Consider the following 72,089-nt stretch of genomic DNA (forward strand, 5'->3'; position numbering starts at 1 on the left):
TAGCACGTCACTCGATGTGTTTCGTGTACTGGCCAAAATATCACTATTTTCCACACCAGAATAAACCGAATATCTTTAAACAAACCTATACTGCCAACACTTATTGTTATGAAATAACTGATATCAACACATATAACGATAGGTGTGAATTTCACAATGAAAGAAAATCATTATGTCATCTTATGCCCATTATGTATATTAACAATAAATGCTCACAGTTTTGTTGCCATTTTTCACTGACTTCAATCAATTTTCCCATCCAATGGAAAACTTCAATTTACGTACTGCACAGTCATTTTCGACGGCAAGTTTAAACTGTGTTTAGAGACTTGTGAGTTTTCGTTGGAGAGTATGTTTCTTTTGCTTGCTTTAATGGGTGACTTCAACCATGGAGCTAATAAATTGTGTTTAGCTCCATGCTTCAACACAACACAACTCAATGTCTGTGCTCCAATTTCTTTTTGAGCTTATTTGTGTACTGCTGTCAATTTCCCAAGCTCAAGTTGAAGCTCAGGTTGACTCTTAGCAAGCTGAGGCTGAAGCTCAAGATTGTCATTACATACTTCCAGGCCATATGTTAACGTTGTCGTCTATGAAGTTTCAATTAGTGATATGAGCCCTTTATTAGTAACAAGGGAACCATGATAGCGCTCGAGGCACATCGAGGGCGCTCTCGGAGATGATTTAAAAATAGTCCCAAATGGTTCGTCGTTCATGCATACTTAACTAATAAAATGCGATGACAGGAAAAAAGTTTTCAACTTTCAAAGTTGCACATTTGAGACATTTTGTTGACCACTACTGAAAACTTGGGACCCGCTTGCATGCTATTGACGGAGAAAGATGTGAAAAAATAAGAAAGAAAAAATGTTTAGCAGTAGGGAAAGTGAAGCGTCGAAGGAAGAAATGAATTTGAGGAGATGGGACAGTCAACAGCCTGAGCCGAAAACACCGTAACCTGTGAGTGGATGTGGTGCTGTTTTTAAATCTAAGAGGCGAATGAAAGATCGCATTGAGCGGCACCATGGGAAAACAACAAGCGGGAAGGCGAGGCATAAAGCAATGAAAGAGACTACGGGTGATGAGAGAAATACAGGAAAGCCGACTACATCGTCTCTCAGAGTAGCAGTTGCTGGTGTAGAAATGATGCACGATTATACTATACCCCGAATCCTGAAGTCCCAGGGATGGCTTCAGGGTGGCCCCCAATGTCGGGGGGGGGGGGTAAAGGAAGAAAAAGATGAAGGAAAGTCTGTGATAGCGTCGCCAAAAGTGCGTCCAATAGTCAAATAGATGGGAAAGTATATATAAGTAATGAAGCAAGCGTATGTGAATGCCTGTGAGCGAGGAGAAGTAGAACAGGAACCTGACAATGTGTTGTCATCGTCGGACTCGGAATCAAACTCAGAGGCAACGGAAGGTGTAGAGTATGTTGTGTTGGAGGTTTTAGGGGCGGTCGAATGAAAGTAAAAATTAGGATCCAGTCAAAGAGTGTTTTTGTTGACTCGGAATAGTGTTTTGAACTATATTTATAGTCTGATTTTAACTATATTTATATGACATATATATTTCTATTCTTGTATAACTAAAAGTTTATAAGTAGAGAAACCGCGTGAAGAGTAAACAAAGTTATTATTTATTGTTCAATAGTTATTGTTATTCGGTATTTATTTATTTTTGTTATATCCATGAAATGTAGTATTTGTTCTATTTTGTGACCAGAAACCAAAATGATCTCAAACCAAATTCGTACTGCTGGGCTGCAGACCAGCATAGGGAGATTGGGGGAGAGCGGATAAATTTATAAATAAAATGGCAGTCAGAGTCAACTTGACTGTGACTTTTGTACTTGATTTTGTGTACTATTTCAATTGAGAGAACAAACTTCATATGATAATTTCCACACAAATGTATAACCCATTTGAATTTCCCACGACAATTTATGTTTGTTTAAAATGCTATGAAATCAACCCCGGTGTGTTGAACTCGGGGGGGGGGGGTAATGTGACGTAAATTGTAAGTGGAAAGTACTTGTAAAAAAGAACAAAGCCCTGAATGTGTGAGTGAAAAGCACACACGTTTGGATACTTTCCGACAACCCATTGCACATGTTTATATTTAGACTGGTGATAAAGTAGCTGGATTGGAGTGTCAGCAGAATTTGATATATATGCATCATATTTCCCCTATGACATAATGGTATGTCTAAGATAGTGGTGTAGTGATTGTGAAATACCTTTTAATGTCCAGCCTTGTTGGCAATGAAAATAAATATGACATCATTGACCCGAGTCTCTTACGTTAAGTTGGTAGAGCTTGGATAAAAAGAGGTCTATCCTACTACCAAAATTGGCATTCTTGATACTCTGATTTGTTCGTTATTTTGAGATAGCCAATCATTTCGTTAGATACATTTTATTATTTGCATGGCCATAAATTAGCTAAAGTATTTAAGTTGAGACATAAGGGAAAACCTTTAGTCAGGAATGTGACCTGATTTGATCCTGTAACATCCTGAGACGCTGATTCCTGACTCCAGTGAGCTGTACCCTATACTGCGGTACACATGCAGACGTGCTGTGCATCCATGCTGACCAACAGGAACCACTGAAGTTCACTGTCTGAATGCTCCCGTGGTACCGGTGCTACTAGCAGTATACAGCATTGCAGTATACTGGACACAGAGCACGAGTTGAAATTGTAGTGCAGCTGCTTTGGCAGTGTGCCAGATACGAAGGAACGCAACCAAGTACATTGCTGTTCACCGGAGAGTGGAGTGTTCCCTGCAGCATTGATCAAGTCTCTCAATTTTATTTGTGTGGTATATACCCCACTCCTGCTGGTTCCAGTAACCAGCATCCCTAATATTTGTTTATTGAAGTACAGGAAACCGTATATATTGTGTTGTTTTGATATGTTACAATCGTTACTGGTATAGTCCTTTCTCTCCACAGCCTCAGTTATGGTGATATATATTCACCAAACGATCCCCACCCCGTGACAGTGGAAAGAGGGAGGAGACTTATAAGATAAGCACGCTACCAGAGACAAAGAGTATTAGACCGGCAATAAAGACAAGCATCCCGCTCCTGGATACGGCGTAGCCCCACAAAGGCCCCCTGCCTTTAACGTCACAATATCAAAGAACCTAGCAACCCGGATTATTTACGCTGTCTATGAAACTGGGATCCATTCGGACCACTCCCTCGTTAAAGTCAAAATCGCGCAGGGCATTCGCAGACCAACAAGCCCGATCTGGTGCCTCAACATTCAGCTTCTTGAAGACTAAAACTATTGCGAATTCATCAAAATTTTATGGGAACAATGGCGACATGAAAAGAACAATTCACGTCTATCCAAACCTGGTGGAACATCGTCCTTTGAAAAAAAACTTATTACACTTGAAAATTGTAATGAAATAAACAACAATACGCGAACAACCATCACGGAAAAAAGTCGTTTTTGGACAAACTAATTAAATCGCAGTTACAGGGCGCCATCGTGTGATCACGTTTTAAACAACTTAATGAAAGCGATGCAGCAAACACATACGTTCTTAACCTTGAAAAATATAAGGGCACTAACAAATCATTGTCACAGCTTGAATCAACTAATGGAACCATTGCCGACGATCCAGCTGAAATAAGAAACATAACAAAGTCTTGCTACACAAAACTGTATACACCCGAGACAAATTTGCGAATCATCTCAGCAAGGACTTTTACAAGATTAGTAGCAACGAGAGAGACACCATTGGCAATCCGTTTTCTTATGACGAGCTAACAACTGCAGTAAAGAACCTTAATAACAATACGTCACCAGGCATTGATGGATTACTAGCCGAGTTTTTTAAACAATTTTGGCCAATTATTGGACACGACTATCATCATGTCTTCACGGCTGTTATAGATCAAGGCAAACTACCGCTTTCCTGTCGGCGTGCTCTGCTGACCCTCATACCAAAAAAGGCAACAATAATTTGATAAAAAAACTAGAGACCCATCTCCCTACTCTGTACTGATTACAAACTTCTCACTAAACACTTTCAATCCGTCTTCGTATCGTCTTAAATGAAATCCTTCACGTCGATCATAGCTACTCAGTCCTTGGAAGAAATCCTTCGGATAATATTAACCTCGTTCGCGAAGCCGTTTTTTATGCAAATCAGCACAATATCCCGCTTGCTGTAGTCTCACTGGACCATGAAAAAGCGTTCGATCGCATCCACCCCAGCACCCATTTAACGTGTTACGAGCCTTTGGTTTTGGAGATATATTCATAAAGTATATCACCACTATTTACACTGCTTCAGAATGTATAATTAATGTCAACCAGTCACTTACCTCCCCCCCCCCTCAAATTAGAACGCGGTATGCTCCCTTTCCGGTCAACTATATACCATATGCATTTCTTCTAAACAGGAAGTAGTTTTTTACTCAAGCTTAGCTTCTATATTGCTGCATAGCATCTCTATATCAAACACTTTCAGAAAGCTATAAACAAAGATTTCAGATCAGTTACATGGCTTGGCCGCAATCTTTTAGGCAAAATTGACCTACAGTTTGGACATTTGTTTCTCATAGATGATTCACGCAATTAACTGCTGATTTTGTATATGACATGTTAGGTCATTTCTGCATACGTCAAAAATGATATATTTTCGATAAGTCACGTGGTTTGGCCGCCATCTTAGATTTTAGGAAAAACTGACAGGTTTAGGCATTTGTTTACCAAAGGTGCATCCGCAGATCAACTAAATAAATATGTGTGTGATATGTCTTTTCATAGCTGCATATGAGAAAAATAATATATTTTCGGTCAGTCACGTGGTTTGACCGCCATCTTGGAATTTAGGCAAAATTGACAAAAAGTTTAAGCATTTGTTTCTCAAAGGTGCATCTACCAATCAACTAAATAAATGTGAATATGACATGGCTGGTCATAGTTTCATATGGAAAAAAATAATAAAATTTTGATCGTTTAGGTGGTTTGGCTGCCATCTTGGATTTTGTGAAAAAAAAATTGGGAATTACATATGTTATATTGGTCCGATTGGGGTAAAATTTTAAATGTGGTTTCTATTCTTGGCATACATTATTTCATCTGAGTGGCAAATGTCTAGGTCATTTGACTGGGTGTCCATGGGGTGGTGGCTTCTAAACTCATTAATATGCATAACCGTTATATCTCACGCACTGTTGCAGTTAGAAAAATGAAACCAGTGGTATTATGATGATGTTGAACAAGAGATCTGACTAAAATAACAAATGGACATATATGGTCACGTGAACTCATTAATATGCATAACTGTCATATCTGAAACACTATTGCAGAACGGGACATTCAACTAGTTCCATATAGGAGACACCAAACAAAGGATGTAACTAACATAAGAAATTATCATTTATGATCATGTAACCATATTAATATGCATAATCATGTGGCTCATTATATATTCTGAAAACCATATCTCGATAATCAAGCCTGTTAAATAGATGGATCATTTAAACTCCCTTCATGGCAATCAGCTGACCACATTAATTATGGATTTTGTCTGATAACTTGGGCCCCGTGATGCCGCTTACGGCTTTAATTATCGTTCATTTTTTTCTTCTTTCATCTTCTTTCTTTTTTCCGTAACTTTTTCGTCAAGCTGTTTGAGAAAACCCCTGAACAGCCTGATAATGGTCTGAAAATGATCTATACTGATAGTCCCTAATGCGAACTGGTGCACCTAACTTTCAGAATTGTCATTGGTCATTTGGTTCGTCAGCCATATTGTATATAATTAAACTGGAACTGGCTATTTGACCCGGTACTGAGGATCTAGGTGTTTTTTTACAGTATATAGAACAACTCATGTATAATAGATATCTGCAATAAAAACTTTAGCCGTCACGTGACCTTTTCCGCCATCTTTTTTTCTCCAAAAAACGGTAAAAACACATTTAAATCTTCTTCTTCACAACAACAAGGTAAAATGCTCCAATTTATGACATTTTATAATTTACATATGATGCACACTTGTGTTTGAACAAATTGTTTTGGTTTTTGGTTTTCTTCTAAACAGAAAGTAGTTTTTTACTTATGCCACATTTTTTCTGCCTACGGTTCCGCTAATTTGTTTTAAACAGACAGTTAAAGTGAGATATTTCTTTTTATTGTGCGCCGATGTGCGCTCGTGAAAATTATGTTTTAATTTCTAATAGCGTTATCATTTTTTACGTTTCCACTGTCTGTTTAGACGATGTCAAACTTGGCTAAAAGCTTTTGTTTTTACATGGAGGTAACATAGGTGTTTTTAATTATGATTGGTTGGTGTGGATGGATTATTTTTCAGGTCATTCAGTGTAGAGCGAGAAAATGTACAATTCATGACGATATTTTAGCAACTTTATTTTTTTAAATTGTTTATTTTTTAAACACAAGTTTTTGTCAACCATGACCAATTTTATTAATTTTAACATCGTTACAGTTGATTTCAACATGGATATCTATTTTTACCATAGTCTTTTCGATGACCAACTATGTTTTAGAGTAAATTTATTACTTTTGTAAGCAACAAGGCAAAACACCATGTACTTTACAATTGTATATTTTGTTTCACAGTATTTATATTATTTATGATAACTGCTTTACTTTGTTTCCCTGTTTCATTGTGTAATTATATTTTTATTTTATTTTCAGATTATGGATCCTCGAATATTCACCAATTTAACCAACAGAAGATTAATCTCGTTATAAGATTAAGTCAATGAAGCGGTCAATATCTAATGAGCAAATAAACTATAACTATCATAGAACAGGCGTCCTCTCTCCTTCCCTTTCTAGCTCCATGGTAATACCAAGCAAAAAAACATTGTCACTCCCAAATGCCTACCAACCTGCATCTATACCTTAACATCTACGTACAACGCACTCGTAGAGATTACGCGCTTGTTGGAGAGCTGGTATCATGAACGCTTATCAAATTATTAATAGAAACAATGACTTTGTTAATTCTAGTTGGTGTTTAGCCCTAGCCTAGCATCCATCGGTAAACTACTTATGATTCAAAAACTAGTTCGGTTATCATGTTTTGGGACTTTCAAATAACCAATCACATTCAGCAAAGTTTTATAACATTCTGTCAAAAATGCGTTAGCCGAACTAATCGTAAAGTCATCGCGACGGAGCGCTTATCTTTCATCAAAATAACGCATATATGACTTTTATACAAAATATTGGTTTCGGGGATGGTGTATCCTCGATTGCGTGACATTCAGGTACCAACACACAAGGAACTGTTATTGTTGATACTATTCGTATCAAAACCACGTTTCTTTCAGACCACACTGTGAAGAAATGTTTTTAAAATTTGAATGCTTATCGTTGCCACGAGCTGTCATGATTTGCTCGTTCGTTTATCACCACGCTTTCCTCGGCGCCGGAAAGCCACATAGACTCCCATGGCTAAATTGAGAGGTCCGCGGTCTACAATTCAACTTGAAGTGTGTACATCTATGATATCATTGACAACGGATATTTCTGTATAATTAAATACTGGCGAGAAATAACATAAATCTGTTTTATTTTATTAGATTTTTTTTGGATTTTTTTTTACCCTAGTGGAATGAGTTTTGAAACAAACAGCAATTATTCTTGGCTTATGTACGATTGTTTTATGATCGTCGAAGATGCTGTAACCTACGATGCCATAGACCCTCCGTGTTTGATGCTAAGACTGAATTAACTTCCCGTCAAATTCCTAACTACAGTTGCGCCGTCACGCCGTATTGGGCATATATGTGAATCACCGTATTAGTTGTCGCTCACCTGTTGTATAGTTTATTACCTCCGTCTTCGTTCTCTTCTGTGAGGAAATCGGTTATCCGCTCAACATTTGAATTGTCTTCCCCTGCAAGCCCCTCTTCGCCCATAAACGGCGTGCTGTCGACAGTTTGCGGAGAGCTATCCATTTATAAAATTGTCGAATTCAACTGTTACACACAACTCGAAACAGAATTGACATTCACCGACTTCAGTGAAAACAGCCTAACACGCTGTGTTCTATAATAGAGTAATCTATAACAAAATATATGTATGGTACCAATGAATAAGTGGCAATACATATACATATCACTCAACATACATCGCGTACTATCCTGGTTGGATGGGTTATTTGGAAACTAAGTCATCAGCATTGGAACTCAGTGACCATAAAATATCTTGTATTATAATCCCTGGCAAAAGCTGCATTTTGTGCTACAGAATACCCATCATGCATCGGACGAGGTCAACATACCCTGGGTGACGAAATCATGTCAGAATATACGTAGTTGAATAAATATGCCAAATGTAAAGCGTCATTCAGGGGCATTCAAAACCTCACACCCATATATAATGTCAAAATCCCAAATTGTGCTCGAAATGTGAAAACATACAGCTGCTTACACGTGGTCGTGGTCAAGGTGTGTGTGTGCTATATTTACTATATGCGCTGGATTATCTTATTAAGGGTCAAGTATTATGGATATGGTCGAACTCAATTAATCCGAACGAGATTCAGAAATCATGGTTTTGTGTGGGGGTGTATTATCGACGTACAGTGATTTAGTCATTGATTTTGTGTCGCTTTCACAGTTAGAAAATATATATACTTATATATGTTTTTTATCCAGTAACGTACATTTCAGCTATATCAAAACGCATGTCTTATTGTTTTAATTGGTTTCATGTTGATGCCTTCGTTGAATGCCGGACAGAAATCTTGTAATAAGCTTGAAGCATAATAACTGTTTTAGTTAATCACCAGTTTGCTATCACGGTAACGTACGATTCAGTAACGTACATGTTATTCTCCGCATATTTTGTGTTTAATAGCAAACACAATATATTGCGATATTGTTCTTTTGCAGATTTGTGCTCGTGTTATTTTCTTCAAAAATCTAAATATATGCAGTTGCTATTTGTAGTTAACGTTAGTTCCTGGAGAAAATCCTTACACACATTTATCATATTCAATACAGTATTGGATGTAGACAGTTTCAGTGTTAGACTGGCACAGTCGGGAGATTAATTTTTGTAGTTTAAATAAAATAACAAAAATCGCAAAATGGAGGCGGTAGCGCGAAATCAGCCCGACTAATTTATTCTGCAAGAAATTAATTGCTATTAAATATTCATGAATGCACATATTATATTGAGGAAATAAGTGCATAATGAGGTCAACATGGTAAAGGTCACACTGCAGACCCAACATGGCGGCACGTTGAAATTCGAGTTTGTCGTAGTCGTCGTTTCTAATTCATCACAATGTGTAAAAAAGTAAATCGTACTAGTAGAATTAAAAAAAAAATCGGCTGCTACAATCAGCCGACGTCTTCTCGGTCATAGGTCAGTTGGAAAGACGTTGTGATTGGCTTAGATGATTGTCAATTAGAACACTCATTAACAGAATTACCCGTTGAAAAAATCGAAGGGTTCCTGCAGTGCCGATAGAGGGCTATGCAGGAAAAACCAGTCATGGTGATTTCACAGTCACAGGGGATTTCGTGAATTTTTTATTTTATTTAAACTACAAAAACAAAATAATCGCCCGACTGCGCCAGTCTATTTCAGTGTATGTTATCATACATTTCACATTCCTATCAAAATTATTTTGCAATATCTTAGTAAATAGATTCTGTATGCGAGGAAAACTTTTGTCAAAAATACCATCAGAAATCTCAAATTCTTTAAATACTGCATGCCATCTGCGTAGATATCTATATTTAAATGAAGGCAAGGTCAAACACCAGCGCATGTACACAAATAGTTTTTAGTCCAACTACTATAATAATTTACTCGTTGATCAGATCAGGAATAGAGCATGTATTTGTCGAAATAATTATCAAAACTCCTGGACTAAAGTACATTCCCACAGGCAATACATACATGATATTTGTATTTATTCTCAGTTAAAATAATATACAATTTATATTTATATTTTTTAAAAAAGTCAGCAATTCGAAGTAGTAGTGGGCTTTTCAGTTGAATGTAGAGCCAAGATGTTTTTCCCACACAGTTTCATGGCGTGTTGCAAAATTTATATAGTAATTTTTTCTTGTGAGGAATTTATAAATATCACCTTTTTCTTGTTTATATATTATAGCACAATTTAAAAGGATGTCATTATCATCATCTCGGTAAACAAGTTCAAGAGAGTAGTCGCGATATTTAATACATATGTCGTCAGAAGGAGGAGATTGATTAATAATGGTTATCCACGTTTGGGGTATAGCTTTTCTTATCAAATCTAGAGCTATAGCAAGAACTCGTTTCGAATAGATAGGAACGATTTCGTGGAGTTTGTCAATTTCCAACCAGTTGTTTCCACCATATCGCCGATTTTTGTAATTCCAGACTGGCGGAATGAAAGAGGTCAAGCGGTCTGTTTTGAACTGGATGTAAAACAAGTGGATTAAAGAAAAGTGGTTCCTGGGAAATATCCCGGTATGTGTCTGGTTCTTCCTTTCTAATTGTGTTAATTGATGACCATGCGTTTATGAGACTGTAGTAAAAATCAGGAATAACAGTGTTGAAAACAGGAATATCAATAATAAACAGTTGTTTATTATAATTCAATCCATGAATAGTTTAAAAAAATAATCCGTGAAGGTGAAACATGGATGTTTTGACCCAGAATAAAGGTATCTCTGGATATATTGGAGACGAAAAGCTAGTATGCGAGTATTAAACCATGACCGCCCTCACTCGGTATCATATACACAGAAACTGACGAAACCCATGACGTCCTTGCCAGAAAAGGTTTAGCAGTATAGTTTGCAATTTTTCAACTGTATCCGTTAGTGGACATGAACAAACAAACGAATAAAACAAGTTGGTTGATAACTAAAGTGCGCCCTCTGTAGGACATTGCTTGGGCATAACGTGACCACCATTTCAAATTTTCTTTCAGTTTTTTCAACAATATCTACCCAGTTTTTTAGAAATTAGAAATGTGTTGTCGTTTCTAAGAAAAATGCCCAAGATCTTCAAACCGTCGTTACACCATTAAATACCAAGGGGAAGATCAATACGTTGTTTCCATCTTCCAACCCAAAGGCCTTTTGATTTCCGAAAATTGACACGCGAATTACTCGCATTTTGATACACGCGTAACCATTTGTCCAGCTTGGCAAAATCGTCATTTTGAGTGAGAAATAAGCTCACATCACCCGCATAAGCAGTCGTAATAACACGTTTCCCATTGGAGTTTCGGATGTTAATGCCTCGGATGTCGTTTTCTGTTCTAATTTTATGTAACAGGGGCTCTATTGCGATTGAATATAGTTGACCAGACAATGAACACCCCTGTCGTATCCCGCGTTTGAAATCTATAGGGCTGGTAAGTGAGTATTTGTATAGATCAGCTTAATGTAACTGGTAAACTGATCTCTCCAAAACCAAAGGCTTGGAGGGTGTTAATTAGGTATCCATGGTGAATCCTGTCAAAGGCCCTTTCAAGCCAGACGATACTGAGAGGCAAGTTATTACTGTTGTCAAATCATCAGGTAATATTTGAGAGAGATCAGAAATGTCTGACGCAACAGACTCCCGCTCTTCCACGTCTTCATTTTGTTCAGAAGGGTAGTTGAGTCGCAGCAGATCAAAGGGATCAACTAAGGTAGTAGGAGAGCAAGGGAATGAAGAAAGAAAGGTATTACCCGAAGGTGTTGAAATTGAGGGGGGGTAGTACCCTCTCCTCATCGATGTTTTTATCTTGTTTAGTAGATTTGTCAAGGACGTCATCGAGAACACTTTTAAAAACAGCTGCAGATTCATTTTGAGTTACATCATAATTGCCTGTTTTTTCAGAAACGGCTTTTTTCTATATTAAGGTTATTTGCATAAAAGGCATCTTGACGTGTCGTGACTTCAATAACATCGTTTTGGTTTTTCGCTATGTCGGTTTGTGTTTCGTTTTCATCATTACCTTAGGTTGCTATAGTATTATCGATTTCCATGTTGTTTTCATCGTCGATATTGATTGCTGTTTTCGATTGATCGTTTTCATCACGTTTTTCGTTGTCACCAGTTGTATTAGTTTTGTTTATGTTTTGATCGTTTCTATCGCCACGTGTGCTTGGTCGTTTATTATTATCAGTTAATAAAGTGTCTTGTTCCCTGCAGTTACGCTGTATATGTCCTTTTTTGAGGCATTTATGACATATTATTTCGTCCGTAGACAGGTATATACGGTAAGTTCATCGCACATCATGTATACCTGTGTACGGAATGATTTCACATGTCGTAAACGTGGGTTTTTACAGCCGAGTGGAATGACTCTAATTGAGCTAACCACTCGACCACATTTTTTCAATTCGCCTTCAATGATATAGTCCGGTATGAAAGGTGGTACACCAGATAAAATTATCTTTGTTGCTGGTTTAACCAATGGTTCAATCTCATGCATGCATACACGCCTTTTCAACAGATGCTAGCGAGTCCAGAAAGCACAAAACCATTCCATTTGCTCGAGACGCAGCAACAATATTTTGAGCATCAACAATTTCGATTATACTTGAAACATATGCTTCTATGACTGACATAATGCCGTATTTACGAGTCACGCACTGAAAAAGGCTGCCACGTTGGCTCGCCGTGATGGCAGCCATCTTGGTTTGGCTGCTGGCGAGACTCAGTGACAACAAAAAAGTAAAACCAACCAAAAAGTGACAGAATTATGTCAAAAAGAACAACAAAGTTTACACAAGTAATCACGATACCTTTACGGATCTTATTCAAACAAAAATGAAACTCAGTGAAGATACTTCAGGCAAAACAAAACACGTGAATTTGTAGGAGATCAGTCGAACAGCGGGCATATGGAAATACATACATAATAACCTAATAATTGATCATCAATGATGGCTTTATCAGCACATTATCTTTTAAGAAGATGAATATTAATATCGGCAATTACGTAACAAAACATTAAAGAAAAACTATTGTTTCACTCAAAATCAGTCTATTACAAAAGTAGGAAAATAATTGTTGTTCTGAACATGGCACGACACTAGTAAAGCAAGTGAAAGGTAGGGACTAGACCGAGACCCTAGCTTAGTAATAAATGTGATATGGAATGTACATGAACTGCAAAACTAAACTGCATTCATGGTTTTATGAAGTATATTCCCAAATTTAATGTTTCACTTTGAAACATGGAGTAAGAAAGACTGTGATTTTGACTACGGTATTACAGGTTACAAGTTATTTGGTTCAGAGGGCAAAACCAATCCAATTGCGCGCAAATATCGTATTATATTGCTCGAAAACAAGCTTATTGGCGTCTTAACCAAATCGTCCGCTGGTGATCTGAATACCCGAACGAGTAAAGAATTTAACTACATCATTATTAGTTAAATAACACGTGTTGTAACTTTTAAAACAAAGTACCGAGTGTACAAGGTCAAAACTACCCACAAATGGCACGGATCAGTCAAATGGCCGTTACTGAATACTCGACTGGTACATCTACAAAGTTTTAATACTGTTTGCAGGTGAAAAACGATAATTGGTAACAAAATTATTTTCATATATTCAAAATCTGTCCTGTAGTTTTTTCCGTCTTTTTACCTGATATTTTCCTAAAAGAACACCTAAGCGTTATAATATGGGTATATCTGTTATCATTTGCTTCGTACTGTTAATAGTACCACTCAAATAATATTCCTGGTACCCCCAGGAACGGAGAATATTATATCTCTGCTATAATTTGGGACCACATCAGTCTATCGTCTTCGTTCTTGGGACAATTCAGGGACAATATTATCTGTTCTTTCCTTGAAACAACAAAATAGCTATTACATTGATCGTGAGGTTGTGTCGTTACCAGTATATTTGGTGTACAGGTCTTTCCATCGACAAGAGTAACTCTGTGTTATATTTAAGTATTGATGTTTATTATAAAATTATGTAACATTGTCCATCGTAGTATGCTTGTTTTTACAATCTCAGGAATCAGCCCAATTAGTCCCCGAACTCCGAGTGATTTTGTTAAGAAAAGTGTGAATATACGTTTATCCTTACATGCCAGTCTACGCGGCTTTACACTTGTGAGGATAATTTAGTCACATTGGCTTGTGAGATTATATACTGCATGTAGTTGGATTAGTTTCGTCTCCTTATACTAATTACATTTAATGACTTTACTGCAAATCAGTTGGGGATTGGTGAATGGGCAAACTACTTTGAAAACCTGTACAAAACAAAGTGTAGCGATACCAACAATGATTTGAAACCACATCAAGATGATAATCAAAATTTATTAGTGAATGCTCCAATTTCAGATAGTGAAATATAAAATGCTGTTTATAATCTTAAGAAAAATAAATCTGCTGGCCCTGATATGATTATTCCAGAATTTTTGAAATATTCATGTGACCTAACTGACCCTCTCATGCATATTCTCTTCAATAGTATATTTAACTCTGGGCATTTTCCACAGGGGTGGTCCAGAGGGGACTAATTGGGCTGATTCCTGAGATTGTTACGACTTTGACAAATTATTATATTTAGTTGTGTGTTGAGATGATGAGTTCCGTATCTTTATTTTACTTATTTAATGAAATATACTTACTACTACTTAAACCGTATAAAAAACTACAATATAGAGTACTGAGGCCTTTCATAAAAAAGCTTAGGGTTACATGCGATTTCAACTAGAAACTACTGCAAAATGCATGCAATTCATCGACACATCATCAATTTGTATTTGCTTGCCGAATGTATCATGACCGTTGACCAGAACTGCATTGAAATCCACATTGGAAGGTGCATAATCTAACCATTTATCTCGTCACGGTTTTGGGAATACCGGCTACTGTCAATAACCCGTACGAAATTCACCGATATGATATAATACTAACCTCAGAGTATGCAGTTTTAAATACTCTGCAACAAAACATTGGAACTCTTTGCCTGATGCATTTAAAACCATCACTAAGAGGCATATATTCAAAGCAAAATTAAAAAAACTATCTCTTAAAAATTTGATTTGTAATATTTTTTCTCCTTCTTTCTTTATTTGGAGATTTGTGTGATTAAAATATGAAATTATATATACAGGGGTTACGGACTCGACTAGTTATGATGAACTATATCTGTAATCCCCACCAAAAAAAGAAAAGTTATCTAAGTAGGATTCGTTATGTATTTATTTATTTGTTTATTTATTTATTTAATTATTTATTTATTTAAATGTATTTACTACCTGTGCAACTTCTACCTTTACTGTGTTTTTTTTTTTGTTTTTTTTTGGTGAAATAAATTTCATTCATTCTTGCACACCTTAAAAAAACAGAAGTGTGCACATTTAATATATCGCAATAAAAATGACTCGGCAAATAAATTATTCACGTTACTTGTTCATGCACATAGGTCACAGTCACGGCATGAAGACAACTCTTTTACTGTTACTCACAGGCGCTCGGACCGTTTAACGGTTAAGACAGGAGTAGAGGATGTCGTCGAAAGGCTAAATACAAATACGAAAATTACTGACATGAAAGCCATAGGATAATCATAGACTCACAAAAAAACATTTGTAATACATGAAGTTCCATCTCAAGAATATTTCATTTCTTTGCGAATTTGTAATGTGCTAGAAATGATATTCTTATATTCAAGTAATACAACAAACAAACACCCAACAATAGATATGAGATGTCAACAAAAGTTATGAATGTGGAAAGTGATTACTATTTTATACAGGGATTGATGTAAATCAGTATCGTAATTAAGAAAACTTATCAGAATTATCAGGCATCAATCTTTCTAGAAAACAAACAATTGCTATGTAATCTTCCACTTTACTCAGTTCAAATTATTTACATTTACACGAAGAACTTAGAACATTTTTGAAACCAAGAATTGTCATTCCATCTCAACAGCCAAACATCGACGGCCTTACAGTTAGACCCCGGGAAAATGTTCTATATCCTTCGTTTACCTAATTTTGTCAGCGGTTGGCGTAATATTATTCTAACGGTTCGTTTGGCTGTGAAATATTGGTATTTTTTCAGTATTTGTAGGAATATGAGAAACACCTTTCAAAACTTGTCTCTTTTTGTGTTTCGAGCCGTATTCAAGATGGCGGCCCCATATAGTAAATATCGCATTTATTTTATATTCACATGTGCGCCAGTTGACCATAGAATAGGGTTATAGTTTGAAGTGGGAGGTTATGTGCGGGTGGTATTGGAACAAGAGGACTATTTGGCTAATGTGATACTCCCCTTGTGTACTATTGGCTAATGTTAAATTTTCTATCTGTATGATTGGCTAATGTGATGCTCCCCTTGCGTATAGTTAGCCAATCATACATATGGAAAGTACACGTTACTTATTTATTAGTACTAATTTCTTTTATCAATTTACTACTCATAATTTCTTTCTTTGCTTTGTCAGTTTTTTTTAGTTTGTTAGTTATTCAAGCTTGTTAATACAATATTTCGTCAACATTTGTCTCATTCACTATTGTCGTCATTGCGTATGACGTCATACATAATTACTGGCAAGAAAACTAAAATCCGTAATCCATTTCACTAAGTATTTTTGTCATATAAGAAATGCCAGAAACTTCGTAATTCGTAATCTTGATTTCACCGTTGTCGTCATTGCGCATGACGTCATAAACAAACTTCTTCTTTTACAATCATTGTAATCTTCACAGTTAATCAATCTTTCATTTTCTCGCTGCGTCTTTCTCTCATAATGCCTCACCTTCGCTTCGATTATTATACTCTTCACTTCGAGTTGTTACTATTTATCAATCAAGGTTTGTGCATTGCGCCTTCGGGGTGTCAAACATCGCAATTTTTTATAATAACTATTTTTCCATTATTCCATAATCTCTATTGATATACCTCAATTAACGACAGCAATTCTATCCTAATTACCTCTATCAATAAAACATACTTATGTAACCAAAGTGATCATGCTTTGATTGCAAGCTTGAAATGCGGATATACTAAATGGTTGAGTGAATATCACATTAATGTGTTTTCATCTTGACTTCAATGGTAATACCTATCTGTCAGGTATTCATTTGAGAATCTAGGATTGGGTTTTTAAAGGTGTATTCGTACATTTCGTTTGCAATTTGCACAATGCATGCATCCAGTCATTTAGTGATTTATAATCCTGTTTTCACAAAAATTAGATTAAATGTTATGAAAAATTTAATAAAAGCACGATTTGTGCAAATAATTTATAACAAACTGCTCATCAATGACAGTTATAATATGACAACGTAATAATGAATGTTGTGAAAACTTGTTGTGTTATACAAACTCACGTGTTGTTGCAGTGTTCACATTGACGTCTCCTGTATGAGTTGTTTAGTTAAATTAGCATACACTCGAGTCCAATACGCTTATATGTTACAATTACATTGTTCCGGTACAGTTTGCATCTCGATAAAACACACTAACATCCTTTTATGAGATATCATTGTTATTAAATAGATTGTTTGCTGGTTTTAATTGCGGGTGGTGCATTGTTTGATTATGCCAGTGTTGCGACAGACTCATTCAAAGTTCGTGTATGACACACACTGTCAAAGGTTCACGTTATATAAAATGAATAACTGGGAATAATTTTAGTTGTTTTTAAACAACCAACTACGAACGAGGACGTGACGACACAATTCTCGATAGTTAGGAACTATTTAGAATAAAATAACAAGTGACACAGAAACCTGCAAATATAGACTAGACAATAATATGTATAAAGTGTATACTGATATATCATTTTATTAAAATATTATTAGTAGTATGTTTTCACATAAATCACATGGAAAATGATAAAATACAATCCGAGACTATATTAAAACACGTATTATACACTAAGCATGTACAATAAACCCTCTTGTCCACCAATATGATTTGACAGTACTATTTGGACCATTTTATTGACAGCCACGCTAGTTTATCTTTTTATATGGATAGTCAACACAAAGTGCAACAGGTAAAGTCACGACTCAAAATAACAAATAACTTAACAGTTTAAGGCTGGGTTGAATACAATCAATACAATACTATTTTTATGAACGCGATTCGGCCGCTGTGTCACTGTATATGAAAAGAAACCGTTCAATTCCTTAACTATTAACTTTTCTTACTTTCAATCGTTATACTGTGCTTATAATTAAACAGTGCTTGTTTTGCTTTACTCGTTCTCATTGTTCTATAAGGTTTCCGGTATGCACAACATTGCAAATTATTACACTTTAATTAATGTCAAGGAAACAACGAATGTGCAAACTAAAATCCTAAAATTTGTGTAAAATCCACAATTTGTACACTACTTCTGCCTCCCATAATGCATCAACTTCGCTTCGATTACTATTCACTTCGCTTCGATATGTTACCATCTATTAATCAACGTTTGTGTATCACGCCTCCGGGACGTCAAACATCGCCAATACTCAAAATAATTATTTTTCTATTATTACGTAATCTCTATTGATATACCTCAATTAACGACAGCAATCTTTTCCTAATTACCTCTATCAAAAAACATACTTTGGTAACCAAAGTGATAATGCCTTGATTGAAATCTTGAAATGTGGATATACTAAATGGTTGAGTCAATATCACATTAGTGGATTTTCATCTTTACTCCAATAGTACCACCTTTCTGTAAGGTATACATTTGAGAATCTAGGATTGGGGTGATAAACGTTTATTCGTAGATTTCGTTTGAAATTTGCACAATGCATAAATCCACTCATTTAGTGATTTGTAATTCTCTTTTTAAAATAATTAGATTATGAGACAGTACTCAGACAGTACACCATTGCGTCGACCTCATGTGCGCGTCGGTCGATACTCACGCAGTACTGTCTTTGTGCATACTTTGAGGTATCCTCGTAATTACCTTATTATTACACATCTTTTCCTTCCAATGATACATCATGGGAATACCGAATCCAAAAAGTTTAGAACAGAATCACCAAACTTTTTTGTGTGGAGTCCAGTCAAACCCTGGTGACAGCCATGTTTGTTTTTATCATTAGAGAACGCTTACACACGTAATCATTTCATATTTGGAATTCGTATTTATTTTTATGGTTGGAATAAAAATACCCCATAAAATACCACAAAATTAAGGTACGCTGTAACTTATGGCGTTACGGTGACAGATCTATATTAATAAATGTTGTTAAGAGTTAATACAAGTACGAAGGAGCGATTTGTGCAAATAATTAATAATAAACTGCTCAACAATGACAGTTATACGAATGCAACAATGTGAGAGCGTGATATGAATGTCCACGTGAAAACTTGTTGTGTTATTCAAACTCACGTGTTGTTGCAGTGGTCACATTGACGTCACCTGTACGAGTTGGTTATTTAAATTAGCATACACTCGAATACAATACGCTTTTCAGTTACAATTAAATCGTTCTGGTACAGTTTGCATCTCAGAAACCTCGATAAATACACCAACATCCTCTTATGAGATATCATTGTGTTATTGCAAGGTCAAATAATGTGAGTTCTGTTCACATTATTAAATAGACTTGTTTTATTACGTCAGTTTCGCGGCAGGCTCGTTCAAAGTTCGTGTATGGCACTCACTGTCAAAGGCTAATGTTATATAAAATGGATAATTGCGGATAATTTTAGTTGTTTTCAAACTACCAACTGCGAACGAGGACATAACTACATAATTCTTGAAACTCTTTAGACCAAAATAACAAGTGGCACACAAACCTGCAAATATAGACTATACAATAATATGTATAAAAAGTATACTGATATATCATTTTATTAAAATATTATTAGTAATATTCTTTTCACATAAATACCATGGAAAATGATAAAATACAATCCGAGACTATATTAAAATACGTATTATACACTAAGAATGTACAATACACCTTCTTTTTCATCAACATGTTTTGGTAGTATTATTTGGACCATTTTATTGACAGCCACGCTGGTTTATCTTTTCACATGGATAGTACAGCAGGTAAAGTCACGACTGAAATTAACTTAAAAGTTTAAAGCTGAGTTAAATACAATCAATATAATACTATCTTTATGACCACGGTTCGGTTGCTGTGTGTGTCACTGTATATGAAAAGAAACCGTTCAATTAACTTAACTATTAACTTTTCATACTTTTAATCGTTATACTGTCGCAGTTAATTAAACATCGTTTATTTTGCTTTACTCGTTCTCAGTGTTCTATAAGGTTTCCGGTATGCACAAAATTTGGAATTTGGTACACCTTAATTAATGGCAAGGAAATAACGAATGTGCAAACTAAAATCCGTAATCCATGACAACTTTTCATTATGTATTTTTATCATATAAGAAATGCCACAAATTTCGTAGTCTGTGTTACACTGTTGTCGTCATTATATATGACGTCATTAACCCATTTCTTTTTTTTAAAACATTGTAATCTTCACAATTAATCGACCTTTAATTTTTACACTACTTCTTTCCCCCATAATGCTTCACCTTTGCTTTGATTTCTATTCACTTCGCTTTGATCTATTACTACTTATTAATCAACGTGTGTGTATCGCGCCTCCGGGTTGTCAAACATCGCCAATATTCATAATAACTATTTTTCTATTATTACGTAATCTCTATTGATATACCTCGATTATCGATAACAAGCTTATCCCAATTACCTATAAAACATCCTTACGTAGCCAATAAATAATTGTTTTGCACACAGTTAAGTGAATTTGAATGAACTAACTGATCACATGACACCCTTTATTTATTTATTTTGTTTACGTGGCAGAAGTAATATCCGATTTCTGGAACAACTTGATAGACGTATGTGTCCATTCATTATGCCGGTTATGCGCCACCCCGGTATCAACCAATCCCTTTCTTTTTTTCATAATAGCGTTACGGCAATTTATTGCGGTATCTCGGCGGCAACAATGCCCATCAACGTGAACAGGAAAAGACAGATGAGTGATAAAATAAATTACAAAAAACAAACCCACAAATCATCATTATTTGATATAAATGAACGTGCCAAATATATTGGTCCCACAATGCCGTCAATGCGATTACATGTCATTGCTGAGAACAGAATAATAGTAGAACAAATTTATATATTTTAAAAAACAGTCTCGCTAATATTAAATGTAATCTATTCGAATCTCATCCCCATCCAATCCTCCGACCCGTTTCCTTCCAATTCATCCTTGTCACTTCCTTCACCTTTCTATCCATTATAATTATTTCGAGTTTATATAAATTAACTATATTTTTGAAACTGCAAACGCTAAATATTCCAACATACCAGTGATACATATCAGTTCCACTCTGCATGATGTTCTTATGTTTTTCTTTGGCAACTCAGACAATGTAGTTAATGGGTTAAGGAGCTTTCTACCAGTTCGTAGACGATTGGTCTGATATGCAAATGCAGCCAAAATCTCGTTATGAATAACATGAACCACTGAGAGAGTGAGAGTACCGCAAGACTTATTTTTGACCCTCAAATAGTGTTATATCCAGTCGTTGCCCCCACTATTTTAAAATATTATTTATGGTAGATAATATTTGGTAATCATCGTCATGCTATACCAAGTTGTAATAAGAACGCCCACACTTGCCCAATACGCTGAATACACTATTTTATTCTAGTTACGGGGCATGTCTGTGACTTGAAAATTACGGATATCGTTGACGACAATATCGTTAAAATATGTGTTTGGTTGAGGACTTGTTAGTCATCGACATGGACTAAATTAAAAACAATATCGACGCTTTCAATTTGCCATCCAGTGACGTCATATAAGTGTGTCGTCGCTAGAGGGCGTGAGTACAAGCAATACCCTGACCGTGGCGCAAACAGTTTGTAGTAGAGCGTTATATAATAATGTCTACACCCAGTAATTAGTCACGTGGGGAGGGGGGAGTTTGGTTATTATTCGCTCTAATAATGAAAATTTACATTTACATATTCACCAATAATATATATAAAGCCAACAAGATTCATAATCACCTTTACATTTATAGATGAAACAGACAAAATTGTTGACTACTTTTTCATTAGCGTTGACTTCTACACCATCAGCTTTTAGCGACAACACATTGAATTTGTGTTATACATACACGGTATCATCGTATACAAGAAATACGTCTGTGAATTATCGCATCTTCTCTTTAATGGATTCCCCTGGCATAGCAGAAAATTCGACTGAAACATTTCTAGATGTAAGTGCAACAAATTCAACCCAACAGTTTCTCGATACCGTTGTAACAACGTCAACATCTGATACAGCTCTTGACATTATATCAACAAGTTCAACTGGAACATTTATCGATATCATTACAGCGAATTTGACAGGTGCGTTTGTCGATAATATAGAACAGAGTTCAACTGAACCATATTTTGATATCGATGTAACGAATGTAAATATAACTGAAGAAGTACTCGACATTATTGGTGTGAAATCATATGAACAAGTTCTCGATATAATATCAGCGTGCATGTTACTTATCGTTGCTTTGGTTGGAACTGCTGGCAATATTCAAGTGTTTGAAATTGTCTACACTAACAAGAAACTAAGAACCCCTCAGAACATCCAACTAGTGTCGTTAGCTGTAACATATGTGTTAGTTTGTACCGTAACATCATTGATGCGTTTTTTTGTTATGGTGAAAAGTCTTCTACATGGAGAAATCAACATAAATGGTCCGTTTTGTACCTGTCAAATATTCATTATTTACTCCACGCTTATCACAACTATAGTTTCTCTGGGATCTATCAGTGTTTTGAGAGCAATAGCTGTATCAGATAAGTTTTCACCAAGCACCAAGAGAACATTGATCTTCATTTTGATCACTGCCAGTTGGATTATAGGGATAGGATATGGCACATGGAAGGCATGGGCCGGGGAGGATCTCGCGTGCAATCCAGAACCCATAAGTCAGGAAGTGAAAAACGCATCAAGAACTGGCGTAATCATAATATTTCTAACACTGTGTACAATAGTTGTGTCACATTCCTACATTTACCGCGTGACCAAACGACATGAGGAATCATTTCAACGAGCTATGAAGGCAGCAGGCAATAATGGACAAACAAACCGCGAACCAGCCAACCTTGCAACATTGAAGGTAGCCGCTAAACTCATTTCTACGTTCATAATATCATATTTCCCACTTGCATTGTATGGTTTGGTTGTACTTAATAATGATAGCTATAGAAGTGAGCATGTAGCAAGTGTCTTGTTATCGTTAATGTTATCGGGCAGCATGATAAATCCTATAATATACACCCTTACTTCCAATCAGTTTAAAAATCATCTATTCTTTAAAAAAACAAAAAAAAACAAACAAAAAATACAGCCAATAAACGAGATAGAAATGGGCAGAAACCCCGTGTAATAACAACTATCATATAATTATACTATAATTGCAGAGTAGTTCGTCACTTTTCTTAAAACAATGACAACACGTAAAAGTATGACATTTTATCGCATGTATCAAGTGCCACTTTCCATGGATAAGAATATTGCAAGATAGTTCCTTTCGCGTATTGTAATTTGTAACAAAAGTTTTAAAAAACACGATTTCGTTACCAATGCTTTATATCTTATGCAACCTCGCCATTGAAAATTATAAATTATTAGTCAGTATACAGACTACTAACATGCATTAGTATGTGCGTTTGAATATACTATTGTCAGTATAATTAAAGCGTGGGGGGTCGTCACCTACGCATGCGTCAGATGGCCATAGCGTGTAATTGTTTACAAACAAGCGTCTACCCACGAGCCTGTGCGTCTTTAGCGTGTGTTGTTATCGTCGCTCGGGACTTAATTCCCATCCGTGCGCAGGTGACGACCCTCGCGCTTTGAAGTCTAAAGCGAAGGAGTCGTTCTCAACAGTCGTCACCTGCTCACGTGGGCATTACAACGCAAACTAAAACGTAATAAATCATATGCAGACAGTAAATATGAACAGGTGACAACACCCCCTCCCAACCGCTTCAATTAATATAGACTGTTGGCATGTTTTACTTAGATTTGCATGTTCTTTGGGAGAATAAAAAAACTAGTTTGCTCACAAAATCTAAAACTTTCATTATCCGAATAATGTTTATGCCAATACTTTGAAAACTATATTAACAATAATGGGAACTATTATTTTGCTGTAGTTGTACCATTTGGAGAAAAGTGATAGCAGTTTAGGATATTTAATAATTTGTCGTAATGCATAATATTTTAAAATATGCGGTAGTTATGCTCTCTTTGTCAGGTATCTCACAAATGTATAAATTATTGGTCACGTTTTATTGAATTACTAGAAAACATAATAGCTGAGAATGCTTACCAACGCAGTGCTTATAATTGATGAAAATGGATTTGTATTTTGAATAGTATAAAGAATATTTATATTTGTATGGTTTTAGTATAGTTATGTTAGTCTCCATTTAAATAAAGCGGAGGAGTCGTCACCTGCGCATGCGTCAGATGGCCATAGCGTGTCATTGTTTACACACAAGCGTCTACCCATGAGCCTTTGCGTATTTAGCGTGTATTGTTATCGTCGCTTGGGACTCAATTCCCGTGCGTGCGCAGGTGACGACCCTCCCGCTTTAAGTTCAATCAGTTGGTAACAGATGTTTTCATGCAAGACTGGTATACTGGCGCGTGCTCCAGTGACAAATTGAAAAGTTGTGGCACTTTGAAAAGTCAATTACAAACAGGAAAGCATTCACTAAGTGTAGCTCGTGTCCGCTGCATCAGTCATAGGCTCAAAGTCGAAGAAGGGAAATATACCTCATTGAAAATGGAGTAGCGATTCTGTGAAAACTTCTCAATCGGTGTGTGAATATATTTCACTTCCTACTTGTTTGTCCGATATATAATAGTATAAGTATATCATTGTTACTGTGGTTTATATCAAATAGTTGACATGTTTAAATTACTGTTGTTCTATTGTATTAATAGTAAGAACCCTTGGAAAATGTGTTCATAACTTAAAAACAGAAAATTTTCAAGTTGAGCATGATTGTAAATTAGGGCTATGTGTATTTACTTACACAATTACCGCTACAAACTATGGCACGTTCTCTCATTGTTTTGTTTTTACATTATTGTATATTGTAAATCATATCATGCGAAACATTTAGTATTAATTGTATGCCTAAGAATTAAGAGCTACAATCACAAATACATTGTTTTATATCGAGTCTGAATGTACGTGTAATGGGATGTTTAATACAAAACATCAATATACCGAGTGAATTATAACATGCTTTGGGTTGACGCATGTCTCCACAATTTTAATGTCATATTCCCAATTTTCTATTTTTAACAAATATCTGTTCATTTTACGTCAGCATTGTTTTATTAAAAAACGCAACCGAACGTCTTTTCATAATATATTGTATATATCGTGGGTGATTGTAATCATGTTTGTAATCATGTTTGTTTCATGGTGAAATCAACAATGTACGTAAATATTTTATTCTGTTCGGTCGAAACTAATAATACATACCTAAAACATTTTACTTATGCCTCGAATTTTCTGTTTGTATTATTGACATTGTTTCGTATATATTTCGTATACATTTTCGTATATAAATTACAAATAATAGCGGAACTGTAGTGACATGCTGCTTGCTTATCTCTGGACTTGTGTTTGGAAGACAATTTCAAACGATTTGAAAGCTATTACCGATATGTATATTCGAGCTAAGTACTTCAGCTCCAATCAGCTAGGACTTTCCCAGATATTACTGTGTTTCATTCATTCTATAAATCATAACATGAATAATACTAGTACGTAACCAAAGGTCACCTAAATTGTTTTTTTACAGCAATACCTCATACAAGCAGTTTGTCACAATAATTGTAGTATTTTCTTGCGGTTCCTTTGTGATTTGTGTTGTTGTACCGTACTATGAGTATGTATGAATAAAATAAAATAACATCCATTCTTTGGAAACGTCATCTCTCGCTTGTAGTTACTGTGCAAACTACGCAGCATTAATTCATGTCGAAATTTCAACCATTTTCACCCAATATTGCATAATTATAGTGTGTTTGGGTAGTACTGCGAATTCACGTAAGATGTGAAGTCTGAACTGAACTTTCGGGAGCAGGCTAGACATCAAATATGTCCGCTCACTGAATGGCATCACGGTGGTGAATTGACGAACAATCATTAAAGCGATGGTAACACGATATTACGTTCATTGCGTGGTATTTTGTTGTATCTTACAAACTAAAAATCAATAAACCTAATTCAGGAACTAGCAGCTCACCCCCTTCCCCACGCACACGCATAATGTGATTAACACCTTCATTCATTCATTGATTATTGGATCCTCTGACCATGAAAACATACACACAACATTTGAAATTATATGTTGTCCATAATAAACATACCCATAGCTATATCAAAACGAAAGAGGTTCGAGTTTATATCAGGAGGGAATCCTACCTAGAAATATTATGAACAATCTATTTATAACTTTAACCATAGCTACCAAAAACATAACCTCATTGGCGGAGAAAGTATTTGAAAATGAAGATAACCGTTCAGATTGTGTTGTGGTTTCAGATTTCAACAGCGCCCTCAGTAGCTGCTATGTTTATAAATTTACATTTTCATTCCGGAACAGAAACATTGTTGTTTACTTCCCTCTATAACTACTTGGGTAAATATAGAAGTCTTATCAAGACTCACCAAATCCAACAAAGAACAACACACGCGTGTTAGGTGTGGTCACGTATATGCAGTCCAACGAACCATTTATTTACAAAGACACACACAAATTAGACTAAACTGGCTGCCATTGCATTGCATAAAGTGCAAAATCTTACTGCATACTAAATACAAAAATAACAACCTGAATTAGGATGCTACATCCCTCATAAACACTAGCGCTCGGCCATGGCAACTAACATTACTAGAGAAGAACATACAATAACTGACTAATCAACAACAAGTTGAAAACAAAGGTCGTCAGGTCGTTTTTATGTATTCCACAAAGCATGCGTGGCAGTGCTTGATTTTAGTTTGTACAAAGTGTTCTTCGATCTGGGAAGAATAATTCCCAGTGTTTTTGACACTGGCAAATGTTGGCCAAGTCTACGGATCTACATCTACACACACTTCCACTTAGTGGAATGATCCCTTTGAAGTTCATGTTCAATGAATCCTCTCAATACCAAAGTCTTGTATCAAAACCCATACTTTAATAACTCCATTCACAGCCATCTATATTGTCTCCCTTCCCGACACCAATGCACAATCTTTCCTCCCCTTAAAAGTCAACAGGCATTACAAAATCCATGTCTACTTCAGTGATCAATTAGTTCTGGTTCCCATAATATTTTAGAATATCCGTATTTTGAGAGTACTGTGTTTTACAATTGTCGCTCATGAAATCTTGTAATGATTTCTCTATATCATGCTAAAGATTATTGCGTATATATAGTAATACGAGTAATGTCAAATATTGGGTTGAATAATAACCGGTTATATTCGAACCACTCAGTAGACGTTTTAGAATGTTTTTTTATTCATATTCATGAGTTGCCTTCTCAAATTTTCTTGCTCTGCTGTGTAAATATGAATTTAAATTTAAAATGCTGAATAGACAAATCTTGTTAATCTATGTTACCACTAAGGAACACCTTCGTTCAAAACTACAAAGAACTAAAACCACAAGAACTGAAACCTTTCAAGGTTTATGTCAGAAAGTGCTATTACATATATGACTTTATTGTTAAACTCCTGGTTAATTTTAGTCGTTTTTGTGGATTGCTATGTACATAGTGCACCAAAAAGCCACTAATTAGAATAACTTGTATTTCAAGCTCCGTGACAGGAATGTTTTGAAAACTGATATGCTTTTTACAATATAAAGTGTTTACTGCATTAAACAGCATATTTCCTGTCTACCAGAACTAATGATTTATTACTAAGACTCGTGTAACATCAATTAATTGCATTTGTATATGAACAATAATGATACCTTAAACTACTAAAAGAGGGTATAGTCGACCTGTGTTAAATAGCATAGTAATATTTTGAAATGGTAATTTCTTGAATGTGAGCAATTTGCTTTGAAAACTAGAAATTTGAGATTGCTACTCATATTCGATAATATAAAGTACGATATATAAACTTAAGATATCAGCAACGCGCGTGGGGAATTTAAAATAATGTCTTTTATATTTGCGTCTTTATTAATCTGTTTTAATTGATAGGAAAAAAAATGGAAGTAATATAATACTTAATAATTCATTAATGTGAAACTGCAAAGTAACAAGTTGGGATATTGGCGTATAATGAAATTGACCGCCATGATGTCGACATTTCAAACTTCTCACATTGACCAATTAGATTAATGGGTATGTTTACACACTTTAGAGTTTATTGTCGATAATATTAATGAATGAATGAACCAGTCTGCTTTTAAACTTTTTTCTTACGTTAAAAATAGAAACGAATCCAGGTAAGATTGCCACCTGAGAACAACGTTACTATCCATTGATTATTACCCAGCTGGCAGATCATTTTCAGCATGTTTTACTTTTTTTCAATACACGATATATTGGTTGCAATCTCAAATTCTAAGTTAATTAGCAGTATCGTCCTGGAGACCTTTATACACCATTGGTCCATTATGGTGGAATTTTTGCAAGAATTTTAGGCGAGTAAGTCTTGTACAATTTTTTCAATTTTAGCAAAACGGAACTGGTTTGTAAAAGCACAGAGGATGTTGACCGTTTCGGCTAATGTTTCACGCTCATTTATTTCATTGTGAAGGGCGTTGTTCGTCAGCGCCAGTGCAGTACAACGCTTGACAACAACGAATACGCTCCGCCAGTGGGTGAAGGTGTGTTATGGAGACGAACGTCATTGTTATCCAGAATGTGTCACACAAGTATTGGTCCAGTATAATGAAGCGTGCGTTTCAGTTCCCACATCACCTGCATCGTAAGAATACAATAAACACATAATGTCGGTGATAATTTTTGCTAGTAGATAAAAATTGTCCCAGCGTGGAAATACATGTTTAAAAAAAAGTTGTCTTTCTGTGTACTTGTGGTACGTCAATCAGACAGAAGTAAACGTATCAATAGCATTGGTATACAAATTCGCCATGACTGTGATATCACTCCAAACTTGGTACGTTAAAACTATGTTGGGTTCTTGGCGTCAGTGAAGGCCGTAACAGGTTAACAATACAAGTTCTGTATAAACAACACAACTGATTTATTAAGGTAATGGCGGCGTTCTGATTACGCATGTGCAGATGACGATAAAGTACATTTCATTAAATATGACCCAAGCTCAATATACTACATATCTCCCCATCTAAGTAAATCTCACTCTAGCAGTCTATATTGGCATATAATATATAATGTTGTTTTCTGGAACAGTTCATTTTGCATGCACTTGTACTACATACTGCAAAACTCGACTAAACTACAACGTGGTTTCATAATGCGAATATTTTTTTATGATCAGTAGCTTCGTAATGATTGGCTTTTGTGATGATTGGTAGAAACTTGTCTTTTCATCACAGTTGAGAATCTAATGTTGTATATATGTGCCATTAGCAACAAGTGCTAATCTGGGAATACCATGTATAATTAAAATGATAAAAAGTATGTGAGATTATATGCATAAATGATACACCTTAATGAGAATTAGTGTTTAGGAAAATATTTGTTCACAATTATATAAACTGGCTTGGAAATTCCCACCACCAATGCAAATTTACATAATTCTGTTTACTTTGCATGTGTATTATGATTGTGTATTTTAATACATACACAATAAAAACATTTATCCTATAATCTAGACAAAAGAATGCCATGAGACATTTCCCCTATCTGTGTAACTTCATAGTTTAGTATAAGGTAGTAAGATTGCATATACATTAACTGGAATGAATATATCTTAGCATGTGGGCATGGAAGCTTTGATGTTTTTCAATAAAAAAAAAAACTTACAACGAACACATATTTGTATATGTGTTATTTATTCATTTTGTTGTTTTCGCGTTTTTTCTTTTGATCTCGACACCCTCGATTTATTGAGGGGTCGCCGTATCACTAATGTGTTGCAATACAACAAAATAAAATTAAGAAATTTCAGTATAAAAAAAATCAATCAGTGACAATAGGTTAACTGGGATGAATATATCCTAGCATGTGGGCATGGAAGCTGTGATGTTTTTCAATAAAGAAAACTTACTACGAGCACATGTATGTATATGTGCTATTTATTCATTTTCAACGCATGATTGTAAACCCCCCCCCCCACGAACCCTGATATGTCGGTTTTTTTGGGGGGATCCCGACACCTGCAATTTAGCGAGTGGTCACTGAATCACTAATGTGTTGCAATACATCAAAATGAAATTAAGAAATTTCAGTATAAAAAAAATCAATCAGTTACAATGATGGGTGTATTTCACGGTTAGTGCTTGTTTCGAAAATATTTGTTCAATATTTTATAAAATGGCTTGATAATTTCCACCACCAATTATATAGAATGCCACATCATGTTGACAAAATGTTAACTACCGGTAATCCAAAATCACTCTCGATGTGGTTGTTAACTCTGTGTGTATACTACGGTTGCATTCGAAGTTTTCATCATTTTAATGGTGTGCATATTTTAACCGCTTTACATAAAGGTACATTTTACAAACATACCATTGATATATTAATTATAGAATCTATTATACAATCTAAACAAAATAAATTCTTATTTTTTCTTCATATAATGATAACGTGTTACTTCATGCGGAAATCCTAGTGAATGAGATTTTGAAAAAGGGATTGTCACTTGCCCATTAATGTTGTATGTTGACGCTACCTTCAGGTCCAATAGCTACCTGTTATCCGGGGTCTCATATTGACTATGCGCCGGATCGTTTACTTACTTAATACTTACTTATCAGTGTAAAATTCGCCCAAGAAAAAGTCAGAATAGTAACAAAAAGATAAAAGTCAGTTGCCCGTGTCAAGAAAAGTTACAGAATCAAAATAGTCTGTCAGCCATCGCTAACCATACCAGTGATATATTACACCACATTCCCTCAGTTGAAGGAGTGTGATTACACATAGATAAATAGATGAATTAAAGAACTACTCGCCGGCTAAAATATGAAATCCTGATTAAAAATTATGTGAAAAAGCCTGAATTCTGAAATAAACAACTAAGTTGTAAAAACAACACATTGCGCTGACGATGTCATAAATAGTGAACGCCTGTGTACTAATCACGTGACAATGTTTTGCCCCTCACCGCAACCGCCTTTGCAAGGGAAGGAGGCCTATTCACACATAATACAATAATGGTTATCTCTGTGCGACTGCAGTCTTTGTAACAAAATTGAGGGACTCTAAAAACGCATAGTATGGCATGACAAAAACGCAATTTAATGCAATATCACGATGTATGTTTCGAATTTTCGCCCTTTCTTCCACATTTATTTGGCGATATGAATGATTCAGCCCAGCGCTTAGATACGTTTGTTGAGACTTCAAAAGTGTCCTTGACTTCAAAAGTGTCCCAGAGCGGAAATGCAGTAAGATAGGGGGTTATGCTCGGCGTGTACCCCCATGTGACGCTGTAGTAAGCCAGCATAGTGAAATGACAGCAATGCTAGCAGACACTAAGCATCGAGTAATATTTATGTTGGTAAATAAATGTTAGGTTATAATTAAATAATATATATATAGGTCCGTATGATGAATTTTAAACAGACAAAATTTAAATAATTTATAATTTGATATTTATAACATTTTAAAGTTTCGCTTAAAGATGGTTAAGATTTAGTGACTGTCTAATTTGAAAGTGTTACTTGAAAATTAGTTCAAATATTTATTTCTAGTGCGTGCAAAATCCAATGGCTCATCGAATAATTTGGAACTAGGACAACTCCAAATTATTGAACTAAAACTAAAACTATTATTATTATTAATATCAAAGCAATTGAACTTGCGATTTTTAACAAGAAGTTAAAAATATCACTTTTTACCAAAAACGACAAAAAATATTCACCAAATTTAGTGAATTAAAGATATCATTACAAAATGAACAAATCTGAGAGAGATCCACATGTAGTACCTATATATGTAATATCAAAGAAATTGGACTTGCGGTTTTTAACAAGAAGTCGAAAATATAACTTTTTACTAAAAATGACAAAAACATTCACCAATATTAGAGAATTTAAGATATGATCATGAAATGAACAAATCTGAGAGATGTCTACCCAAGGTACATATACACCAAGTATCAAAGCATTCAGGCTTGTAGTTTTTTAAGAAGAAGTCGAAAAAGTAAAACATTGACACGGACGACGGACGCCGGACGACGACGACGGACAATCACTCATATGACTTTGTCGAGCAGAGCTAAAAATATGTCGTAATCTTGAGAGGCAAAATCTGCTTCTGACAGCCTCTTATTGATGATGTTATGAGACAGTGTGTGTCATAAGTCATTATTTTCTACAGTTTTCATCACATGGCCAAAATCGATGAAATGGTGACTACTCGACCCTTAGTTTTACCATCACATTTCATGTGATATTGGCCTTGTGTAGGTAGTGTCACTTTGCTTATGCAATTTGTCTAAAACAATATTTCATTAAGATTTGTTCATTTAAAAAAAAAAAATTCAAAATCACAGTTATTGCCACTTTTTATATTTTACAAGTCATTGTTAATGACACAGTCCGTGTCCCAAATTGTGTGATCTGACATATCAATTTGATGCTGATGAAGTCACTGAGATTAGATTGAAACCATTATTAGGAGATGGATTTGTAAAAAAATATGATTTAGTGCTTTTACACAAGAATTGGACATTGGGCATTCATATTGAATAAAATTACAAAAAAACAAGTGGCGTATACAACAGATTGTTTATTTACATCAAAACACGTGTTCCATGTAGTAGTAATATTGCCAAAAATAAAAAAAAAATCTTTGATCTGATTATGAAACACACTGATATGTATGATGTATGTGCCAAATACAAATGAAAATGGTACATAAATTGTGGAAATATAGTAGTAAGCCAAAAAGTCAGATTGCTGTCAATCGGCCATCCTTGACCAGATTTTGAAACAAATTGTCATGGACATGCATCCTAACATGTATAAAATACATGTATGTGCCAAATTTGAATGAAAACTGACAGAGAACTTCCAAGATACCGCATAAAGAAAAAACAAGATGCCTGCCAGTCGATCATCTTTGATCCAATTGCGAAATAAATTGTACTGGACATATAACCTAACATGTATAATCTATGTACTAAGTTTGAATGACAACTGACAAAGCATGTCCAAAATACAACATTTTCAAAAAACAAGATGGCTGCCAGTCGACCATTTTGAATCGAATCGCTAAACCACTGCATGTGCATATGTCCCACATAACGTACTAGGCACATGCAAAGAATGAACGGAATTGGTCCACAGGATTCTGAAATATTACTATTGACGGACTGATGCACGAACGGATGGACAGACTCTGGAACTCACGGATGGTCGGGGACATGTATCCTAACATGTATGATCGATGTACTAAATTTGAATGAAAACTGACAAAGCATGTCCAAAATACAACATTTAAAAAAAACAATATGGCTGCCAGTCGGCCATCTTTGATCCAATTGTGAAAAAAATCGTTATGGAAGTGTATCCTAACATGTCTAATCTATGTACCAAGTGAATGAAAACTGACAAAGCATGTCCAAAATACAACATTTTAAAAAAACAAGATGGCTGCCAGTCGGCCATTTTGAATCGAATCGCTAAACCACTGCATGTGCATATGTCCCACATAAAGTACTAGGCACGTGCAAAGAATGAAGGGAATCGGTCCAAGGGATTCTGAGATATGACTCTGGACGGATGGACGACGCACGGACGCACAGACGCACGGACGGAGACCGAATTATAAGTCCCCGTTTTCGGACTTCGTCCGAACGGGGACTAATAATAAATCATGTTTAAAAAAAAGATTCTCAGTCTGGTTACAGTCTGTTTTTCCAACTTCTGCAGAAGTGAAACTGTGTCACTAAATGGCAGACAATGAGGTGAAGCCATGCAAATGCAATGCACTGAATACCATAAAAACTCACTGTTGTAAAATTATTCCTTTTTACATTTAAAGTCGGGATTAAATCAATGAATGAATAAAACAAACATTTAATTGTACAACACGCTTTTCTTCTTCTATTTCTCTCGCCATAGATGATTTAACTTTAAAGTTTCACTACATGTATTCATACAGAGCATTACAAAAACATAAACCGCCTGAAAATTGGACACTTAATATGAGTACCTACTTAAACACATCAAATTACCAAGAGAGTAAAAATCAGCCTGTTTTCTGGACCTATTATTATGGATTATGAATGCGCAGAGCAATTTCAACACAGTTTAGATAATTGTATGAACTGTTCGTTTAATAAGTAGTTAATAATAAAAAAGACGCACAGGAAGAACTCCTGTGTGCTGAGAGTAGTGGGGGCATTTGAAGTAAAAATATAGAGTATTTAAAATTCACAATTTATGATTGTGGTTTGTTAGTGTGATTAATTCAAACAAGTTTAATTTAAATCAGATTTTATTGAGATATGAAGATTATTTTTTCAAATTAGTTAATTAATGAGCATTAACTTTAATCAAAACTATTTGTGTCGTGTTGTCCCAAAACATCTATGTACAAACTTTCAATGAAATGCAAAAATTGGTTCTCGAAATAATGATGGGACAGACAAACACACATAAGCAGGGTAACCGCAAAACTTCCATTGCTTCACAAAATAATTGTTAAATTTGATGCAACTAAATGATGGAATAAATTACAATTTTCAAAATAAATCAAAATAAAAAAACACTATGTTAATAACGCATCATCAAGACCTGGTTCGTGAGTGATTGAAATGATTTAAGGTAGAGATGCAGGTTCGTGGGCACTTGGGAGTGAATTTTTTTTTTGGCTTTTTATTATCCAAACAGTCTTGGCTATAAACTGTTAAAATGTTGTACAATTGTGAATAGTGGAACATACTCAAAAAATGATTTTAAAATATAGATAACAGGTGCAAACATTCTCTCTTTGGAATGCTTAGCAAGAGTTAGCAAGGCTGTACATAAATAATATAAAAGAGACATGGTGAAAAAAAGAAATTACGGGATCTCCATATTATGCACCATATTTAACTTTAGCCATTTTAATTATGAGCATTAGCAAACTTCTTACTGAGTGAATTGTTATGCAAATTAGCAATTATCTCAGCTTCTTTTGAGTGCACATCCCAGAACTTTAAAAAAATAGCTTCTAGACGCTTTAACCTTTTTTTTGAAATTTTCACAAATGATTGACAATGTGTTTATCTTGAAAACGCCGTCAGGGCAATGTTTTTGGTTGAACAGTGTTACAACAATCGTACAGATAACTAGCCTGGGTGTTAATTTATGCAATAACTTGAAGTAGTGAAATTTGAGCTGCCGCCCTGCAAAATTGAGAACTGGTAGACAGTTTTCAAGACGGACTTTCTTCATAGTAAACAGATGTACCCATATACCAATTTTGACAGGAAACAGAATCATGGTTTAGAAGCTATTTTTTTAAATCACTTTTGACCAAAAAGGCACATTTTTGTGCATATTTCAAACTACGGTTCCATAGAAATAAAATAGTAACAAAATTTTAAAATTCATACAATAAGCTTTCCGAAAATATATAGTTTTGTGGACAAGAAAGATCATCTTGGTTTTCTAATTAACTAATTAAAATACCTGTCAGGTAAACCGCATCTCTACCTTAATTATAAGAGGTCTGGAAATAGTTTGGACGAAGGAAGCTACCAAGATAAAACACTGTAATTGACCATATCCCAATAAATTGCATGCAAAATTGGCGACTAGACTTGATGTTGCCAGTTGATTGCCGGATAGCTTCAATCTCCTATTCTAAGGAACAATTTTCTATAATTACTGGTTGATTTATTATACAAAATTTATGGTAATGAATAAATTGACAACTCTACGGTGTGATAATGACTAAAACTGATGTGTCATATCTCAAAGTTATTTTAAAGTCTATCACAGGCGTTTGATCTCTGAGCCGTTACCACCACGGTCCCTGATTATCACTGGCACTTAATATGAGTGAAGTGGAGCATAGAAAATACGGCATGCAGCACAATCGCTGACAAACGAGTGTACGCGGTTTCTAGTACCAACCATATTGTCAAAGAATACAATTAAATGTCACAACTTACCGTCAGTGAATGAAATATCATCATCCAGCGGCACTCACTCAAAAACGGCCATACTACGAACTAGAAATATCCCATAATGCCTTCGTCATGCCCCCTAAGCTAGTGAAAAATGGCGAAGTGAATATCGCACCAGTGTCGGAAGATAAAACGATATTGAATGTTAAAACAACGATTAAAGTGAGGGAATTGTCACTAAAGAGTCGAAAAACAGATCGGTAATGTGCATTATATAAATATTAACAACTTTATACTAAAATATGTATACAAGTATTCTTAAATTATGCGGCAATAATCAACAGAAAATAAGGGGACACTTTTGAAGTCAAGGATAACTTTTATGTCTTAACAGACGTTACAAAAATGCGATTCAATTGGATCTTGACTAAACTTTTCAGACAGAACACACTTCACACCATTTTCTCGGAGAAGATACCGTGTCACTCCAACAAAAGATTTAACTGCGAGCAAACAAGAACAATTAGACACATTGTGAACAGGCAAATATAAAATTATAGCACAGTACTTTGTCACCAAAAGAACGTGTTACATTTAGTTGAAGTTGAAAACTGTCTTTGTTGAAGAATATTGATATACGATAACTTCTCTATCAGGAATGCATTTGTTTGCAAATATGCTAATATTTGCTTTCATAACAAATCCCTCTATTGAAATTAAAAATTGCTATCATTGACAGAAGTAGATGTAAAACAACTTTTGATGTACAGTACCAGCACTATTTTCTGCTTTCACGCACCTTTAATCAAGCCACTGTAGTGATTGTTATTTGATCACTCACCTGACATGTGAATACCTTCCAGTTTCTCGACTGAGCATCATTTTTTTTTTCAATCTTTGAAAGATACCCTCTGCTATCCACCAAGGTTTCCCAATCACTCAGGTATTTCAAGAAATCACTCTCAAGCCACTGCCATGAGAAAAGAAAGAAAGTTTTAATGTTATTGAGTTGGGCAAAATATACAGAAATACAAAACATGAAACAAATCATCATGTATAATGTTTGTATAAAATCTGAAAACCAACAAATCCTGCCATGATACCACATTTAAAAAAATACAAGATGAATGCCAGTCAGCAATCTTTGATTCGATTATGGAACAAACTGACGTGGACATGAATTCCATGATGTATGTGCCAAATGTGATCTTTTTATCTGATTGTAAAATAAATTATCATTTTCAAAAATTGTGAACTTAAAAACTGCCTTAATAAATATATAGATGATTAGGTATTAGATGAACAGCATATTTGACCTTCATTCTTGAAAATGATGTTGGAAAGACGTGCTCGTACTTTAGCATATAACAGAGGAACAGTCTACCACTTTCCAAGTCTGCTTTAAAAAGCCCAATAATTCTTCCATGATATTGGTTCAACATTCAGAAAAATGTATAGGTTCAACATTCTGAAAAAAAAAAACTTTATCAAAAAATAAATTTAAATTGCAATTATGTTGGTTTACATTTTATAATAGTTTATAATTTTATAAAAACTGAATTATTAAAGAAATAAAGCAATAGTTTAAATAATACAATATGTTTGTTAAACTATGCAGTTAAAAGTGTTTATGCTACATACCCACAGTATTCTCTTATTATTATGTGCCTCAGAATTTGACTAGCAATTTCTTGTTGTCTTCATAAGGTGTTTGACGTCGGAAAAAAAGTATAATTCTTTTTCCTGGTTTTCTCAGATGGTCTCCCATGTAAGTACTAACCACGACTGATTGACATTCACTTTGTGATCGGTCGGTCAACTGACCACTCACCTATGATAATTATTTGAAACTTATTTAAATTGGAGACCATTTCATGTTTGGAATTGTTTCAAAATTCTACGTCCTTCGGGAGCACTACGATATTCAAAAGGCATTTTCGATATATTTCTTCACTTTACACGAACTTTTAACAACAGGTCTCGATCATGTAACAACATAGGTAACATTTCCATGTAAATCTGACAACTTTGCACTAGATTTTCACAACATTGTAAGCACTTTGTTTAACCTCATACGCATGAATAGTGGTACAATCTGCTAACATAAATGACATTTTTAGACTTTTCCATATTGATTTCTAAATTTAACTGCGGAGTTCTATATGATATGACTTGGGGGAACTATACACGCATATCTACCAACTTTTCAATCGCTTTCAACATTTTTGGCTGTTTTTTTTTTACATATTACGGCTGGCTCATATGACAGGCTGCTAACATCGAAGGCTTCAAATGGACTTTATTTATTTTTCATACTTTGTAACGGCAGGGTTCGATATAACAACAAATTAGGTCAAATAAACACGCAAATCTACCAACTTTGCAATCGCTTTGCAAAAATTTGCGCGCTGTTTTATCAGTTTTGGAGCAATTAGTTGAAGACTGAAAACACCTTTTTTTCATTGAAAATACAAGCATATGTTAAAACTTTCTATGAACTTGAAAATTTCTAATAATTTCCACAAATTTCTAAAATATACGTTTCACATTAGAGTAGGATATAAGGCACAAATTTGCATAATTATCTTTTTATTTTTTCAATGTGTAAGGCAAATCCTAAATAAATTATAGGGCTGGTTTTCTAAGATGGTCTCCCATGCAAGTAATAACCACGAACGATTACATTTACCTTGTGATAGGTCGATCACCTGACCACCCACCTACAACAATTATTTGAAATTTATTTAAATTGGAGACTATTTCATGTTTGGAAATGTTTCAAAATTCTACGTCCTTCGGGAGCCACTACGATATTCAAACGGCATTTTACGTTATATTTCTTCACTTCGCCGAACTTTTAACAACAGGTCTCGATCATGTAACACCATAGGTAACATTTCCATGTAAATCTGACAACTTTGCACTAGATTTTCACAACTTTGTAAGCACTTTGTTTAACCTCTTACGCATGGGTAGTGGTACAATCTGCTAACATTAATGACTTTTTTCAGACTTTTACATATTGTTTTCTAAATTTAACTGCGAAGTTCTATATAAAATGACTTTGGGGACATATACACGCATATCTACCAACTTTTTAATCGCTTTTACCCTTTTGGCTGTTTTTTTTACATTTTATGGCTGGCTCATATGACAGGCTGCTAAAATCGAAGGCTTCAAATGGACTTTATTTATTTTTCATACATTGTAACGGCAGGGTACGATATAACAACAAATTAGGTAAAATGAACACGCAAATCTACCAACGTTGCAATCGCTTTGCACAAATTTGCGCGCAGTTTTATCGGCTTTAGAGCAATTACGTGAAGACTGCACAAACTGTTTTTATTTTTCATTGAAAATACAGACACATATTAAAACTTTCTATGAACATGTCAATTTCTAATAATTTCCAAAAAATTCTAAAATAAACGTTTGACATTCGAGTAGAAAATGTAGAACAAAAAATGCGTAACTGTATTTTCAATGTGTAACGCAAATCCTAAAAAAAATTTTACTGCTGGTTTTTTCAGATGGTCTCTCATGCAAGTAATAACCACGCCCAATTGACATTTGCATTGTGATCGGTCGATCACCTAACTACTCACCTACGATAATTATTTGAAAATAATTTAAATTGGGGGCCATTTCATGTTTGGAAATGTTTCAAAATTCTACGTCATTCGGGAGCCACTACGATATTCAAACGGCATTTTACGATATATTTCTTCACTTTTCCGAACCTTTAACAACAGTTCTCGATCATGTAACAACATAGGTAACATTTCCATGTAAATCTAACAACTTTGCACCAGCCTTTCACTAAACATCATATTTGCATGTGTTGAATGTATTGGAATGTAAGTCAGTGCGCCATAACAACCACAAATTGTAACGACTGGTTACCAAAATCTACTGTACTGTGTATCACGTATACATCACTATAACTCTATAAACTCTATTTCATGCTCCGACGACTACTAAAATTGGCTTTTATTCACCTATAAAAAGAGCGTCTTCGTGTTGCCATAATATCAGAGGTTTGAGAAAGAGGATAGCTGATACAGTTTAAAGAAAATGAAAAGGCATTTTACGTTTTTACAAAAAAAATGAAAATTCTATTCAGAATAAAAAATAGGTTTTTACACACAGATAAAACAAATGCATAATTACATTTTACAGTTTATAAATATAATTGATAATTTGTATTTAAGAATCGAACAATATCACACGTTGAATATTCCTCCGCTGAGCGCGTTCTACTGTGAAAAGTCTTCTGGGTTTGTGTGTGCACATGCGCAAATCAGACCAGGCATTAATGACGAACGTTAACATTCGATATTATTTTCGGTGTAATATACTTTCCGGTGTTCTACTAAGTACAATTCTTTCTGATGACACTTGCACCCCGCATTAAAGAAAGTGTTGATAAATAATATTGCGTATATGTCATTGTCAAAGTCAGAATATTTGGGAACATTGTGTTGACTTCAAACGTCACGCTAAATGACGCATTATTTTAACAAATAAGCATACAAATTATTATTGATATAATAATAATAATAATAATAATAATAATAATATGCTGCGAGATTAAACAACATAAATATACTATACTAGACGAAACATTGGTCATCTTTGTCTGTTATAAGGATTAGCTCTTTTAACAATTGTATATTTTCATTATTTTACAAACAAAATAATCAGTAATTATAAAAAGAAATTAGCTTCACTGCCATCGAAGATGACACAGCAACGGAGCTGAACTTGTTACTGATATTTTTCAACTTTGCATTTGCATCTTTTTCTTGAAAACCAGTAGCCTTAGTGTTTTGATGTTCAGTATAGTACAACCTTGAATATGTCTCTCCGATTTTGTGTCAATATTGTATTGTTGTGAATATTTTGGGTTATTGATGCCCAAACTGCTATTAGGTTAATCTCTATTAGATATTATATTTTTGTGACGATATCAACTTTTCTTAATATTTTTTCATGTTTGGAAAAATAAAATGATACGTGGTCATTCTTGATATGTTTGTGGAATCATCAATAGAAGAGACAACTTTTTTCACATATTCGTCTAGTAAAACAATAGATAGTTGAATTAAAAAAACAATGCGACACGTATTATGTACAACATCAGGCAAAATATTATTAATCTTTTATAAAAAATAACACATCTGGTGTTTGCATGTTGAACTTCCTCGTTCACTCGCCAAGATACGCACAGACGCTCGTGATATTGTTCGGATGTTTATAGGTGTACTATTTGTATTCACTGATAGTTTCTGCAATATAATCTTTGGTATCAGTATTTCAGAGAATCTCATTGCCATATTGCCAGTGACATTGATGCAACCAATGATTAGCTAAAAATTACATCAAGGAACGGCCGCAATTTTTTTTAGTATTATGCATAGATGACAAGTGGGCCCCATTCGCATACGTTGTAACGAGTATAAACAATTAAGTGATTTGAACCTACACTATTTGAATACATTGTAATGTAATTTAATGTAATTTACCAGTGATAAATGTAACTTAATTGAAATTAAGTTCTGTTCGCATATATATGTATTTCTGGCGGATGAATACGAGTATTAAAATACTTCAGCCTTATTGTATTAAAACAGAACTATACATATTCCAACTATAGTCTGGTGGTCTGTTTTCCCTGTTACTGTTATATAATTTTGTTATGAATAATAATAGTTAATTAATATATGTTAACAAGACATCATAGACGTTGTCCAGTAAACTGTTTTCAATATTTATATGCAGATTACCGTTACAATTACAACACAATATTATAATGGAAATGTACTGTTCGTAGGAATTTTGTTATCCATCACGAAGTCCCGACTACATTTGTGCTGCGATTTATAATCGGCCTAAAATGTTACACTTGAACGGACCCAATTCATGCTGATGCTGGTCGACCTTGGAACAAATGTCAGACGGAATAAATTACTGGGAACGACAGAGATTAGGTAAACCTTGAATTGACTGTTATATACACGTCAATAATGAGACACATATCGTAGTCATAGATTTGTAAAAAATAATTTGAACTGACTAAGCTAATTCGCACAACACATAAACCTATTCCCGTATCCTACACTATCCATTAAAGTGTGGCGAAGTTGCCGAATAGAAATCATAAATTAGTTATGCGGTGAAGATGAAGTCCTAATTGTTCGTAAACATTTTAATTCAGTCTCTTCTCATAATGTTAAACAACTTATTCCCTCACACTCATCTACAAATATAGCAATTATAATAATAAAAATATCTTGGCATCCCTACTTTGCAATTAAAAAAACAAACATTACTCATGTTAACAAAACATCGTGAATGGTAACAATAATAATATGAATAGGCTGCAACATGTCTTGCGTATTTTAGCTCTCGTATATTCTGTTTATTTGAGATACCTAAATTATAACACCAGTGGATGGTTTCAGACTCATGACTGTTTCTTTCTTTCTCACAGCTCAACGGGATAATACTCTCACATACGTCATGCCATTTAAAGAAACAACAACACAAGTACGACACTGGAATAGTTTTCAGCCATTTGAGTATTTGGGGACGCTGTTTTGTTCGGATGTAAACGAACTCGATTAAACTCGAGCTCTCGTTAAGCGCAACCATTTAAAAGCATTGAAGATAATCACCTGTCATCGATGGGAACGAAAATAGTTTCGTAGAATGTTGTCAATAGAAAATTCAGATAATTCACTAACTTTCAGCATTACTTAACGTCTGTAAATAAAATTTGATATTGTTACGTCGATATGATTATAGTATGATTATGAACAACACCTAACAGGCATTGCCATCCAGAAGTGCGTTAATAATAATATCCACTGTGGAAATACTTTCTGGCTGATCTGTATTTATATCCCATGAATGTTGTTTGAGTGGAAACGAATGAAGGAACATGTCTTTAAAATAATATAATATAATTGAATGATATGTTTAATAACACATACAAGTCGGATAATGTGAATTTTGTGGCACTGAATGTAAATGTGTTCATCTGTTTTAAGTGAAACTCGGGTATTTCCCGCACCAAGTCCACCGCGAGATATTTCGTTTTACGCACAATGGGGGACGTGGATAACCGGATTTGAGCTCCGGTGCGAATTTCCCAATTTCATAAAAATAATCGTATTCGAATCTCAGGCTAGCTAATTTGGCGTGGTGAGTAGCATACAGGCATTTATACCGCCTGGGGGAACGAACGACTGACTTGTCAAATAAAAATAAGTATAAATGTAAGTGTTAAACAAATAATTCATTCAATATAAGGATGCCATGACAACAACAGTTTCTGTACGTTACAAAATATGTGCCTCACAGAAAACATGCGGCAATGTCAGTCCCACAAAAAGGGAGTCCACTCAGATCTGTCCAAGTTTAATCTTCGGCAATCGCCACACCAAACTGCCGAACGTCGTAAACATGTTCAGTACCCCGTCGGCTCTGCCTCGCAGGTTTGGCTGCAATACGATCCGCAAAGCGTTCTTGGTGTCTTCTGGGTTGTTTGTCTGATCCGCAGGAAATCGAATAAGTGCCTCTAACGGGTGTGCTACGTGCATTTACGCCGACTTGGTGCTCTCCGAAACACGTTAGTGTTCACGGTTTCAAAGCAATCCCGCTTTCAGCTCCTGCCATTTTATCTGTGTCCTGCACCCTCTTCTCTTGCGCGCGGAGTGGCGTGACATCCTGGGACGCACCAATCAGTGTAGCGCGTCTCAACAGGCATCAATCATGAGACCAAAACTTTTCCATGACGTCACAAATACGGGTTATCATAATAAATAACGCATGGGCCCGTAGTAACAAGGAATATAAATAAAACTACATAGAATTAAAGAAACAGTAAAATTACCCTGGTTTCACACTCCCCCGGATGCCACAGTGCACAGAAGCACTAGGGCATACCCAGGCAGACCCAAACAAAGCAGGGTAATGTGGAAACAAGATCAACAAACTCGAAAAACACAGCATTAGCGAAAACGTGGGCGTCATTCGATCGTCAATAGAACTTTTACATATAATGTCCTTAGAAATGTTTTCTTTAGAAATGTTTCAGAAGATAGAGATGTGTACACCTAATTGATTCACACTAGACAATACGCACACTCATTCAAACTCCTCACGAGTACATGTCGGCCTTAGCCAGAACTAGAGGATATAGGGAATACAGTGCTGATGTCTCCCCTAGGGCAGTGTCTGTCGTAATCGTGCGAGTCCCAGCCCCTGATATGCTTACGAACAACCCACCTGTTCGTGGCTCCGCAAACAACATCGTGACGCACCACATAGTCTTCCAGATTGCTAAGAAAACCATGCCCACGCAGGGTATATAACCCATTCGTAGGTTTCAGATTTGTCGCTACAAATCATGCGAGTAAATCAAAGACGATGACACGAACCATTACTGACTAAGAACACCACATGCTCCGCCAATCTGTCAAAACCAAGCTTTTCACAAAACGAAGTCTCAAAACACTATATACATATATATAAATAGCTCACCCACTGCTGCCCTGGAACGTAAGCCTACAATGTAATGTCCCATGGAGATCCCACTGTGTCGGGTCGTGCAATTCCATATCGCATATGGCGTTTGACTATATAGGCATGCCTCACCACGGGTATCCAAGACCAACAGTCAACAGACAAGGTGAAAACTAATTCATGACAGTTCAGTAAAGCAATGTTGCAAGTATACGCTACCAAAGCGATGATAATACTGCAAACCACAGATGCTAACCATGACGACAATGCACACCGCGCTGTAATCTCAAACAAGGCGACGGCTGATCAAACCAACCCTCTCTAACTGATACACTAATACACACTGGGTGACGGTATCTAAACACGGAGAAAACGTCAACAAGACCGCACAACGTGGGCCATGACAAGTCAACGCAGGTACCACAACGTAATGCCGCCTTAGTAAGCTTTAGCAAATGTGCCGCAATGCACACCCACTAACCGTACCGACCTCCCTTTGTTCCGGTTACCTTAACACAGGAGGAAAATCCCCATCTATTCGGTGGTTGGCGTACCCTCCTAGATCTACGTATTGGGTCGACACCAGATGTTGCAACATCAATAGTCGTCGCCGTACTCTTCCTATGCATGTCAGAGACGCTAGCCGACTCACATGGAGAAAACTTCCAAGTCTTAGGTGCATGACGTACGCACTTTGATCGCCGTGGTAACTGAACATCAGATGACGGGCAAGCCATCTCTGTCAGATCATTATCCAACCGTGCCGGAGTACTAATGGCTGATTCCTCCTCATCAGATGGATCGTACATGACACTTTCGTTTTCTATTTGCTCATTAACTTCGTGAACGGTATCAGACAAATGATCAACATCATGCCGATGTCTATCAATATCCACAGCACTGGCTGGTAAAAGCGCGTCTGAAATACCTTGCGAGAAAGTCTCATGACTAAACGGATCTGGGGCTTTAACGTACCTTACCCCCGCCTCAGTAAAGGACGGTGCAAGCTCATTGTCATAAGCACTTACTGCTACGCTCCTATGCGATCCCTCGATGGCTTCGTTCACTGCCATCTGTGGGTTTACAGTCCTCAACCCATCAGCCACATTCTCGTGTACACAATAGTCAATATCATCACTATCGTATCCACTACTGGTGGACATATCTTCGCAGGGCTTGAGCAAATTTCGATGAACGGTGCGAGTCCTCCCACCCTTATCAGGTCTAATGACATAAACAGGGAGACCTTCAAGTTTGTCTACCACGTGATGGGGTGTATCTTCCAAACGGTCGGCAATCTTATTCTTGCCCCGAAGATTAACATTCTTTATCAACACTAGATCGTTTGTGTGCAGGGTTTCATTCGGTATAATCTTAGCGCGATCATAACGACGCTTATTACTGGCTTGTGACTTTCTATTAGCCAGAATAGCGATCTGCCTAGCCTTTTCTATTCGTTGTTCCAAATCATGTATGTATTTGGAGGTAGATACAATCGGTCTCTGATCATTGGGATAAACGTTTAGTCGCACATCCAATGCAGTACGAGCTTCCCTTCCAAACATAAGCCTGTATGGTGAAAAACCTGTGGTATCATGACCCGTACAATTGTAGGCATGAACCAATGCGGGAACGTACGCGTTCCAATTGGCTTTCTTGTCATTTTCTAGCATACCCAACATGTTCAACAATGTACGATTCATCATCTCGCACTGCCCGTTCCCAACATGATGGTAGGGTGTAGTACGAGACTTCTCAATGCCCAACAATTGGCAGAGTTCGCGCACCACTTTTGATTCAAAGTTACAACCCTGATCTGAATGTAAGCGTTCAGGAACCCCATAGTGAACTATGAACCCCTCGTACAAATGTTTGGCGGTAGTTTTAGCGGTCTGATTTCGAGTCGCAATCGCCATAGCAAATTTGGTGAAGTGATGCACTAATATGTTAGCAATGCCCCCTTTCGACTCCTCCAATGACAAAAAGTTCATAGCAACCAGTTCTAATGGTTGTGTGGTCGTAATAGGTACCATATCAGCTGGGGTCTTAAAGCCTGCTGGGTCTTTTCTCTGAGTGCAGCGTTTACAAGTTCGCACATAATTCCGCACATCGCTTTCCATATGCGGCCAGTAGAAACGAGATCGCAACGTTTCAAGAGTACGATCACATCCAAAGTGTCCCATTTGATCATGTGCTCCAGCCATAGCGATCTTACGGTGACTGGAGGGCAATACCAACTGAAAACATTTCTTATCCAAACTATCATATCTAGTTTGGTATAAAATGTTGTCCCTAAAACATTGGCGATGATTCGCCTCCAATGGATTAGTCGCGATATAACAGGATCGTGTTTCTGCAATTCAGCCCAATCTCGAGGAGACACCGAGACGAGAGATGACTCACCAGGGTACTCTGGCGGAGATAGGAACTCGTTAGGTATAGCTGTAGCCGCGTGTGCAATGGCCAATGCAATGGCCAATGACTCTGGCCAATCGCACGGACCTCGGCAGGACCGAGTTCTACGGTAGCGTCAAAGCGGTTATCTTGTTCATTTAGTGCAGCTGGCCTCGGCCGTGGCCATCTGGACATCGCATCAGCGTCTGCGTTATTATGTCCAGGCCGGTAACAAATGGTCATGTTGTAGTTTGACAATGCTGCCCACCACCGATCACCAGTAGCATCGAGTTTAGCGGTAGTTGCTACATAAGTCAATGGGTTGTTGTCGGTTAACACAACGGTCATATTCCCATAACAGTAATCATGACATTTCTCAGTCATCGCCCACTTAAGCGCCAAAAACTCCAGTTTATGGGCAGGGTAGTTGCGCTCACTGGGAGACAAACTGCGACTAGCATATGCGACAAGTCACCGTCGTCCTGCAGTTGGTATAACGCGGCACCAAGGCCTTGAGTACTAGCGTCTATGTGCAATTCAAAAGGCTTCGAACAAAGGCGGGTTACACAAGTGATGCACGAGTGTGTCGAAAGCTTCTTGAGCTTCGTCGGTCCAATGAAACGGTGGCGATAACTGCCTCTTCAATTTAGAATTTTTACAAGGTTGACCATCCTTTAGTTTGTACAAAGGCCGGGCAATAGCAGAATAGTTCGGTACAAAACGTCTATAGTAGCCCGCAAACCCCAAGAAGATGCGGGTCTCACGGACGTTAGTAGTAATGGGCCAATCACGCAATTCCTGAGTCTTATCAGGATCCAGTTCTACCCTGTGCTCCGACACCACGTGGCCAAGATACTTAACGCGATTTCGGAAGAACTTGCATTTTGAATGCTTTATCTTCAGGTCGTTCTCCCTCAATCGCTTCAAAACCTTATCTAACCTCTCGACATGTTCCTCAAATGTTTCCGAAAAGACAACAACGTCATCGACATATGCTTGACATATCCGATTGTTATAATCACCCAGGGCTCTCTCTACTGCCTATTGACAGGTCGCGCCCGTGTTCATTAAGCCAAAGGGGGTGGATAAAAATTCATAAAAACCAAACGGAGTGGCAAAAGCAGTTTTGGGGATGTCTTCTTCCGCCTTGGCCAACTGCCAACAACCGGATTTCAAATCGATGGTAGAAAACCATTTAGAACCACGTAAGATGTCTAGGCCTACCTCGATACGAGGTAGGGCATAAGCTTCTGGTATGGTTTGACTATTGAGTCTTCTATAGTCAACACAAATTCGGGTAGTCCCATCTTCTTTTTGACTAAGACTAATGGTGACGACCATGGGCTGCTAGACTCCCTGATGACGCCAATGTTCAACATATCACGTAATTGTTGGCGCACCTCGTCGTACAATGCAGGAGGTATTCTTCGTGCATGCTGTTTGACGGGTCGTTCGTCACGTAAATTTATCTTATGTGCAACATTTGTGCATCGTCCCAAGTCGCTATCTGATTTTGAAAAGCTAACATGGTTATGTTGTAAAACCTCTTGCACAATCTGCATTTGTTCTTGCCACAACTGTGCATCGGTCATATCAAATTCCAGTCCGCCTGCAGTCAACACAGTCTTAACAGGTGTGTCTTCTGCCGCAATAGCCTCTACCCGATACGGTTGCGCCTCGATGGACTGCGCTGCCCTGGCAACCCCTACAACCTCACCAGGTCTAATGCGCACAGGTGACTCTGTGATCTGGAAGCACCACGTGCACAACTGACCACAGTGACCATAGGCTGAAGTGACCAATCACGAACATTAACTTGTGATGAATCCGGTTTGATACACTCACACCGACAGGGCCAGATTTACGTGAAACAGGGATGGATGCAACGGTACCTGGCGGTATAGTCAAAGGCCTCGCAACATTGGCCCTGATCCTACCCAGGTCACCCTAAGGACCCACGAAAGCGTCTTTCGCCCTCATAGAACACAAAGCATGTTGGGCCACAGGATGTATACATGCTCCATTGGCACGACTACGACCAAGATACGGACGGTCGTATAGTCCTAGCCAGTTAGTCCCGGCCGTGACAGGTAAGTCCGCGTTAATATCCGTGTCTTTTGCAACAACCACCAAGAGAGTCTTAGTCGACGCGTCTCCAAACATTATACGTTCAAATGATACGTCTACCTCTATGATCCCCTTGTAATGGAGGTAATCATCGGCGACACCTAGTATATCAAGTGATTGGTCGAGAGACGAGTAGGGTACGTCAGAAAGGTGTTTGTGATAGAATGATGATGCAATTATGGTAACTTGGGATCCAGAATCAATCATCCCATTGCAGCACACACCATTGACTGTGGCCGCAGCATAATATAGCTTCCCAAGGATCCGTTCATTTATATGATGTCCGTTACGTCGGTCAATAAGTACTTTGTTCGCCTTTCCCTTCCTTTTGTAGTTCTTTGTTTTGGGTCAGTTAGGGCTTTTGTACGATGAATGTGCCTCGTCCCCGCAATGAGAACATGGTGAACAACAGTCCTTAGACAGGTGGCCAACGCCACGGCAATTATAGCACGTAGGTGGCGGTCTAGTGTCCTCAGACTTCGGCTTCGCGATTGCATTAATATTTGTTATGGGTAGTGTATGCCCGTTGGTGGTGCTATCACTCCCCCGTTCTAGGTTTTGGGCCGTATTTGCCTCCAGGTTGTCCAGGCGCCGAGTTACATCGCTGTGGATCTGGGCAATCTGTTTTGTCAGTGCAAGGAGCGTGCCCTTCATAGTATCCATGAGCGCAGCTGAGTCGTCCTTTGTATCACCGCAATGTGTAGCCTGTGCACGTGCTTTCTTAGTCACGCCACACCTACTATCGCGTTCCGCGACTTCCCGTTCGGCCCGACGACATACCTGGCTGAGCTCGGTGAAAGTCGTGCAAATTTTAACCTCGTGTTGCGCTCGGGCTTCTGCACGAGAACTCCAGAACACTGATCGAAGCGTCTTGTCTACCAGGGAGTCTTCGATGCCCCCCTGTTCGCGAACGCGACCTAAAGCTATCTCCAACCGAATCGCGTACTGGGACACAGTCTCGTCTTCGCGCTGTGTACTCGCATAGAACGACTTCAGCAAAGCCGAGCCATTCTCAATCTCACCAAACGTCGCCATGAACTTATCAATAAGCTCATCCAGTGTCACAGTATCACGCATCGTATTAATTAACTTAGCCGCGGTTCCTCGCAGCGAGCGTATCGCCGTTCGCAGCGTGTACTTGTCGCTAACGGTGGGATCACCACGAAGCAGTTTCACTTCGTAAATCCACGATGAGAAGTCAACGTCACCTTTTCGATCGACATCTCCCGAAAAGGCAAACGAGGTGCCTGTAAAACGGTGTGAGGATTACAATCTCTGTGTCGCACCTGATCACAGGAGGTAGGAATTTCACAATTGACGGGTTCATTGGGTGGCGTATGGGTGCGTGACGATTCACGAGTGTCAGCATCCTTTCGTACAGCGCGCTCTAACTTTAGACGCATATCCCAAACCACCTCGCGTTCACGTAATTGTTGTTGAAGACGCCGCACCTAAGTATACAGGTCGTTGGTATCTACCGCATCAACGTTATCGTTTTCTGCCACCAGGGAGCTTAGGCGTGGCACCCCCTGTTCAACCTGAGTACCTCTGCCCCTCCCCCTAAGAGTGTAAACAGGCGTGGCGATAGGGGTATCGCACCCTCTCCCCCGACTACACCCACATCGACAAACTCTTTCTTGATATCATCCATCTCACTGTCACTCATTCAACACCAAAATGGAAATACGGTAAATACAGGGAAAAAAGCGAGAATACAACCAGTAAATATCAATCGCGATACGAATGACGAATACCCACAGTAATGCTGTACTCGCCGATATGCTTGTCTTCAAAAATCCCGTCTTCAAACCCACACGTATCACTGCACGAAACTCCAACTTTGACCAGGTATGTTTGGGGGGGGGGGGTAAAGTAGGTTCACAGTTCGGTACCAAACTTTGTCTGTCTGTTATAGAAACATATTTGCATTTGCTATGTAACTCCTGGTGTATTAGGACAAAGTCGTGCATTTGGATTATATCGCCCCCTTTACCACGCATGTTATACCCGGCTTTGTTAGACATATTTCCAAATGGTATATGTGGTCAAAGTGTAAGTTTTGAAGGGTATAGTTACTATGTGTATATATGGACAAAGTACTTGATTGTAATACGCAGGTAAATTGGCCTATATGTAATATATGTAACACCTTGCAATATTCTGTTGGAGTAGGATATTTCCCATTTCTGGTAAAGGCAGTGTTCTTACAATATGTAGCCAGAACGCACAATTAACTAACTATCTGCTAATATATCTTAAATATCATATACAGATATATATCTACATATTACATGGTGGATAAAGTAGAGTAAATACCGTAATTATAGCATAGTCTACCCACACCCTGTATATGTCCGTATTTCCGTACATAATGTCATACTGGTGTAGTAGCCTAATATTAGTGTATCTGTTATGCGTCAAACATGTATATCTATCTACATATTACATGGTGGATAAAGTACAGTAAATACCGTAATTATAGCATAGTCTACCCACACCCTGTATATGTCCGTATTTCCGTACATAATGTCATACTGGTGTAGTAGCCTAATATTAGTGTATCTGTTATGCGTCAAACATGTATATCTATCTACATATTATATGGTGGATAAAGTAGAGTTAATGCCGTAATTATAGCATAGTCTACCCACACCCTGTATATGTCCGTATTTCCGTACATAATGTCATACTGGTGTAGTAGCCTAATATTAGTGTATCTGTTATGCGTCAAACATGTATATCTATCTACATATTATATGGTGGATAAAGTAGAGTAAATGCCGTAATTATAGCATAGTCTACCCACACCCTGTATATGTCCGTATTTCCGTACATAATGTCATACTGGTGTAGTAGCCTAATATTAGTGTATCTGTTATGCGTCAAACATGTATATCTATCTACATATTACATGGTGGATAAAGTAGCGTAAATACCGTAATTATAGCATAGTCTACCAACACCCAGTATATGTCCGTATTTCTGTACATTCTGTCATACTGGTGTAGTAGTCTAATAGTCTAGTCGTGGACTCGCGTGGACTCGGGTGGTAAATCATGCACGCGTGTTTGCCCCTGTCAGTCAGTTCCATGGAACTATAAACCACAGAAAGAACAAAGAAACTAAGAGGATTAAAAAAACTCTGTTTTAGTTTATCCATGGAAGGTACTAACGTTACTACCTTCCATGGTTTCTCTTACAGTTCTTTCGATTTTGTTTCCACAACATTAGTCATACTCCATGGTTCATGAAGGCGCGACAATGGCATATAAATCATTATCGGATAATAAAATCTAATGAAATTCTGGCGGAGATGTCTAACTTAGACATTTTTAGACGATATTATCGAAAACGAACTGTCCCAATAGTTGCCCAGACAGACCTCTCTAACTTAGACATTATTAGACATTGTTAGACGACATTATCGATAATATCGGAGAAAAACGAGCTGTCCCAATAGTTGCCCAGGCAGACCAATCTAACTTAGACATTTTTAGACATTGTTAGACGATATTATCGATAATATCGGAGACAAACGAACTCTTCCAATAGTTGCCCAGACAGACCTGTCTAACTTAGACATTTTAGACATTGTTATTGTTGTCCAGACAGACCTGTCTAACTTTTTCTTCGATATTATCGTCTAATAAAGTCTAAGTTAGACAACCATGTGCGGGCAACTATTGGGTAAGATAGTTTTTATCCGATATTATCGATAATATCGAAATTATCGTCTAAGAATGTCTAAGTTAGACACCCATACCCACCGGGAACCTTGTCATATTACATTTTATCGGTAATGTGACATGCGAGACGTATTTGCTAACTTGTTTCCAGCGTTTTGGTGTTTTTGGTGGGAAATGCTTTAAAGTCGAAAGGAAGGAAGACAACTCTACGGCCGTTACGTAAAAACCCAACATACTCGTGTAAGAATTAACTATACTTCATTCCGCATTACGAATAAATAGCCATTGAAATATTTTCCTATGTTCATGGAGACAATAGTAGCATTAACACATTTTACATTTTATCTATCTATTAAAGTACGTAAATAAACTTTTTGTTTATACTCTACGCGGCAAGTCGTGAACGAAATTGCACTATTAAACTTGTTTGTCCTGTTTTCACTGACACAATAGTAGCATTAACACATTTTACATTTTATCTATCTATTAAAGTACGTAAATAAACATTTAGTTTATACTATACGTGGCATTGTTATGTACTTCTGTTAAGTCCGCCACTAGCACAATCCGATCGTTCTTGAGTAAATATATTTCGTTACGCTGTCAGTTGTCAAGGATTATTTGTTTATACTTAGAAAGATAAAGTATTTGTTGAAGTTTATAATTAATTAATTCTGTAATTTATATTCAAATTAACTGAACGTGGGAAAGGTAAAATTAAGTCATTCCCTTCGAATGTTTTCAACATTCAACGTAATGCTTGGACGCAGTTTTTTTAATTATAATCAGTGGACGAAAGTTTCGGCTATACTAATACGGGGAATATAATTTTCAGACTAAACAAATCCTGGATGATTATAATAAAACATTTATTTCTCAACAAATCGCTGTCCGGGTAAATTACCTTTTTTAGTAGTTTATGCCACTATAAACACATTGTTATACATTTTTAGACATTGTCAGACGATATTATCGATAATATCGGAGAAAAAACGAACTGTTCCAATAGTTGCAAAGACAGACCTGTCTAACTTAAACATTTTTAGACATTTTAGACATTGTTAGACGATATTATCGATAATATTGGAGAAAAACGAACTGTCGCAATAGTTGCCCAGACAGACCTGTCTAACTTAGACATATTTAAACATTTTTAGACGATATTATCGATAATATCGGAGAAGAACGAACTGTCCCAATAGTTGCTCAGACAGACCTGTCTAATTTAGACATTTTTAGACATTGTTAGACGATATTATCGATAATATCGGAGAAAAACGAACTGTCGCAATAGTTGCCCAGACAGACCTGTCTAACTTAAACATTTTTAGACATTTTTAGACATTGTGAGACGATATTATCGATATTATCGGAGCAAAACGAATTGTCACAATTGTTGCCAAGACAGACCTGTCTAACTTAGACATTTTTAGACGATAATATCGGATAACGTTAAAAAGTGCAATGTCGCGCCTTCCTCCCATGGTTTATAGTTCCATGCTCGTTCCTAACACGAATAGACAGTGCGTCGGCTTTGAGACGATTTATTTTTTTTAAATAAAGACTTTTTTATTTTTGTGCATTACTGCGATCACATTCATTAATGCAAATATGTAGTATAAATCCTGACCATGGTATGTCTATTGCTGAAAAGGTGGACGGACGTTTTGGCTCCGGACGTTTCCTAGAAAAACATGTAGAAACACCATATAGAAGTGGCGTTTTGGATACGTGCAATTCACGCGCTGATAGGATGTTCTTCTTATCACTATTTATATAGCAGATACTGGCACAAATTAATACATATGATAGATCGACTCTCGAAACTAATCATTCGCGATGAATGCAGGAGAAAGATTGTGACCACGCTAAAATGTCCGCGTATTCGCACATCAGAAGCCATCCATGACTTTGCAGGTTTATCGGGAAATGCACCATTTACGATTTTTTTATCTAACCTACGGCAGAGGAAGCATAAATACAAGTGTTTCTTTGAGATTTCATGCAAGTATCAAGCGTTTTTGCTTGGTACATTAGTACCTTCCATGCTCTATAGGGGCTGTGGTTTGACATTGTTGTTAAACTACCTGCCAGCACGTTTTTTTAGTAACCGTGCTGCCAGCCATCATTTGAGGTTAATCTTCACGATGTTTGTTCGATCGCGGGCGCTTGTTGATTTAAAAAAAAGATAAACATGCACAACCAAACAGGCATTTCATAGAAACACAGAACAAATGAACAAAGTGTATTTATAGTTTTATGTCTTGAAATCCGGATTGAATTCGAATTAAAGTCGCAGTCAAACTGCGCGGGAAGAAAGATTTGGAAAAAATATAAAATACTGTAAAATGGTTATTATATTATTCACTGGGTTTTAATTTAGCTTATTTCGCTGGTTGGAAAATGCGCTAAATTTAAACCCAGTGAATATGTAAAATTTAGCATAGTACAAATTATATAAATGATAAAACTGTGAATTTAAAACCCACTGAATATGCCAGAAATGGCAAATCAGAGAAATTTAAACCCAGTGAAAATTAGTCATTTTACAGTAGTCCTTACTGAGTTTTTCTTTAAGTTCTATGAGTGTTCCATTTATTTTCCTCTATAACTGTAACGCGTTTCACTATAAAACAAAGGTGACAAAAACGGATACACCGATGTCCGTTGCGTGGTGACAGAAGGCTAAATAAGAACGAAATACCGGGATGATCGGAAAACAAATGTTTAAAAAATATAATCGCTATGCTTTCATTATGCATTGTAATCATGTAAAACTGAGTATCAGTTTACCGGACGAGTTAAATGTATGTTAATTATCAAATAATATCATCGCACCCCATCCAAGTGAAGAAAATATCAATACTAAAACATTTAAATTTTCGCAGTGTACGGAAAATGGTCTATTGGCGTTCACGTGCGGTTCTACTACTCTTACAATCATGCGGCGTGACAATTAACCACCTTAATATATCACGGTACAGGCTAAAATGAACGTTTTAGTTTATCTGTGTCCACCAATTTATTATATACGTCTAAATGAATCTTGCTAGACATACCTCCTATGATTGGCATTATTTTCGTGAATCGCGAAATAAATATTATACAAATGTGTTAGCTGCAAGCATTCTTTGTCGTGCGAGATAAAGACTGTGTGACGCGTGTTGAACGGCTGTGATTTAGGCACCCAATTGTCAGTGAATCGCGGTTTGGTTTAAAAATCAGTCTTAGTTTGAATGGTTTTGTATTAGGGGGATTTGGACATGAATATTCGTACTCTTTGTACACAACAAATTGAATAAAGCTTTTTCAATACGGTTTAGATTCAGAACCAATGTTCTTGCTGTTTTCATACTGCGACCTACAAGGTGATTACAAACATGCAGGCCGAATTGGCCTGGATACCTGGTTACTGTCCACTCAGTAGTTTGTTTAGAGTAAAGTACAAGAATACTGAATTGTGTATTAATAATAAAAACATGTCGAATTGCGAGGAATTTCATCTCCAGAGACGGCATTATGGGTTACGGCTCGAGTAAAGACCGTCTGGAAACTGTAGAGATTTTCGTCTACGTTACGCATACCCTGGTGATGAAATCTGGTTACGTAATCAGTTTACCAGTGCAGGCATATAGTGAACAATGCTCTGCTCAGTCGTGACTGGGTGACCTTGATTCCGAAACCTGGCATTTTTCTCCCTATGATGTTTTTGCCGGAAAGATGGATTAGTATAAACAAGTAACTGTTGCTAAATTTTGAAGTGCTAAAGCATTGCTTCAAATGTTTATCAAAATAAAAATCACGACGTACGACAGGTATCATAACTGCGCGTGCGTAACGCTGTGATTGTATTCTATATATATATATATATATATATATATATATATATATATATATATATATATATATAGTCTAGATGTGGGAGTCGATTATTCCAAAGCAAAAGTCCTCAAAACAAAGTATATGTAGAGCGGATAAATACGGTAATAGAGAAATTAATACACAACTACATGAATATTGAAACTCGACAGCACTGTTTCGTAAGGTACAAGTACCTCACTCATCAGGAGCTTTATGTTTAATAATTCACTGCATCAACGAGCATACATTATAAACTTCGCAAATATACATACTAATTACAAAAATAATTAAAAGGAAAAAACGTACAGGTTTAAGTGTTACATAATAAGGCTTTTGATCTGTGTCGGCATACGAGTATATTTCTTTTGTTTAGTGTGGAGTGGTGAGGTCTAAAAATTATGATAACTTTTTCCTTCAAACATAGAATACATCGTTTGCTTGAGCTACTGTACGGGCTACCACGAGCAAGAATTGTCCATGTTATTCTATGCTCAATATTTTTTCTTTGAGTGACCAAACATGTTTACTTAGTTCTGTCGCATTTCTAGAGGCCTGATTACGAAATGAGGCAGTGTGGTTTCTGTACCTTGTTTTCGTATTCATTTCCAGTGAGCCCGACGCTCGTTTCTCTAGTTTGTTTGTCAAATTGAGTAACTTCCGCTTGGTATATCACGCCGGACTGCAAACACTTCCCGTTCAGTGGACATGCCGTTTTTTTCCTGACAATTGCATAGTTTGTTGACTTTCGTTTTATCAGTCGCGAGTTGTCGTTTGTTTTTACAGTTTACGTCTCCTCCAGCCCTTTTACGACCAATTAAATACAACTTTTACTTATTTCTGTTACATCCGAATTAACGTATACCAATTATATAGCTTACAAAATATTTGTAGGCTATATTGTCAAGTAATATGAGAGGATGCACTAGAAACTAACTTGGATATATACATCCCAGTTAACGTATATAATTTTTCACTACCTTATACTAAAATATGAAGTTACACAGATAGGGGGAATGTCTCATGGCATGGACAAATAATCCATTTTTAACCTTTCGTGCAAGTTATATGATAAATAGTGTGTACGGTATTATTAAAATATACAATCATAGTACAATGTACATATGGAAAGTGAACACAATTATGTAAATTTGTATTGGTGCTGGGAATTTCCAAACCTTGTTATTTCTTGCATGTTAAAACCAATTATGGGAAATATTGTGCCTGATCGGCTACCCTACCCCGACACCTAACAGTAGGGCCAAGCAGAGTATAAAATTCTACCTGGTTTTTATGTTTAAACTCAACTGTGGGGGGGGGGGGTCTAAATACATATTTTAAACAATCAAGTGCAATTAATTAAATAATTTAATTCAATAACACATCCTGTATTTCTTTGTGTAACTAAGTATTTGTTTGATGTAACAATGACATTTTATACATTGCGTCTTTACCCATTCACAATGAAATCAGGCTTATTGTTTCCCAATAGGAGCAGATCATTTACAGTTAAAATGACTATGCATAGACTACGAAAGTTGGCATATTATTGTATGATTCACAATGTAATGCAGCAGGTAATCTTAATATCAGAAATAAGTGTTGAAGGTCACAGCAGGGGGGGGGTCATTCTTCTAGCACACATCATGCACACATACAGGTTGAGAATACAAACATTGACATAGTTCTAGTATTAATTTCATTTGTATTTACAAAAAAAACTAAGCATCTGACAATGTAACTCCCAACTCATAAAGATATAAATACAAACTGAATAAATGTCATCTTTTCATTATGTAAGGTAACTCATTTTTACACACAGTAGCAAGTCTGATTTCATACAGGAGTAATAGATTTACAACTATTAAACTGAAATTACGTTATCTAAGCACTCATATGTAAATCTTGAGTGGCCTTGGTATACACACATTATCCTCTCCCCGTTAATTTTATCAAATCCAGCAATAAACTTGCTTTTAATTCTTTGAACCGGAATGAATGAAGCTGGTCCTGACATCTCAAACGAGGTTGGGCACCAAACTTCAACTGGTTTACCGTAGTAGTCTAGAGATGGATATTTTTGAAACCATCTAACTTTAGCCATCATGCATTGTTCTTGTTTACCATCAATAGTGAGAAACTGTGTGAAGAAGAATTCAATAATACCTGGTTGGTCATTTGCCAGGTTTGTATCAATTTGGCCACCCAAGGTACACCATGACGCTAGAATTAATGAAGAACGACTGTATCGCGAATTTTCAGATCCTAATACATCATTAAATAACTTTACAGCTGCAAATTGTTTGACATATCCACTGACATCCTTAACTTCACATTCACTAAATACAATTTTATACATTTCTTTCAGGTTACTAAGCCATGCATCATCAAAATACTCCATATGAAAAGGCCCAATGGGTACAAAGAATTTAACTGACTTCAACACAGTGGCATAAGCACATGCATAATTATCCCTTGCTAGACATGAAAGCTTAAGTAGGTTATCATAATCACACGTGGATTCTGCTACTGAACCAGCTTGCACATTTTGAGGGAAAAACTTGCTGAAATCAACTTCCAAATCAACTAGCCTTGGCAAAATAGACAGAAACTGTTCATTGAGAAATTTACGCATTATTTGTATTTCAATAGATCTCTGGTTACCACAGCCCTCCCCGATGATCCCATTGAAACGTTCAAAGGGAAAAGTCCAAAAAGAATACACTGGGCCATAATCCAATATGCAGTCAGCAAGATGCGCATGATAGTGCATGTTCGGTGTAACTAGCTGTGATCCATACAATTGTTCAAACTGGCGACAAAAATTCATCAAATATGAATGACCCTTTCCAACATTCCTAATTGATATTACTGGAGCACACAATAAATTGCAAGCCAGTACAAATACTTCCGAGGTAAAACATCTTTCAAACTAAAAACAGAAAACAAGGTTATCCAATGTTTCCACTGATCAGCAGTGAATCCACCAAAACTTGTTGCTATCTTCAATGGCATTCTTCCCATATCTGAAGGAACCTTGGTGTTATCAATCTCGGTCTGGATAATTTCAAGCTGATCTTTGGATATCTTTGGTTTCTCCTTGTTGAGCCACACATTCTTCATGATGTATTTCCCAGTACCTAAAAAAAGATTATGCAGTGGGTCTATAACATGAAGGCGAACACAGTCAAAATATTGCAACTTTAGCAGAGCTGTGTACCTTGAACCATATTTTATGGACAGCCTATCTCTCTGCGCTTTGGTTGTTGCGTTGGAAACCTCTTCAGCCTGATGCCGGTGTCTTAAATTGTGCCTGTGGTTCACTGGCTCAAATCCTCCAAAATTAATTTTTTCACCAAATGCCACAGTTAGAAATTCTTTCTCACATTTGGAGCAACCTTTTCTAGCCATGTGACCAAAAAAAACACACACAGTTGTCTGGTTGCAGGCACGTCTGACACCACGCTTAATAATGCAGCATGGAATGTGTCATTGTATGTTTTTCCAGATTCTGTATAGTCACACGTAAGTCTATCTGTCCAGAGTGTATTGAGCTCTTCGACTAATGGTGTAATGTACGAGTTTACGTTTAATGATGGTTCTCTAGGACCCGGAAGCAAACCAACCAATATTGCATTTTCTTTCTTATAACGTTCTGCTCTTGGTAGATTCAATACCACCATGTATAAGGCTCCGACGCTGTTAGGTACATGCATGAAGGGAGTGAACCAGTCTAGATTTAACTGAAATGCATAATTTGTTGGAGCAGCCAAGAAGAGCTCCCCATTTACATGCTGATATTCTTTCCAAATTCTCCCATCATATACGTCAGCAAGAATTCCATCACTAGGTTTTCGTTCTCGCCATTATTCACACCTCTTGGCAAACCCATCTACTTGCAGTAAGTTGGTAAGACGAGTCTTAACAGATTGGTACCCATACACTTTGAATGGGTAGAGTCTTTTCCTTTTGCCTTGCAATTCCACTTCTCTCACTAGCAGCTCACCACAGGGTTGTCTCTGTTTCTTTTGTCTGTGCCTCGGAAACATGTAGCAGATACATTTTGATTACCTACACTTTTGTAACACTTATCAAATTCATATATTACATGGCATTTACGACACGCAACAAATTTAGTGAACTTATCTTGATTTGATCCAATATGCTTTCTCAATTTATGTAAGCTACCTGGAAGCAGTGTGCTCAAAGCACCCAAACAAGGAAAGACATTTGCTAATAATACAAAAAAAGTTTTCAAAAAACCAAGTAACATGGTCATGCAAACATCTGATAGATTGTGAAAATACCACATGTATGCTATATACAAGCAAAACCAATTAAGTAATGTCAACAATTTTGTGCTCTTTGGTTCATCAACATTTGCCAACACAAAAGGTTCACTTCTGCTACCATCTAATATCTCTACAAAATCTTCCCTCAAATCCTTCTCTGTAACATTGTCCCAAATTTCAGATTGAATGTTATTCTCATAGAGAAATTCATTATCTTCATATGCAGGATCCTTGAAGTATAATAAGTCTTCTTCTTCAAGAGTTTGTAGTATTTCATGATCATCAACATGATCACTGGTGGAAATGTCTGTCTGACTTTCAATGTCAACAAAAGATGGCAAACTGTCATAACTTTCATTGCCGTTTGTAAATTCAGTCATCTCACACGGAAATGAGTCACATGGATCTTCACTCTGTGTCCAAACCATAGTTGTGTCATTATAAAACTCTTTACGATGACGTTTATATACACGATATGAAACCTCCTCTTCACAATGTGGACAATACTGTCGTTTAGACATTGTAATTCTGGTGGGGAAGAAAAAATAAATACCGGTATATGATAAAAGTCTGCAGTGATCTAGTTGCTTATTGATAGTTACATATAGGTGAATCATGTGTACATATGTGGCAAGTAAAATCAAATCCTCCTACATGGAACTTGACTATGTTTTATCAATAGAGGTGTCCAAACTAATTTGCGCCTATAGTATCAATGAAAAGGGGGAAAATTCTCCAAATCATTGGTGAAAAAAATACCAAATGTTAACAATACTATACCAAAAAAAAAATAATTTAAATTTGTTGTCAGCATCAAGTTGGAGAATTATTTTTTCCCGTCAAATTAATACATTCTAATCGCTATCATTTATTACAAGCATTGACAATACACAGTCCCTGATCTGTATTTTTGACCATCAAAGGCAGTATACTTTTGGATCCATAATATCAGTGATGTGATGCTATATTAGGTTGCTGGTAATCCACTGTAATTGGCAAAGCATGTTTGGTTGAAGCGCTAAAAACAATAATTTGCAACAAAAATTCAGTATGCAGAATCACTTCCTGATAAGTCTGTGAAAATCATTACATTTTTCTCTACTGATATACCTTTTTTCAACAAGTTTATATGATCATATTTAATCAACCATTCTGCTTCTTTCATAATATGCATAATATGCATATTGTATTGCAATTATATTATAAAGCTGTCTATTCTGATCATTTATAACTGGTGTGAGCAATTTTGTGTTTTTGATACTCTTTCTAAAAGACAACATTATAGTACTCAAGTCCCAAATCAAGAATAATTCACTTTTAAAGATTAAGAAGCATATGTTTGAAGAGTTATTACCGACCACTAGTGACTTTACCTCTACATATAATGACTTATTATTGAATTATTGAATTTAAGGATGGATGCATACTGTAAATTATTTTGCCAATAATACTGAAATATAGATGTTACTATAGCAACTGTACACATGGCATTTTCAAATATAAATAAGAATTTTTAATTTTCCATGTCTGTTACAGTTTAGGCACACATTAGCAAATTTTTACTGGTATGTGCATACATTTGTACTTGTATTATACAATGAAAATGTTCAGGGCCATGGATAATTTGCCTATGAAAGAGGTAGTAATTGGTTTTCTTGTTTTCAGTGACCAACCTTTGTGTAACAAATCACTTTTGTAAATAGTGAGCAAAATATCATTGTAAGAATTTACATTGAGGGACTGTCAACATTGGTGGACTATTACTAGAACAACGTACTTCAGGAACTAGGCAAGATATCTATCTTTTTAAGAATTTCTTACATCTGGACACACCATGTGAATTGCAAACACATGGCATCAAGGTCAATGAAGTGGGATAGAATATTTAACTTGAAATTGTGAGCAAATTCATAACATTTGATGCAATTAACTTCCATGAAGTATAGCCAACCTAGACAAAAAATTAAATTGCATTTGATCACAGGAAAGTTACTGATGACATTGGCTCATCTGATTAAAAATAAAATATTCTAAGTCTAATTTGCATAAAATGGAATTTCAGATTTTGTTAATTTGGGTAGGTGGTGTTACTGGAAACACAGAATTGTTTAAAACTAATAGGACTAAGCAATCCTTGTCAGAACTCCTTGTCATATTCAAAATACATTCAATTTTTTGAATCCAACATGGCTGACTTCCTGTTTAACTTGGCCTTATGATGTCAAGTGAAAAGCCTCTAGACCTAAATAAATCAAATTAGTTTACTTACTTTTATGACAAGCATACTAGTATTCAACAAAATCTATCTTCAGAAATAGCAATAAGCTATTTAAAATATCTGCAAGATATTTATAAACGAAAGACAGATATTAATTACAATGCATACATATACTTATGTCATATATCCGTTCATTTAAAAAATACATTTCTGAGATTGCATAAATTTGGTATATAAAGTATTAATCCAATACATTGCCCTGCGCAGATTTTTTTAATTTCCATGCCTGCAGTTTAGGCACACAATAGCATATCAAATCGACGCGTGTGCGTGTGCGTGTGCGCGTGCGTGTGCGTGTGCACGCGCACACACGCACACGTGTCGATTTGATATGCTATTGTGTGCCTGTTGCGTGCGCGTGTGTGTGTGCGTGTGCGCGTGCGTGTGCGCGCGTGCGTGTGTGTGTGTGTGCGTGCGTGCGTGTGTGTGTGTGTGTGTGTGTGGGTGTGTGTGTGTGTGTGTGTGTGTGTGTGTGTGTGAACGATCAGTCTGCACACACCAAAGAAAAAAACTTGATCTTGGTCCCGAAAGTACTGGGATCTACATGTAACTCAAATGCATTTATAGCAACAAATTCACCAAAACTAATTATCTTTGAAGTCATTGTATGTTAGTCAATTTATTTTTTTATTTTTCAAGGATGTTCATTTCTGCCCAACAACTTTCAAGCAGGCCAACAACTTTTTCTAGGTCCTGTAGATCATCAACTCTTTGACATTAGTTGAAAGGCCAAGTCTTTCTCATAATATTTTCATATAGCTGTTTACACTTTTCTGTGTGGTATACTGTAAAATACTTTATTTTCGCTGAAGGGGTGATGTTGTGAAAATAAAATCCAGTGAATTTACTTTTTTTTCTATATTTCACATTAAACTCATCAAAAATCAGTGATAATAAATTCCATACAAAATGCCCGAAAAGCCTTTTGAGCAAAAAATTACTTCCAGCGAAAATAAAGTATTTCACAGTAAATTAAAAGGTCATTCATTCCTTGGTAGTTAGTGGAATACAGTTGTTGGCAGGCAACCTATTTTATAGAATGTAGGAAAAAAAGTCACAGGGAAAAATATCCCAGGAAAAAAAAGCAAAAAAAAAAGAAAAACATTTTTTATTAAATAATTGTTTTGGATGGACTGAAAACAGAAATGAGACAAAAACAAAAGATTTTTCAAGTTATCGTGGGGGGGGGGGGGGAATAACATTGCTAAGTATTATTGTCATGGAAAGCGATTGTTTAAAGTGTAACTGAATTACTTTTTTGTGTGCAAAATTTATTTATAAACAACATTATGACAAAAAATCTAGTGAAAAATGTACATAAATTAAATAAACAATCAATAATAATATTCTGTATAAGGAAACGCCCACGTCCAATTTCTTGGACGACTCAGAACGAGGCTCCAGCTAGAGAGCCTAATTAGCATACAGGGGTGATTTATGACGTCACGGGGGGGGCTATACGAATGTAGTGCTCGGAAAGCGACACGGAATCTATGTTATTATCGTCTGACAAGAGTTATGAGATCGAGGAATATGATAACGACATGTGTCACGATTTGGTTTTAGAGTGCCAGGGACAAATTGGCCCATACAGGTTTGAACCTGCGAGAAAAGTATGCGATGTGGGCGACAGTGTACCTCCCCAAAATGACTGTGAAGATTCAGGCACAAGCACAGAGTTTTAACATCTTGACCAGCTTGGCAACTCATATCAGTGTAAAAATGCAATTTTCAGTTTCTTGATCTTCTGATGAAATCATGTAAAAGACAGATTGTGTCAAATCGGAGAGTTTCTTGATTTTGATATCGAAACTGCCTTGGTATAATTATTTCCCGTATGAAGTCACACATCATTCTAGCAAGGAAAAATATTGATTACTTTTGTGCAGGTTATATAATAAAATATGAAATGATCAATATTTCATTTTTGTTAGTATATCTTTATTTATTAAAACATGTACATCTACATTATATCTGATTGGGGTGGGTATTGCCAAGCAAGTTTATAACATTATAAACAAATATTTTCGTAAATAACACTGACCGCGAAATACGCCGTTGAGAAGTATTACTGATGAATACTTTATATTGCAATTTCTTTCAATTTGAATTAATTGTATTGCAATGCATTAGTAATAATAATAACAATAATTATGATTATTGCATCTTTAGAAATACAGTATTTATATCAGTACAGTAGCAATAAAAGTATATCAGTAATAAATAAGTATAAATAATGTAAATATATACATTCCTTTATTTCATTGTTGAGACTGAGTTGTACAGTTTGTTATGTACTACAATTTATCTATATTGGAAAACGGTTATGGGGATTATTAATTTCAATAAACAATATTCAACTATCCTTTGTAACACCAATAAGATCAAAATGGTAATGTTTATTGGTCTTTGAAACTAGAGGCATTATCAGAGCATGGGTCTTATTTTGGAACTCCTGCTAGGATGGTATTCCCAGAATAGTGCCAGTTGTTAAAGAAACATAAAACTTTAATTCTCAACAAGGATGAAAGGACCAGTTACTGAGATAAAGCCCTACTCCCCGCGAAACCCTACAGATACAAAACCCAATTACCGCAAAAGCCACTCACCGCGAAGCTACTAGTGTATATTGAGTATTAAAAAAAACATCAAGAAAGTCTGTTTTGGGTGGAGAGGTGTTAGACCTTGAGGTTGTTTATGTTTGATCTTAATGTATCTTGTAATCAAACAAACCAGGGCTTAGTCTAGTCTGAATTTTACCCATCAAATTTTGCAAAATTTTAGTTTTTCTCTTATAATTCTGGGTAGATGATAAAATATACAAAAATGCTCCTCTTTAAATATCTATAAATATATCCCTTTGCTTATGGGTATGCTAATGTTTGTGTTGGTTTAAAAGGTATGCTGTTATAAGGGTTAAAATTGGCTGGACAACAGGAAGTGCTCTGCCTGCTACCCAGCTTTAAGGTAGAGATGCAGGTTGGGAGACTATATTTCTAATTGTCTCTAATTACTGTAATTACATGAGTAAAATATACTTTTTACCAATCAAGTTATATATCATTTGAAAGAGTTTTATTTAAACTTTTGAGTTTTATGGTTTACAATAATGTACTATGATACCATATTAAGTGGTGTTGATTTTGGGTTAAAATCATGCATTTTAGGTGAAAGTGCACTTAAAACTATTTAACTTTTGAATGCATACCCTGATTTTAATTTAAAAACACTTATTTAAAACTTCTGTTTACTAGGAATATAATGGCTTATTTATTAGTGCTTCCATTGAAAAGTTTTTACACAGTGCTCTTTGAAACATTCACATTTTAGAAATCGTTCACAGTTAACAGAGCCGCTAATTGGCAGCTCTATTGTTTCTGTTCCAGTAAAGACAGTGAAACCATACGAAGCCATTTACTTAGGATAAACCTGAATAATGACCCCCGAAAATTTCATCGAAAAACAAATGAACCGTCTTGAAGTTAAATAGTTTTAAAGTTGAAATTTGGAGTAAAAAATGAAACTGAGATAATCGCCATTTTGTAAAAAAAAAAAGATTTAAAACGATCATTCGCTTCATATGTGTAACAGAAACTCCTAGAAATACACCATACATCGTAATTTGCCGATGTTAAATCGTCAGGTAAAAAAAATAAAATAAAAACATTTACAATTCGAAGGAAACGGACAAAAAAATCGTCCGCGAAGTCTCAACCTAGCGTGAAAACTGTCATGGCGTCGTGTTATCAATTCCGCTGAGGGAGGGACACAATGGATTACGTAAAGCCGATGACTTATTCATACAGTTATATAAACATAGCGATCGCCATTGGGTGGGTTGAGTCTAAATTTACCTTCCCTCAAACCTTTAAAAAATACTTTGTATGACGCCGTTTCCGTGGACTGTGCGAAGTTAGACGACCAGGTTGAAATGGGCCCTAATATTTTACTACACAACGGCTATTCGCAAACGCCGGTGAAACAAATTCGAAATAAAGTCACATTGGAAAGGGAACTATTGTAAATCGATTCAGGTTTCATTCAACTACAGACGAGACAGGTCGATGCAAATTAAACGAACTCTGACCTCTAGAAATACCTCATTCATAGAGTTCCTTAGTACCAGAGGTCGCCGATCACGACCATACAACGTAGTTTGCGACATCGCTACCGGTGCATGCTAGCTGACAAGGGGGTTTCCGATTAAGGTAACCAAGATGGCATCGCAGAGTGCATGATTTGTCCGCGGTGTTTAAAAACAGCATCTCATTGCCGATTTTTCGGTAATTTCCAGGTTTTTTTATTTATTTTTAATTAACCGAGCATTTTATGTTTGTGTATTTTGGGACTGAAAAGTTAGTTATCGATGACAGCAACAGCAGTGTTGTTTGTCAATTGCATCACAATTCTATCAGCACGATAGTCATTACATCGAAACGAAAAATGTTTACTTCAGTTTTAAAATGCCGTTGGAGTAAAAATTTGTGGAAAAATTTTTTAGTTTCGCCCACAATGCGAAAAATCTTGAAATCTATGCACCAAGAAAACAAAAAAAATTGTGGCCTTGTTTTGCGCGAAAATTAAATCGCCCTATCGACGCTACCTCCTACATGAAAATAAATGAAAAACCAATTTATTTAAGGGTGAAAAAGTGAACTTATCAGTTACAAGTGTATGTTTTGTTTCATTCCGCTTGCATGCTGGAAGCGTCTACGTCTTGTCTGCTTTTGTAGTTTGCTAGCTGATCGCGCTTGACGTAAGTATACAGAAGGCCAGGACAGGAAGTCGCACATCGGCTGCTCCGTAACTGGGGCCAGCAATCATTTGCATATAACATCAACAGTGACTTGTCAATCAAAGAGCAACGCAAACAAACTTTCGGGACTTTTAATCACATACGCGTGCCTCGGTTTCCTATATTTTAAAATTGATTTTTGAGTATGTTCCAACAATGACAATGCTCCGAAATTTTAACATTATCTAGCCAAGACTGTCTGGGTGAGAAAAAGCAAAAAAAAAAAAAATTCACGAAAAATGCCCACGAACCTGCATCTCTACCTTAAATGATGATGTTTTATCCGTACTGTCTATCTTTAAACTATTGTTTGCTTTCAGAGAATTATGCATTCTCTAACATGGACCGGAAACAGAAACGAGGCAAAAACAAAAGATTTTAAAAGTTAGCATGGGGGAAAGTATTATCGCCAGGGAAAGCTATTGTTTAAGCTAGTCTGTGATTGCTTGCTGGCAATGTTTGGGGGATTTTGACCAGATTGCGACGTATGCACGACTTAGAGAATGTGTAATTCGGTCAACATATTTTTGCCATACATTAATTTTTGGCACATTTTGGCTTTGAACAATGGACAATCAAATAATTTAATAAAACTGGGATGAAACCTCTGTAATTATTTTCAATGTAAGTAGTAAATTAAATGAGGGTACGAGCACACTTTTTCAGACAACTCACCCCATGTGGGCTTGTTTACCTGTGAACACTTAAACACTACCAACATACATGTTTACCATATGCAGACAAAGCGAAGCTTCGGGACTTGCTGGCCTGAGCACTGTCTTGCTTTAAATCTCTACACTCTCAGTAGAGGATTACATGATACAGTATGTACACCACCCCAAATATAAGTATGTGTACCTCTACACCAGCTAGCTCTATGCCTACACCTCCCTGCCCACATCAAATACTAGTAGCACTACGAGAAGTTCTCCATCAGGCCTAGCTGTGTTCAGTAATACGTCATGATGTACCAAGGAAGACAATTGCAAAATAAATATATTTTTGTGGAGTAGGTTTCTTCGGATGATGGCAAGATACAGAAACGACACCAGCTATTGACAGTTGAACAGATTTATTGAAAACACTATTGAGACACTACAAAGACAACACTTATATACATTCTTAATTTTGGCGGGAAGGGTATCTATTACACCGTTATCATTGGTCAGTAAGGATGCGCTATGACTGGCTGTTTTTAACATCCGGCCATATGGGGTTGGTCACATCGGGGAGACATATGATTGGGTAAGAGGTTGAAGGTCGCTGAAGGCCGAATCCTAAACTGTCACCAAGCTCGGTGATTTTGATTTCCAACATTCTCCCGGGCCTCGAAGTTAAACGGAAAATCGAGCTAGAAACAATCAAATAAATCAAAATTGTCGAGTAAATTGTAGAATTAAATGAAACTAAAGTACATAAGCGTTGAAAATAATCATTGTAGATATATATGAATCATCGTAGTCATGGAAAACAAAGCATACTAAATATAAAGGATACATGCAGTAAATCGATAGGAAATGAATGCATTGAACGTTATAGTAATGCAAATATCGAAAGTCACGAGATAATTAAAAGTTCAGTAACAATGATAAATAAGAGTTCCTATAAATACAAATAACATAGTGTTCACACGTCATGTAACAGTTTGTTACAAAGAATTGTAGAAGAGTTCATTTAGACTTGGTTCATGTCCGAGATACGGTATCGTGCAACAACAGCGGCAGTCCGTTTTGGGCGTGGTTCAATGTTGTTACCCGAAGTTCGAGGATCAGCAGGTAAATCCAAATGCGTTGTGTCTATATTTACACGAGGTATATCCATGGTTGTGACGTCGGCGTTCATTTCTAGTGGATATAATTTGTTGATAGGTCTGTTTGACCTGATCGCTGATCGTACGAGTTTGTCTCTTCCGTAGACGAGTTCCACGACAACTGCCATCGGCCATTTAATGCGATGGTCAATATCATTGTGGACGAGGACGACGTCTCCGACCTTGATTATATTGTCTGTTTTGCCGGTTAACTTGTGATTCTCGCGTAGTGCAGGTAAATACTCCGCTGTCCAGCGTTTCCAGAAATGCGCGAGTAATCTAGCGAGATGTGCGTATCGTTTGTTTACGTCGTCATGGTTACTGAAGGTCGGGTCGTTGAGTTCATCGTCGCTTATTTCCGGGTAAGGTAATATTGTCATTTGACGTCCATGTAATAAATGAGATGGAGTTAATGGCGTAGCATCGTCGATATCACCGGAAACATAAGTGATTGGACGGTCATTTAGAGTCGTTTCAATTTCGGTTAGTACAGTTCGTAATTCTTCAAACGAGATATAGGATCGCCCTAATACCTTTTTGATCGCGTTTTTTGTCATTCCGATGAGCCGTTCCCAGAAACCTCCTTACCATGGTGCACGTTTAGGAATGAAGTGCCAGTGTATGCGTTTGTTAGCTAGATATTGTTTCACGTCCGGAGAGTCGAATAATTGATTCAGTTCATTAGCGGCTGATAAGTACGTGGATGCATTGTCCGATATTAGTTTTCCTGGCAACGAGCGTCTGGCGACAAAACGGCGAAACGCGAGAAGAAAACTTTGTGTTGATAGATTGGGCATAAGTTCTAAATGTACGGCTCTCGTCACTGCACATGTGAATAAGCATACGTATGATTTCGTTTCTTTAGCTGTCTCAGGAGATTTCACGTGTAGAGCACCAGTGAAGTCTACCCCAGTCACGGTAAAGGGCGAAGTTATATTCACTCGACACGATTGAAGCGGTGCTTGTAGTGGTGTCTGGTAGGGCTTCCCGCTTACTTTATGGCAGGTAATGCAGCTGTGTAGAAGTCTACCTACGACTCGGCGTATTTTCGCGATCCAATAGCGCTGACGGATATGAGTCACCGTTGATTGTACTCCGGCATGAAGTACACTTGCATGGGCGTTTAGAATCAGAAGATCGGTATACCTGTGATTATTAGGAAGAAGTATAGGAAATTTTGTGTCCGTACGTAAGGGAGCATTATGTAGCCTCCCACCACAGCGAAGTAAACCACATTCGTCTACGAAGAGTTTAAGTTGTTTCACAAGCGAGCCATTTTTTGTCTGTTGATGTTGTAGAGATTTAATGGTTTCATAAAACGCGGCTTGTTGTATATCCTTAATCCACACGTGTTCAGCGCGTTGAATTTCTTCGGCTGTGAGGTATCCACTTTTCAGTGTTTGGTTTCTGTGTCTTGTATTAGATATAAATCTTAATACCAGTGCAGTTACTCGGAGTAATTTGTTTAGAGAGCTGTATCGTGTCGCATCGACCACGTGCTGGATTCCTGTTTCGGTAGGAATGTCAGACTGAGGGGTATGTTCAAGTTGGCCTTCTGAAGTGTCGGCTGTTGATATATGATGAACAGCACTGTCATATAAATCACAGATTGGCCAGTCACCTTGACTCAACCAGGGGGGTCCATTCCACCAAAGATCACAATTTTCCAATTTCTGGGCGGATATACCACGAGATATCATGTCTGCAGGGTTGTCGGTTGTTGGACAATATTTGAAATTACATGGAAACTGGTTGATCTCTTTGACGCGATTCGCAACGAATGTGGGTAGTTTCTTGTTGCTACCTATCCAATGCAGGACGATTTGGCTATCCGACCAAAGTGTGCAACTCGTAATGTTCAACTTGTCTTTGAGCGCGTTGAACACAAATTTCATCAACCTAGAAGCGATTAAAGCTGCCATTAATTCCAAGCGTGGTATGGTTAATTCTTTCATGGGCGCTACACGTGTCTTTGACATAACGAGCGAAGTTTGGTTGTCATAGCGACGAAGATAAGCGACAGCACCATATGCTTTACTGCTAGCATCGGCAAACACATG

The 72,089-nt window shown here is 36.6% G+C and overlaps 2 protein-coding genes, 1 long non-coding RNA gene and 1 pseudogene across 3 annotated transcripts in view; all 4 read right to left on the reverse strand.

Moving 5' to 3' along the window:
- Positions 1-7,815: 7,815 nt before the first annotated feature.
- Positions 7,816-36,398, reverse strand: LOC144345875 (uncharacterized). Its single transcript, XR_013419415.2, has 2 exons — positions 36,303-36,398; positions 7,816-8,064 (listed from the first exon to the last, which is right to left on the reverse strand). It is a non-coding gene; the product is annotated as an uncharacterized LOC144345875 (long non-coding RNA).
- Positions 36,399-59,722: 23,324 nt separating this feature from the next.
- Positions 59,723-61,667, reverse strand: LOC146733906 (uncharacterized; annotated as a pseudogene).
- An 8,226-nt stretch (positions 61,668-69,893) lies between these two features.
- LOC146733907 (uncharacterized) lies at positions 69,894-70,586 on the reverse strand. Its single transcript, XM_085508407.1, has one exon. It carries the CDS (start codon positions 70,584-70,586, stop codon positions 69,894-69,896), a length of 693 nt encoding a protein of 230 aa, XP_085364533.1.
- A 27-nt stretch (positions 70,587-70,613) lies between these two features.
- The window catches only part of LOC102805539 (uncharacterized), a 4,740-nt gene continuing 3,264 nt past the window's right edge, over positions 70,614-72,089 (reverse strand). The window contains exon 1 of the mRNA XM_006815861.2: positions 70,614-72,089. This exon is cut by the window's right edge and continues 3,264 nt beyond it. Coding sequence (XP_006815924.2) covers positions 70,614-72,089 — 1,476 coding nt within the window.

This window comes from Saccoglossus kowalevskii, chromosome 15 (genome assembly GCF_978046115.1).
Source record: "Saccoglossus kowalevskii chromosome 15, keSacKowa6.1, whole genome shotgun sequence".
Lineage (NCBI taxonomy): Eukaryota > Metazoa > Hemichordata > Enteropneusta > Harrimaniidae > Saccoglossus > Saccoglossus kowalevskii.

Excerpts from the sequence above, each read along its gene's own strand:
- LOC146733907 (XM_085508407.1), bottom strand. The coding sequence starts at position 70,586 with ATGACAAAAAACGCGATCAAAAAGGTATTAGGGCGATCCTATATCTCG.